At 50.5% G+C, this 67,707-nt stretch overlaps 1 protein-coding gene across 1 annotated transcript; it reads right to left on the bottom strand.

Moving 5' to 3' along the window:
- Positions 1–46,625: 46,625 nt before the first annotated feature.
- Positions 46,626–53,604, bottom strand: IRF1 (interferon regulatory factor 1). The gene is made up of 10 exons (XM_080673472.1): positions 53,337–53,604; positions 52,288–52,379; positions 50,954–51,053; positions 50,036–50,212; positions 49,870–49,919; positions 49,634–49,766; positions 49,322–49,444; positions 48,845–48,894; positions 47,863–47,998; positions 46,626–47,570 (listed from the first exon to the last, which is right to left on the bottom strand). Exons 2-10 carry the CDS (start codon positions 52,372–52,374, stop codon positions 47,446–47,448), a joined length of 981 nt encoding a protein of 326 aa, XP_080529598.1. The 5' UTR covers positions 52,375–52,379; positions 53,337–53,604; the 3' UTR covers positions 46,626–47,445.
- Between the last annotated feature and the right edge of the window lie 14,103 nt (positions 53,605–67,707).

Genomic DNA, 67,707 nt, shown 5'->3' with positions numbered 1-67,707 from the left:
GTTGGGGGGAGCTTCCCTTTTTCAATCACATTTTTATGATTTGGGATTTTGCAATTCTTTATCACTCGTTCTCTTCATGAGTGTAAGGAGCCTTTAGGATACCTGGAATGAGCTCTCCAGGTTGGTTGAGTAATCATTTCTCATTTGGGTATTCATGGAGTGGGAAGAGTTGGGAGGGGTAGAAATCGTTTTTCTCTTCCTCTTTCCCACACTCAACAGTTAAAGATCTTCCCTGGAAGGGGGGCTGTGGGAAGTGGCCGAGGGTTTCCTGGGCGGGCAGAGCAGGGCTGACATCAGGGCTTGGGGTTGAGAGTGGGTGGAGAGACCCAAGAGGAAGAACCTCTGGCCCTCTCCACCCTCATTTAGATGCTTCTTGGCTGATGTCCCTCATCTGAAGGAGACTAGGACTGTGGTGGCCACACCCTCTACAGTCCCTTCAAGCCCTCCAAGCCGTTGGGCCCTTAGGGGAAACCCTGGGGTGTGAGGGTCCTGGGCCTTTGCCCTCTCCATTAGGGCGGTCAGTGCTCGTGGAAGCAGGGAGTTCCAGGCTGAGGCCTTGGCTTGGACAGTGGTTAGGAATTCTCAGAGGCTTTGTAGTGTCAGGAAATCTGCCATAGACCCTATCTCTGGTCCACAGGCTCATCTTCAGGGGCAGTGAGACTATCCTTGCCCCTCAAGTGCTATCAAACTGCATTTGGTGGAGGCCCAGCTCTCACCAGATTTTTCTTTTACCTGAAAAGTCTGTGATCCAAACCACTGCTTTAACCCAAAGAATAGCCTTTCTAATAAAGAAGGAGATTTTTGTTTGTTTTTATTGATTTCAGAGAGAAAAGGAGAGGAAGAGAGAGATGGAAACATCAGTGATGAGAGAGAATCATTGATCAGCTGCCTCCTGCACGCCCCCTACTGTGGATCGAGACCGAAACCCCAGCATGTATGTGCCCCTGACTGGAATGGAACTCGGACCCTTCAGTCAGCAGGCTGACGCTCTATCCACTGAGCAAAACCAGCCAGGAAGGGGGGTGTTTTTCTACAGGAGATGGATTCCTGCTGGATTGCCAGCACTGAGTGATGGAGACGCCCAGGGGATTCTAGAAAGAAGCCCAGATCATCACCTTCACACTGTGATTGTCCCCCAGGAACTTGGTGTTTCTCTTGTAACCAGAGCTTCTGGTTTAGGGACCATGTTGACCCAGTTGGCACAGATCCAGAGAGCTGAAACCCCTGAGAGCTGGACCAAGTAGTCCAAAGAGAACAACTCAGAGACAGCAGACCCCGCAGGTGGGTGGAGCGGTAGAAGTGAGCTGTGTTGACCCTGGTAGACATGGAATATCTATGGGAATAGAATATTCCTAGGCTTTTAAATGAGTTCCAGCATAGTCGTTCCCCTAAATACCAAGTTCTGGGTATGTTCTGGTCTCTATTTCAGGAAGACAGTTCTGATGTTTCCAGAAACTGTCAGGAGTGTATGGTGCACAGCAGTGGACAACGAAGGAAAAGAAAATCAGAAAAGGGGGAAGGTGCATAAAAAGAAACATCTCAAATTAGAGTAAAATATTGAACTCGATTACTAAAGCACTGAATTGTATGAGACAGCCTCGGATTGTGACGACCCCTCTACTATTGTTTTAAGTGCTGGCCACGGTTATAAGTAGGGAACCATGTCTGTTGAGACTTCCCAAGGGTTACATAAACGGTTTGGATGGTTATATCTTTTTTTTAAACAACAGTTTCTGAAAACACTAAAAAAAAAAAAAAAAATCCCATTTATTTAACAGTCTGATGCCTGAGCCAGCCCCGGGAGTCCCTGGGAGGCCTTGCAGAATCACTTCCTCCTGCTTGCAGCGGGGGCAGGGCCCTGGCTTGGTCTGGAAGCTCAGAAAGAGTCTGGGAGGAAGAGCTGTGCGTTGGGAAGGAGGAGCCCTCAGATGGCTCCTGCTAAGGACAGCTGCATCTCGTCACCAGCAGAGAGCAGGGGCACAGGATGCGGCAGACCTGGGTCTTCTGAGGGCTCAGCCCTCTCCGGAGGGAGTATGTGCTCCAGGCAGGCTCTTCCAGTTTGAGATGAGACGTGATAGCAGAAACAGGGCTCCTGGGCCCCAGTCATGGCGGGGATCTCCCGTCTTTCTTAAGGTCTTAGCATCCGCAGCGGCTTGAGGGTTTCTCAAACCCGAGAGGCTGGGCTTCTTCGGAGATGTGCCTATGTCTCTTTTGACGCATCCTAATTAGCAACCCTGGTCTCCTCTCCAGGAGCCTCAGAAAAGCCACCTGGACAGAAAAGCTGGCCTTCTGCACCGGTGGGATTGGTTTCAAGGGTAGAAAGCAAGAGGGCCCTGTGGCTTCAAGGTCATCCTTCCCTCAGGTTTTAGGGGGACCTCTGTTTTGCAATTAGGAATATATTTTCAGTTAAGTGTTCTCCTTCCCCAGGTGTTATTTTGGAAATGCAGTTAGCTAAAGATGCATTACTCATAGTGTAAATAGACTTTGTCAAACTGATACTCTACATTTAAAGGGGGCGCAGTCCAGCGATTCTTAGCCTTTTTGAAGTCACACACTCCTTCTAGAATCTAAAAGACTAGATGGACCCATTCCCAGGAAAATGCCCAAACATCCAGAATTTAACACATCGTTTGTAGATTTCAAGGACCCCTTTGGCCCTACCCTGGAGTTTGGAGTTCTTCTGATGAGAGGATGGTCAATGGGCAAAGGTGGCGGTGAGGTGTGGGGAACAGGGACAGACCGGGAACTTGGGTGCTGCTAGAGATCACTTTGTGGTTTTCCCCAAGGCCAGTAATGTGAACATATCAGAAATGAATGTCTGTCACTGGCCGTAGGCGCTGCCCTCCCTAGAGAGAAGGTGTGCTGTCCGTGGTGATGCTGGGGACTTGTGCGCCACATCTCTGAGCTCCCAGGCTGTGTGCCGTGTATCTCCAAGAAGCTGGATGGGGAGAGAGCTGCTCTGGGGGCGCTGGAGCTGGCTTTCTGCTGGAGGAGGCAGAAGACAACGTGGGTTGGAGTCCTCTTGGCAAGGTGACAGGGCTAGCAACCTGCCACCTCCCCTGCTCCCAGAGGAAGTTGTGCGGGCTTGGTCACTCCAAACTACATTTTCATAACCCGGAGCCTGTGAGCTCTTATTTTCTTTGGGGAAGTCATTTTAAGAGGCAGCTGTGATTCCCTGGGTATTGTTCTGTAACTGGGGGAAACATGGGGAAAGTTTTTGGATCTAGACTTAGTCCAACAGCATCATAGGGGATTTTGGAAGCGAAGCAGCATAGTGAAACAAGCATAGTGATCCGCCCTAGTCCCGTGCTTGCTCTGTGAAGCTCCTCCTGTCAGTGGTGACTCAGGGCGGGGCGGGGGGGATTCCCCTTTTCAGCCAGCTGGACCAGTGCAAACGCTTCTCTTTGCAGGCTCTGACACAGGAGCAGGAGCAGGGCCTTTACTGGGGGGAGTCTGCAGGTTTGGACAGCTGGACCCAATGTAACACACATGATAAGAGGTGGTCCTTCTCTTGACCCATCAGCCAGGGCCTTTCTCCCCCACAGATCTATCCCCAGCATCTGGCATAGCACCTTGTCCAAACTGGCACCAGGCATGCCTGTTGAACTGACCAGAGGCTGACCTCTCACCTACATCATGTTACAGGACAAAGCCCAGGCTTTTCGTGTCACACTCAGGCAGGCATGCCGTTGTGAGCAGATGCCATCCTTTTCTGACTCGCCATCAAACTTTCTCCTTCACCTCTTTGTGCTTTTAATATGAATGGGTTTTGTTGTTATTTCCATGTTCACTGGATTACTTTTTTTGTTGTTTTTATTGATTTCAGAGAGAGATAGAAACATTAAGGATGAGAGAGAATCATTGATTGGCTGCCTCCTGCACGGATCTAGATGTGCCCTGACCAGAATCGAATCATGACTTCCTAGTTTATAGGTTGATGCTCAACCACTGAGCCATGCCAGCTGGGCTGTTCATTGGATTTCTTGATGTTAAAATAAAGATTTCTTGCCAAAACCGGTTTGGCTCAGTGGATAGAGCGTCGGCCTGCGGACTGAAGGGTCCCAGGTTCGATTCCAGTCAAGGGCATGTGCCTTGGTTGCGGGCACATCCCCAGTGGGAGGTGTGCAGGAGGCAGCTGATCGATGTTTCTCTCTCATCAATGTTGCTTACTCTCTATCCCTCTCCCTTCCTCTCTGTAAAAAACCAATAAAATATATTTTTAAAAAAAAAAGATTTCTTAAACAGGATACAAAAGACACTAGTCATAAGTGAAAAGATAGGTAAGTTGACCTCTTGAACTTTTGTTCATTGGAAGTATCATTAAGAGAGTGAAAGGTGCCCTGGCCAGGTGGCTTGGTTGGTTGGAGCATGATCCTGTGCATCAAAAAGTTGCAGGTTTAATTCCCGGTCAGGACACATCCCCAGGGTGCGTGTTTGATCCCTGGTTGAGGGTGCATACAGGAGGCAACTGAACAATGTTTTTCGCTTTAGTGTTTCTCTCCCACATCGATGTTTCTCTCTCTCTCTCTTCCTAAAATCTAGGGGTGGGGACGGGAGTAAAAGGCAACCCATGGGCTGAGATTGTCAGGAACATACATGACAGAGGGTTTGTATCTACAATGTTCAAAGAACTCTTACAAGTTAATGAGAAAAAGACAGACAAAATAAGCAAGTGTCTTGAACAGGAACATCCTCCAAGTGGATATCTAATTAGCCAAAAAGGACATTAAAACTTATGAGATGCCACCATAAACCCACCCAAAGGACTAAAACGTTCAAGATTGATAATACCAAATATTGGTAGACCCTTATACATTGCAGGTAGGAGTGTAAGTTGGTATAAACTCTTTGGAAAACTGTTTTGCAATACCTACTTATGCAATGGGTAGAATAAAGCTAATATTCTACCCATTGCATAAGCCATCAGTTCCACTTCTCGGCATGAACTCAAGAGGAATGAGTGCAGATGCCCACCAGTGTGTGCAGTATTTTTACTTGTAGAAGGTGGAGACAGCCCAAATGTCCATCAATAGAACAGATAAGTAAATCATGTCATATCCATGCAATGGAATATACCACAGCAGTTTTAAAGAGGAACAAATCATGGCAACACCTAACAACATTGATGAATCTCACAGAGATGTGAAGTGAAGAAGCCAGATGCCAAAAAAAGTACATATTATTTGATTCTGTGTTCCCAGAGGATAGGACCTTTCTCTCTGAAACCTCAGTGCCCGGCACAGTTCCTGCCGCGCTCAGCAGGCCCTCAGTTGATGTTTGTTGAAAACCGAATGAAGTAAGACATGGCCTTTACTCCTCAAGGTGTTTTCAAAGTAACGTTCGTGTGTGCTAGAATGGAAGCAGCCTGGGAGACAGTTAACAAAGGATCCCAGTTCACTGTGAAATGAAGCAGAAAATGCATGCTGTAAAGAGAAGCAGAAGCGAAGCCCTTTCACCAGAAAGGGGCTGCGGGTTCCAGAAGAGGCATTCGCAGGTGCTTGGGCTGAACTTTGAAAGGTTGTTGAGGTGACAACAGGCAGAAAAGGCCTGAGAAGGGCGGCCCAGGCTCAGGCAATGGCATAACCTGGTGATTCTCAAGCTTTGGTGCATGTCTGAATCACCTGGTGAGAACACAGGTGGCTAGGCCCCACCCCAGGGCCTCTGCCTGATTCAGTGGGTCTGGGGTAGGGCCTGAGAATCTACATTTCTAACAAGTCCCAGGTGGTGCTATGCTGCTGATCTGGGGACCACACTTTGAGAGCCACTGGCTTAAGCCCAAGCCAGCTGGTCCAGGCAATGGCATCTCATCTGAGCCATAGTGTAAGATAAGATGGGATCGGGGTGGACAGATAGAGTGGGCCATGGCCTGGAGGCCTTTGGCTGCTGCCTGAGGGGTGTAGACCTAATTCCGTATACTTCATTAGGGCCCCATGTGTAATAACTGGTCTCTGGATGCCTCACTCCAGGGTTTGGGCACCCTCAGCCTGAAGCGTAAGGCTATACCGATATGCTGGTGATAAACGCATGCTGAGTTTGGTCTTGTACAGACAAGCCAGCCCTGCACGCAGCACACCTGCAGAGGAAGACACAGTTTCTCCTGATGGACAAGAAAGGATTGAAGAAAGGCCTTATTTTAACAGGACATCAGGATGATTGTAGCCATATGACTCGTGCGCACTGTGGGGATGGCAGGGGGAAGAAGACTCCTGATCGACCATTCAGGCAAAAGCAGCAGTTTTACTCCCAATAAAGAGATAATTGCCCTGAATTCTTCTGTCTCGCAGCCAGAGCCCTCCGATTCCCAAGGACAAGGAAGTTATACCACACGCCCAGTCCATTTCTGTTGCCAGGGAGACACCTAGGTCCAGGAGATTTCCCCAAATGGTCTCTGTTTGGCTAAGGAAGGGAGTTTGTCACCTGGGTGTGCTTTGGGAGGGAGACACACTGTGAATGCCGCCGGCATGGAGTCCCACCCCTTCCCGGGCCCAGCCTGGTCAGGACACTGGCCCTTTCCCTCATGACACAGACACAAAAGGCAGATGCCATCTGCCATCCTGCAGACTCGCTTCCAGGGACACCCCCAGTAAGCTACCCTTACTAAGTACCCACTCTCTGCAAAATAACCTGCTGGGCGGGGTAGAGACACAGCTGAATCAGCCACGAACCTACCCTCTAGAAACCTGCAAGTCAGGATGGAGGAGGGTGGACAGAGGCCATTCTTGGTCATCCAAAACGCTCCTTCCTGATCCCTTGTTTCCTCCTCTGCAGCCCTGGCTTAGGTCTAGCTGCCTCCTCTCCCTCACTCCACAATGCTGGCAGCTAGAGGCTCTCACTCAACAGGATCTTAGGGTGACAGGTGAGGAAGTCAGGATGCTTGTGGTCTGGTGAAGAGCCTTCCTGTCCCATAGCTGCAGATAGGTCAGTCCTGAGCAGGCACCTTCAGCCCACTACGTCTGCTGCTGGGACCGTGACCATCAACTCCGGGCTGAAGAAACCCAAGTCCACTCGCTGGCTGGGCTCCACATTGGTAGAGGGAGCCAGGGCCCTGCCTTTGCATCAGCCTGTCCCAGACCAGACAATCCACAGGCCTTGGGGGTGGGGGCCACACCTGCTGCATGCACGATGGTCCTCAGAAGATGACATGGGCTCAGGAGACTGCTGGTCTCTTGGAGTTCTGGAGTTCTCTTGGAGTTCTGCCTGCCTTTTTTGTTTTGTTTTGTTTTGTTTTTAATGGTATGTAAGAAAAGTTTTAATAAAAATTTCATAACTTAATTTTTACAATATCCTGTTATACATAATTTTTTTATTTTCTTTATTGATTAAGCCAGGGGTCCTCAAACTATGGCCCGCGGGCCACATGCGGCCCGCCGAGGACATTTATACGGCCCTCCAGGTGCCGCTGCCTGTCCTGCTTAGCAGCCGACTAGACCCAGGCCCAAAGTGCCCATAGGAATTTGTTCATAGTTTTGTTTTGTTTTAAACTATAGTCCTGCCCTCCAACGGTCTGAGGGACAGTGAATTGGCCCCCTGTTTAAAAAGTTTGAGGACCCCTGGATTAAGCTATTACATGTGCGTTCTTATCCCCCTCTTGTCCCCACACTCCCCTCTGCCTGCCTTTCTCTTAGGGACATGGGAACTGGCTTACCCCCCCCTGCCCCCCCGCCCCCCTCCCCCAGTACGTATTTGCAAGAGAATCACCTAGAAGAGAGCAGGGAAGAAGAAATCAGAACCAAGTTTAGACCTTGCTCTGCCACGCCTCATCTGTGGACTTAGGGCAAGGTACCTAGCCTTTCTGTTTCCTCATCTGTAGAATGGAGATAAGGACCTTGCTTACTTCATATACTAGTATTGTTCAGAGGCACAGAGGGTAGTAGACAAAATTCCTGTCTCTTAACTGCCCTGAAGCCTAGCAAGGGCATTGGACAAGCACACACACAGTGTGATGTGTACCATATCAGAGGCGTGTTTGGATGCAGTAGTGAGAAGAGTGGAGGCAAACTAACTATCTAACAAGGGGAAACTGCAGGGCTTCCTGCCCGGGCTGTGGGGCGTGTGGCAAGTCAAGAGCTTTGGACTCTGTTGTTTGCTGAACACCAGACACTGTGTTAAGTATTTTACTTATGTTTTATTTAGTCCTCACAATAAGCCCGTGAGATACGTGTTATCATCCCCATTTTACAGATGAGCAAACTAAGGCTCAGACAGGGTCATACATTGACCTGGCATAGTATTTATTGAGCACCTACTATGCTAAGTGTTGCAGATATAACAGTCAACAAAACAGACCCAAGTCCCTCCCTCATGGAGCTTACATTCCATGAAGTCACTTGCCCAAGATGAGTCTGGAATGTTCCAGAGTTGAGATTCAAACCCAAGTCTGGTGGCCTCCTGGGCTTATGCTTTTCCCACCTTACCTCAGAATTCACTGCCCCTCAGGACTTTGCTCCCCTGGGGGGCATAGACTGTCTCAGAATTCAGGGGCAGGGCTGGGTCAGGGATAGGAGAGGAGCTGCTACTTCTTTTTTTCTTTTTTTTTTTAATATTTTTATTGATTTCAGAGAGGAATGGGGGGAGAGACAGAGAGAGAGAGAGAGAGAGAGAGAGAGAGAGAAAGTTAGAAACAGCAATGAGAATCATTGATCGTCTGCCTCTCCCCCCACTGGGGATCGAGCCCGAAACCCAGGCATGTGCCCTTGACTAGAATGGAACCTGGGACCCTTGAGTCCGCAGGCTGACGCTCTATCCACTGAGCCAAACCAGCTAGGGCGGAGCTGCTACTGCTGTACCAATAAAGCCTTGTGTTTCCCCACAGCCTTGCCCCAAAGAAAGGCTGAATGCCGGACCACTTAGATATTTTCCCCAGGGAGGGATGGAGGGCGGAGCTTCCTCAAGGGGATTTCAAGGGAGGATAGGAGTGCTGCCTGTGCTCAGTCAGGGAGTGACACCCTCTTCCTGGCTGAGGTGGGGAATCCCTTTGGATTTCACAGGGTTTAGGGGAGGGGCCTACTGTTTTTCTTCTGCTCGAGCCCCCTAGGGAGGAAAACAGGACCAGGGTAATCAAAGGATTGAATCAGCCTCTGCTTCTGAGTGACCTCTGGGCTCAGCTCTGCACTGCCCGCAGCCTCAGGCTGCCTCTTGATCTTAGGAGACCTGGGCGCTCCCACTGGGCAGTGGTATTTTCTTTTAACCCAAGGAAACAATCAGAGATTTGTAAACCTCCTCCACTAAGAAAAAAAGATACAGGATTTTTTGTTTTTAGCATTTACTCATAGTAGCAGTCACTTGGAAGCAATCTATTTAGCCAGTATTTAATTGAGTATTAAATAAAATATGATAAAAGTATGCATTCAATGGAATACCATACAGCCATTTTGAAAACCACCATGTAGGAGAAAATTAAATGACATGAGAAGAATGCTCACAACAGTTTAGTCAAAATTCATGACTAAAACAATATACACAAATCACAATGTACAACAGGATCATGTTTTTAAACAATCTATAATAATAAAAGCGTAATATGCGAATTAGACCAGGCGTCCTTCCGGAGAAGCCAGGGCTGCGAGGGAAGCCCGGGTCCCGGGTGTCAGAGGGAAGCCAGTGCTGGCAATCAGGGGAAGGAAGGCCTACTCTTGCACGAATTCCGTGTATCAGGCCTCTACTGTGTCTATAGGTGTACACAGAGAGCGTCTAGAAGGGTGCATAGCAAATGTGGACAGTAGTGCTCTCTGGGCAGCAGAACTGTCAGTGACTTGTTTTCTTCTGTTTTCAATATTTTGCAGTTCTTGCAGCGAGCATGCTTTTTTTTTTTTTTTTAATCATGGAGAAAAAAATCCTAATAAGGTATTTTAGAGACAAAAGAGGGAGAGAATGGCATCTTTTGGCTTTGTACTTAGATGACCCCGGGCTAGATGACCCCGGGCCCCACCCAGCCTGGAGAGATTTGAAAACCCTGGAGTACTTGGGCAGGGGCCAACTTGAGGAGAATTAGCTGGGCATTGTCGTCCAGGTCTTGTCTTAGTGTCATCTCCCAGAGAGGCCACCAGATCACATAACTGGCTGAAGGAGGCCCCTCCCACATTTTTTCTCCCTCTTTCACCCCATTTTATTGTCTTCATTGCACTTGTCTGCAGCTGAAGTGACCAGCCTACTCATCTGTTTCCTTGGTGATTATTTGTCTCCTCCACAGAAGGTAAGCTCATGAGAGCAGCGCCCTGATGTCTTACTCCCTCTGACTTACCATCTGGAGCAGGGGCCCGAGTGAGATCTTGGTTTGTAAGGAACGGAGCAGCCCCCATGTGGGCATTGATCCTAAGGCTACACGTGACAGTGGGAACCTGGGAATAACTTCGTGGGCGTCTAGACATAGGCACATAGCCAGCTCATGGGGCCAGAACTGGATGAAGCTTTGCTACCTGTAGCACCTGCTCCAGTTCGGTAACAATGGCTGCTATTTACAGGTATTGTGGAAGTGCCAGCTTTGTGATTTACATTTTATAACTGAGTGGAGGGAAGGTAGAAGCAATTTATCTTATCATCCTTTTCCCCTTTGCTTCTGGCACCTCTGCAGCGGCCAGCCCACTCTGTCCTCCAGCTCCTCTCTTTTGAACCTGTTCCAATCAGGTTCTCATCCCAACCATTCATTCCACTAAGTCTGACCTTGACCAGGATCACCTGTGACTCCAAGATGCTAAATCCAATTATTAATGCTCTGTCTTTGTATGACCTGACCTATCACAGTGGATTGCTCCATCCTCCTTGAAGCCTTTTCTCCTATTGTACTTGTTGCTCTTTCTTGGTCTCCCTGGCTGAACGATTGAATGGGGCTCAGTCCTTGGACAGCTTCTCTATTGACAGTCACACCCTTGGTGACATCCTACTACAAAAAGCTACCTACTGAGCACTTAAAAATCTTCATTTCCACCCTGGACCCCTCCTCTGAACTCAAATATCTGCCTGCCTATGGGCCTCTCCACTTGAACATCAAAAAGGCATCTCATACTTAACATGTCTGAAACTAAGTTCCCTATCTTCCCCCAAACCTGCTCCACCTCCGGGCTTCTGCAGTTCAGTGAGGGCAACTCCATCCTCCCATTCCCTCAGGCCAAACACCTCCTGGACTCCTTTATTTCATACCCCACTCCCAATCCTGTTGGCTCTACTTTCCGGAATCTGACCCTCTCCTAGTACCTCCATGCTACCTCTCAGGTCCAAGCCACCATCGCGTCTTGCCAGGATTTCTGCCTGTGTTCTACCTATCCTCCCCAATTTATTCTTTAACAGTGTCCAGATCACTTGTTAAAATGTGAGTCACATCATGTCACTTCTCTGTGTAGAACTTCCCAGTGGCACCCATCTGAGTCAAAGCTCAAGTTTATACGGGGCCTTCTTTTGATTCTCTGCACACTCTAGAACCTCTCCCTACCTCTCTGATTCCCTGTCTTCCTTCCCCTTTACTCACTCACAACTCTGGCCGCACCACCCTCCCCACTGAGATTTACCATGTCAGGCAGGCTCTCACCTCTGAGCATTTGCACATTCTGTTCCCTCCATCTAGAAAGGCTCTTTCTCAATAATTCTCAGGGATTACGTCCTAATTTCTTTCAGGTCTTTATTCATAATCCACTTTCTCAGATGTCTGGGCTTCCCTGGCCACACTATTTAGAATGTCGGCACCTCTTCCTACCTCCTGCTCCAACGCTCCCTTCCCGCCCTCTCCTGCTTTACTTTTCCTCCAGAGCACTTACCTCTTCAGACTGCTATATAGTTTATTTATGTATGTATTTGGTTGTTGGTCTCTCCTAATAGACTGCAAGCTCCATGAGGGCAGGAGGTTTTGTCTTGTTTTGTCTACTGCTGTACCCCCAGAACCCAAGGACAGTGCCTGGCATATAGTGGGTGCTCAATAAATATCTGATACATGGCTATATGAATAAAAATGTATGAAACAGCCACTTACTGTTTATACAAGGCCTTGAGACAAGATGGAAAGAGTACAGGTTCCTGCCAGTGTGGGAACGTTAACAGGCTACTGAGAAAGAAATGCCCCAAGAAGAGAATACCCCTGTGTGGAAGTCCTGGTGCCTGTGTCTGCCCTGGGCCACCGTGTAGCCAGCTCAGACCTCAGTGGCTTCTGAACTCGCCACAGAGGTGCATGCATCACTCAGTTTCCATCCAGGCTTGCTTTGCCCAAAGGCCCACCCAGTGTTCTGCCTCAGTCATTTACTCTCCCCCTCCTTTTTTTTTTTTTTTTTTTTGTCCAGATGCCGGTTTGCAGCCTATTGGAGGAAAACAGCATCAAGGTAAGAGAACAATGGGACTGTGTATAGTTCGGGACTTCTCAACTTCAAAGCCTTGGAAGGGACTCAGGGAAGACCAGAGTGCTGAAGTGTTGGCAACTGGATCAAGTGAAGGTCCAGGGGACTTGTGTTGACTTCCTGAAGAGTGTGGGCACTGGGGACAGTGAGGACAGCTCGTATGGAGGGTGAATCAGCAGGGGTGGCTGTGAGGACAGGAGAGCTGGAAGGACAGTGCCTCCCTTGGGGAAACATGACAATTTCCACCAAACCAGGTGTGGGCCACAGCCTGGTCCTCCTGCTCTGCCTTCCTCCAGGCCTCACCCCTTACTCGCTCTCTCTGAAGGTTCTGCCCTGCCTGCTGAAGTCAGGACAGGCCTGGGCAGAGTGTCTGGGGTGTGTGTGTGTGTGTGTGAGTATGTGAGTGTGTGTGTGTGTGTGTGTGTGTGTGTGTGTGTGTGTGTGTGTGTGTTTAAGCATCTTGGTTTGGTTCTAGATCTAGAGGAATATGCTAGGATGTTTCCAGTTTAGAGATTTTCTCAGTCTGTTAAATCACAGACCAAATTTCAAAAACTGAAAGTACTCAGCAAATAATGGATGTGAGGGAATGTGCACCGAAGTGGGGGAATGTGCTGATGTGATTGGGAAGGGGCAGCTTTTAAAAATGTGTGTAGCCTTTGACCAAGCAATTTCGTTTTCTGGAGTTGACCTTGGAAAACAATCACATTTGTGCAAACGTATGTGTACAAAGGTATTTATAACTGCATTGTTTGGGATAGAAAAAAAAAGGAAACATCGGAAAGCCCAACAAAACGGAATGGGTCATTTAAAATCTGGCACATTGCCCTGGCTGTGTGACTCAGTTGGCTGAGTGGCGTCCTGTGCACCAAAAGGTCACTGGTTCGATTCCCAGTCAGGGCACATGCCCAGGTTGCAGGTTCAATCCCCAGTTAGGGTGCATATGGGAGGCACCCTATCAATGTTTCTCTTTCACATCAATGTTTCTCTCTCTCTCTCTCTCTCTCTCTCTCTCTCTCTCTCTCTCTCTCCCCCCCCCCTCCCTCCCCCCCATTCTAAAAATCATAAAAACATTTTAAAAATTCTGGCACATCCACACAAGGGCATGTCATGCAGCAGGATGACCTAGGTATATATTTATTGACAAGAAGGATGTGTGCATATATTGCTAAGTAAGAAATAAAAATGGGAAAAGCTTATGAAACATGTCAGGAAAGTAGCTTTGGCCTCCGCCTGGAGACTGGCAGTCCAGAGCAGGCTCTTGAACAGCATGGGACTCGGGCCAGTGAGCACTGCTCTCCCTAAGCCGCAGCTTCTTGCCTGGAAAAGGGCACAGCACCTGCCTCACAGAGCTGTGAGGATTCGGCAGGATTCACAGGGCTAAAGCCCCCAGCACAGCGTCTGGGCACGTGCTGAGTGCTCCGCAGTTGGATACCCAGACGAACCGTGTTCCAATAGTATATTTACCTGTGTGTAAACCTGGAAACATTCTGGAAATCTACAAACAAACAGTGGTTTTATGTGCCTGTCGGATTTATGGGTGATTTTCCATATTTTCTTATTTTTCTACAAGGAATACTTATTACTTATATAATGGTGATGTAATAAAAAAGGAAGTAACAATTGAAAAGGTTAAATAAATAAAAATGAAAAACTGCAGTGCTTTTGGCAGGCAGGCCAGCTGAACAGCCCCTGGGGCAGAGCTCGGGAGGACTGAGGTAGAGGCGGGAGGAGGGGAATAGGAAAGGCGGTGGGTGAAGGAAAAGAACGAAAAACAGGGTTAGGCCTGAAGGCTGGTGCCCACGTGGTGCACCTCAGAGGTAAGGCTCAAGGCCCTGCAAGCAAGTTACTCACTTTTGCCCCTCAAGGGGGAGCCCCTGGAAGGAGATATGGTGACTCAAGGCCCACCTGTCCGGTCAGATGACACTGAGCGTGTGTAGTCACCTTCTGCTGCCGCTGTGACAGCCTGCCTCCAGCAGGTCCTGGGAGGGGCCCTGAGGTCCAGCCCTGGGCTGGGCTCCTCACCCACCGTTAGAAACACAGCTTCTTGCCCATGTCCAGAGTTGTTTTGGGGAGCAAAATTATGCATGTTCAGAGGCTGAGATTATCTTGGCTAAAGTTTATTTAACACAGGTTCACTGAGGGAATGACACAAACCAATAGCATACAGGTTAATGTCTCTTAATAAGCCAATAAAAATAACCTACTCCAAAGCAATGATGGGTTAATTGCTCTCTTGTTCCAGGCAATGGAGATAAAAGGGGAAAAGTCTGAGTTTAATTGAGGTGTACCTTTATGCTTAGCCGACTGAGAGCTGACGTCCAGCTGCCAGAGAGAAAAGTAAAAGTCCCTCGTTGCTGGAGCATGTTGCTAGGGGATGATGGCACCAGTTTGAAGGGCAAGGCCATCTCCTTCTTGCGCTGCTGCATGGCTTTCACACTGCCAGTAAAGAGCCAGAGGGAGATACTTGTGCCCCAAAGGTCTTCAGAGAGGTTTTTAAGTCAGCAGAGCGTCGCCTTGCCCAGACGAAACTCAGATATTCCTCACAGACTCGCAGTATTTATAGTCTGAATGTCCACTTGCCATAGCAGTTCTTCCACGTGTTCTATGGATGAGCCCCCAGGCAGGGCTTCTGAGCAGCTGAGCTACTGAGTGCTTATCAGCGATAACAAACAAGGACATCCTGACACAACTGACTTCATTCTTACATCAAAACCACTTTACTTCTAAAAGCAACTTTTTTGGGTCTTTGCCATCAACAGGTGAATTAAAACAACTTCAGTTGAGTCATAAACAAGTGGATGTGCAATTGTATGAAACAATACACACCCTGAAAGGATGATTAGCTCCTCTCTTCTTTGGCAGCCTGGTCTCCTGTACCCAACAGCAAAGTCGTCCAAGCATATACAACCTGCTGACAAAGAGAGCCAGGGACCACCCAAGGGCTGCTGTGTGGGCTCCTATCCCCACCCCCACCCCACCCCACCCACTGCCTTACTGGCCAATAACGTCAGGAGAAACTCCTACACGTTAACAAGGTTTATTCCTGACTATGACAATTGATTGAGCATTCTTGGGGCATGGATCATCCACATAAGTAAATTTTCAAAATAAATAAATTTAATTACATCACATAACAATTTTTGTTGTATTAATTTTATCAAATGTATTAAAATAATTCGTGCATATGGTTTAAATATCAATAATGCAGAAAGCCCTGGCTGATGTGCTCAGTGGTTAGAGTGTTGACCTGCACACAGAAGGGTCAAGGGCTCGAATCCCACTCAAGGGTATGTACCTGGTTTGCAGGTGTGGGAGGCAACCAATCTATGTGTCTCTCTCACATCGCTGTTTCTCTCTCTCTTTTTCTCCCTCTCCCTCTCTTTCTCCCTCCCTCCCTCCTTCCACTCTTTTTAAAAATCAAAGAAAAAAATCCTCCCGTGAATATTAACAAACAAAAAAAGTAGTGCAAAGAGGCTCATAATTAAAATCCTCTCCCCACCTTTTTCAGTCCCACATTCTCTAGAGGTAGCCTCTTTCCACCCTCTTATTAGTTTCTATTTCTGTTTATACTGTTATTTCTTGGTTTACCAGATTTAGACATCCGTTGACTCCTTGTAGATGAGATGCACTTTCCTACACAACTCCTCCAATCTCCACTCCACATCCTTCCAATAGGAATGAATATAACATGAGTTTTGGTTAAACCAGTAGTGAATGTACATAGTCTTCACTGCTGAACTAAATAGTGTGTTATGTGTGCTTGTGTTCTGGGAAAAATGTTATGTTCTTGATAATTCTCTATTTTATCTGTTGGACCTACCGGATTAACCTTCTGATTTTTGAAAAACATTTTTTCTCTTATTTACCCTCCCTTTGCCTTTTGGGTTTATTTCTTTGGGAAATCTTACTTGGCTTTATCCTCCAGCCCTTCTGTTGATTTTTTTTTTAATTTTTCCTTTCTTATTTGTTTTTTTTAAAGAATAATTACGTTTTTTCAAAATATATTTTTATTGATTTCAGAGAGGAAAGGAGAGAAAGAGATAGAAACATCAATGATGAGAATCATTGATTGGCTGCCTCCTGCACGCCCCACACTGGGGATCAAACCTACAACCTGGGCATGTGCCCTGACCAGGAATGTAACTGTGACTCCTGGTTCATAGGTCGACACTCAACCACTGAGCCATGCCGGCCAGGATGCTTTCTTATTTTTAATATACAATGCTCATTCTTGTTTTCTAACTGTTCCTTTTTCATCGTATTACATTCTTATTATATGGATATACTATTTCCCTCTTATCCCTCTGAAGATATTTATTTTTTCTTTGTCCCTTGTTTTAATAGTCTTCTATTCTCTATATTGTCTTTGTTTCCACTTGTCTCTCCCTCCCGCCCCCCTCTTTCTCGTTGGAAGCTTTCCTCAAACGGCAAATGTCCTGGCTGGCTGTTGATATTTATGAAAGAAGCAATAAAAAGCTGAATTAAACTGTGTTTGGGTAAAACTTATCAACTGGGGCTTCACTGTAGGAAGCAGGCCAGTCTTTTCATTAACAAACCTTAAATGTCAGACTCTTTTCTCTGGAGCACTATTGATATTTGAGGCCAAATAATTCCTTTGAGTCAGGGGCTCTTGTGCATTACAGAATGTTTAGCAGCATCACCAGATGCCAGTAGCAACACCCCTCCCAGAACTGTGATAATCAAGATTGTCTATAACCTTTGCCAAATGTCCCCTGGGGGCGGTGGGGCAGGGCGCAAATCTGCCCATTGAGAACTATTCTGGAGTCTTTCAGGTTCTCAAGAGAAGCTTCTAACTCAGCCATGGGCAAACTACGTTCGGCTGTTCTATCCGGCCCGCGGAGCCGAAAGAGCGGAGGGTTCTCTTGCTCTCCCCTCCGCTCCTTTACTTTGAATTTATATTAGTTCACACAAACACCCCATCCATGCTTTTGTTCCGGCCCTCCAGTCCAGTTTTAAGAACCCATTGTGGCCCTCGAGTCAAAAAGTTTGCCCACCCCTGTTCCTTATTCCACTTACTAATTACTGCATGACCAACCACCCCAGAACCTAGGAGCATAAACAGCCATTTCATTGTGCTGCAAGTCAGGAATTTGGAAAAGGCACCAACCCTCCTCTGCTCCACAATGTCTAGGGGGCCCAGGCTGGGATGGCGGGATTGGCTGTGGGGGGCCCAAATGGCTGAGGTAGAACAGTTGGGGCTGAAGGATCCACCTCCAAGATGGTTCTTCACTTGGCAGGGAGCGCTGGAAGGCTGGGTGTGGTAGTCAGAAAGATGACACATGGCCGCTCTAGCACACAGCCTGGCAGTTGGACCTCTTGTGTGGCAGCTCAGGGCTCCAGGGTGAACGTCGCAGCCAGCAGTGCATGGAAGTGCATGGCCTGCTATGGCCTGGCCTGGGAAGCCACACAGCATCACTTCCACTGCAGCCTTGAGCCTGCCCAGCTTCAGAGAGGGAGACAGAGACCCACCTTTCAAATGGAAGAAATGTCCCAAAAAATGTGTGGCCATGTTTTAAACTCACCATACTCTAGCACGGGGTGACCTATGCCTGGGCAGGGAGGGGTGTGAAGAGGGGGGATATGGGGTCCCACTTTTCACGTTCAGACTTTGCCCTCATCCTCCTGTTTCATCCTTGTGTTCATCCACCCCTGCTGCCTGAGTCTCTCACTTCCTGTTTTCAATCTCCCACTGTGTGGGGCCGAGTATGGGCTGGGACCTGGGAGGATTCCAACCACTTTTCCTGGTTCCTTACCCCACCCCCGCCCATACCTGACCCCACCACCATAATACCTGGTCTCCCCAAGCTCTGAGCTCTGCCAGGGTCCTGGGGTGAAGCGGCTGCCTCAGGTCAGTACTCCCCTCTGCAGGCCCATAAGAGACTAGCTTCCTCCATGTCAGCCATCATTCCTCATCTGCTTCCCAGAGTTTACTGAACTCTCTCATCCTTGGCCATTCTCTTTGCTCTGGAGGTTTGTACCATTTTATTTCTTGACTGGCATTTAAAGGCACTTCAGGAGAGAAAGGCAGTCGGGACATGTGAATAGCCTGCTCTGTTTGCCTGGAAGCTCTGTTGTACTTCCTTTGGATGGAGATATTTCTAAATCGTGTTACAGTCTCCCCTGCTTTGTTAAAGCTCTGTGAAGTAGTACAGTGACCACTTTTAATCTTTTTAAAAAATAATTCAGAGTCATCTTTATGAACATACATGTTTACCTTGGCATTATTAAGCTAAGTAGAGCTGTTTGTCCCTCCATGATGGGGAACCCCAGTCTCTGTGATAAAATTCCTTAAACCTTCTCTCGTGGTCATCTCTGTCTCTGGCTGCCCCTTGTCCTATTTATTTGTGGCGAGGGTGCCGCACCACAGCACATTAACGGCTGCATTACTCCTTTTAAATGGTTAAACCAGATGACTGTACTGGGATCCCCCCACTGCCCTGCCCCGCCCACTTTCTACCCCTCCCCACACTTCCCAGCATTTGACCTTGTGGACTGCAGCAACCAGACTCCCTGTCCTCATGCTTCCAGCTGGATTTCGTCAGTTGAAGGCCCTGCAGGAGATTTCAGAGTAATATTGGGGTGCTTTATTCCCCAGCTCCCTCCCTTGTCAGGCCCCAGGTCAGCAGGGTCTCACCCTAAAGCCACCACTCCACCAGCAGCCTTTTGCCACAGCTCTCTGCAGGTTCTAGTGACCACTTCTTACCCTCCCTCAGGCCCACCGCTCCCCTCTGCTGCTGGCTCCTCCCTTGTCTCTCTAATCCTGCTCACCCCTGTTCCCATTCCTTCCTTAAGCTCTCCTCTGTCAACTGTGGAGTGTGCATCTGTTTTCTACGTACTGAAACATTTCCTGATTTGCATCTAAAACAACAATAGTCCTTGAGTGAGGCTGAGAGCTCCTCCTACGAGTCCTTTGCAGGAGCTTTGTGACGTTTCTGGGCTACTCGGGATGGGGGTGGGGGATGGGATGGTGCTTTAAGTTCACTTTCTAGTTTTTAACTATCCTATATAATAAAGAGCTAATATGCTAATTAGACCAGAAGGCGGGCCGACCTTCTGGAATGACCAGTGGGTGGGGCCCTGAGGCAGCTGAGGCTGTGAGGGCCGAATTTCGTGCATTTGGGCCTCTAGTAAGACAGAATAGAGGGTAATGGACTAGTGACTTCTCTGTATGGGAAATATTACTTACTGGAGTGTTTTGAGAAGGAAAAGAAGCATGTAAATAATAGGAAACCAGGAGAGAGAATTTATGATGACTTTTAGAAAACATAACAGACTGGAAAATATCAGCAGTTTTAATTATCCTTCCTGGATAACAGATCCTTCCTGGGTCTTAAGGTAAAGTGGGTGTTTGGGGAACATCCAGGCTGTGTCCCCCCATGTGACAGTAGTTGTCTCTCAGGTCGGACCCACCAGCCAGGCCTGTGTGCTTCCAGGTCAGCAGCTTCTTTGATGCTTTTGCTCTGAGGAGCATCATGTGCTCGTCTGTCCACTGAGATGAGGATAACCTGGCGCCCAGAGAGGCCCACGGCACACCTCACACGAGGAGCTCCGGAGCCGCTGCCCTGTGGCCTGCTATGAGCTCAGCCTGCGTGCTCCCTGCGCTCCTGCCTCTACCAGCCTCCGCGTTGTTGAATTTGTGCACCCCTTTGAAGCACGCGTTGTAAACCTCTAGGGAAAAAGTAGAATCAAGATTTCTTTCTGGCCACACGTTTCCTGAAGCACAGAAAGGAAATATTTCATAAATGCTTCTTAAAACAGACAACAGGAAGGGGCTGTGCCACTCTGGCTGGCAGGGGCTGCCATTGTAATATTTCACAGACAAGGGAGGTGACGTCCCGGCCAGGGCAGCCCTAGCACAGCCCTCAGGGCCCAGCCTCCCTGGCCCACTGCAGATCAACCCTCCTGTGCAGGGGGAAAGGCCTGGGGGCCCACCCCCATTTCACAGGGAGGAGACTGAAGCCAGGGAAGTGGAGGGTGGCAACTTGGGTGGAGAGGCCCTCTTACACCACTACCACGCCCCTCGCTTCCTTATTCCTGATTCTTTTATTTCCAGGGATTTGTGTGTGTGTGTGTTGTTTTATTTTAAAAATTTTTTTTTTTAATTTCAGAGAGGAAGGGAGAGGGAGAGAGAGAAACATCAATGATGAGAAAGAACCATTGATCGGCTGCCTCCTGCATGTCCCCCACTGGGGATGGAACCCGCAACCCAGGCATGTGCCCTGACCGGGAATTGAACGGTGACCTCCTGGTTCATAGGTCAAAGCTCAACCACTGAGCCACGCTGGCTGGGCTGTGTGTGTTTTTAATTTGGGGAATGGAGGCTGGGCAGTTGGAGATGGTGTGTTAGTTTTTAATGTGTGATGGCTTCCCTCAAGGGATGTAGCCTTTATCAGCTTAGCTTGCCTTCTTCCAGCCCACACCACTCTGTGAGCCCCGTGAGGCCCCGCTGCGTCCCTCCCAGCAGAGGTGCACGAGACCCAGGCCCTGTCCTGTTCACTCTTGCCCTGTAGACGCGATGCCGGGAGGCAGACACGCAGGGACATGGCCAGAAGAGCCAGCCCGCAGCTTGGTGGTGGTGGGCCCTGGAGCACTGGGGGAAGCTTCTGGAGCCTCTCCCAGGGCCGCTCCCACAGCAGAAAGTTCATGGACGCTGCACTTCTGGGAGGATGGATGGGGCCCAGGTGGGCAGAACACCTGTGTAGTGTGTAAGCCCATGTCCTGTCTTGTCCTGTCCAAGCTGCCTGTAGCTTGACCAGACTATGCTAGAGCTTGGCCATTGCTAAGGTGGCTGCCACTAACCACACGAAGAGAAGGAATATTCTCAGCCCAGTCACGAGCCAAAACCGATGTGGTCCGCAGCAAGCTTTCAAGTTCCTCATCTGGACCCAGAGGCCAGGGAGTTTGGGCATCATGTGGAACCCAGAGTTGGCTATTACCCACAAACATAGACACCCTGAGTGGGTCCTGCACCCACCCCTCCCCCCGCCAGGTGTCAGAGCCTCAGCAGTGCCTTGGCCCTAGTAGCAGTCCCTGGGAAGCCCAGCTGCCACCCCTCTATAAATGACCCTGTAGCAGCTGCGCTGAGTGAGCCACTTCCCTGGGGCAGGGTGGGGTGGGGCGGGGCCCACCTTGTTCCCATTATACATCAAACTGATGCAACCAGCTTTCAACAGACATTGTCAGGGAAGAAACACAAAATAGCAGCATGCTACAGCGTTTCCTCTTCCCATGCAGGAGGCTCGCTCACATCAGCAAAGACGGACCTCTTACCCCATCCCCACCCCCCCAATACCTCATTCCACTGAGCTGGGAGTGCCTTCGTCAGAACCATTTCAGGTGAGTGCATCTGCTCTGCCCAAGAGCTTACACCAGTGGCTCTCAATCCTGGCTGCACATCACAATCATCTAGGATATTAAAAAGTACTAATGTCTGGGCCGATCCTCACCCCACAGATACTAACTGAATTGATCTGAGTTGTTATTTTTTTTAAGGCTTTATTGAAGGATAACATACATTAAAAGAAAAAAAAAGCACAAACCGTAAGTGGGAAGCTCCGTGAATTTTCAGAGTGAACTTACCTCAAGCAACCAGATCAAGAAACAGAACATCACCAGAATCCCCTTGTGCCCTAAAGGGTGTTTGCCATTCTCCCTCCTAATAGGGTGTAGGGTATAAGTTAGTTTCACCTGCTTTTGAGCTTTCCTTTATATGAATGGAATCATACAGTATATATGCGTTTGTGTCTGGCTTCTTCCACTCAACAGTGTGAGATTCATCCAAGCTGTTGCTTATACGTGTAGTTGGTTCATTCCCATTGCCATAGTGTAGCCAACCCTATGGGCATTCCTCAGTTTACCTGTCCATTCTACTGTTGGTGGATATTTGGATGTTTGGATTGTTGTTTGCAGCCTGGGTTTATTTTGACTACTGCTGCTCCGAGCATTCTGGTGGTGTCTGTGGGAGCACATTCGTATGCATTTCTGTTGGATACGTACGTAAAAGTGAAATTGCTGGACAAGTATGGATACGAACGTGTTTAGCTTGAGTACCTTATGCCAAATAATTTTCCAAAGTGACTGTACCAATTTACACTCCCTCCAGCAATGTATGACAGTTCTGGCTCCTTCACAACCTTGCCAACATTTGCTATTTTCTGTCTTATGTGAGCCATTCGGGTGGGTGTATAATGGTATCACTATGTGGTTTTCATTTGCATTTCCCTGATGACTAACACCATATAGTCAAGCGCTTTTTCATGTTTATTAGCCATTTGGATCCACTCTTTGCAAAGTGTCTGTTGAAGTATTTGGACATAAGTATTTTAAAGAAACTGCTTAGGTGGCTGTAATGTGCGTCCAAGGTTGAAAAGCCTTAAACTAAACCACACGTCAGTATCTGCTGCTCTGTTTCTCGATGTCCTGCCCTTGAACTTGGAGTATTTTGGATCTGAGGGGACTTCATGGACCTGCGGAAAGATAACATTCACCCCCCGCACCCTCGGCACACACACCAAGCCTACCAGGAAGAAGCAAGAGATTGGAGCTGGAATTAGGCAGTTGAGAATCATTGGGAATGTGGCCTCCACTTCAGAAGGGTCCAGGGAAGGCCCGTGGTGTCCACAGCTGCCACAGACATTTCCTGACCACAAAAATGACCCGTGCTGGTCCCCCCCAAGCCCCAGGCAATCATGTGGAGGAAGTGGAGGGGCCCCATGCCAGGTACTTCCCAGTTTCTAGGCCAGTGTGAATGGGACACAGCACATGTGGGAGTTGTGGTCAGGCTGGGGACAGTGGAGCTTGTATTTGGGGGCCTGGGTGGGGCTGGAGGAGGCCTGCTGTCTGCGGGTGAAAGGGCAGCCAGTGGGGGTCTCCCACCAGAGTCTAGGCCTGGCCAGCTCTTGTGTTCTGTTGGGTTTGCGTACAGGTTCCAGTTGCTGTTTTCCTCACCTGTGATGGTCTCCTCTATCCTCTGCTCCCCACCTGGGGGCCCTGCTCCAGGATCTTTCCTGCCCACCCCACCCCTACTTGACTCTCTCGATTCTGAGCTCCTGCAGCACTTGGAGTGAGAGCATCCCACGTGGCTCCTGACTGCACACTTCCTTGTCCTAAGTCCCCTTCCTGGCACCCTTGTGTCTGGATTTGTCTGTGTCCCCTGCAGTGAGCAAAGTGGCATTTGGTAACTCGGTGACATCCTCCAACTTGGGAAGGAAGATACATTAAAAATACAAACCATACACGGAATCAGCATTTTCCCTCAGACTTGAGCTATGCAGGCGTCAAGCAGAGCTGCCCGGTGTGGGCTCTGAGTGGCACGTGTGCTGCCCGCCTGGTGAGGGGCCTGTGCACTGAGTCTTGGGCCAGTAGCTGGAGGTAGGATGCTGGTGCCTGACTGGTAGCACATAAAGGCCCCTCAGGCAGAGGCTGTCAGCACCCTGATGGAGTCCACCACAGGGCTCAGGGGTGGGGTGGAGCGAGCTTGTCAGTGCCCGTCCCGTGTGCTCTTTGAAAAGAGCAGGGTCCACCTTCTGTTGACTGAAGTCCTGCCAGCTATGTGACCTGAGAGGAGGGACAAGGAGGCACGTGGGCAAAGTTGACATTTTGGAGACCGGTGAGCACAGAGCCAACTCTGGGCTGTCGATGGCACCAAGTCTCATGGATTCAGGCCCTTCTGGGAAATTGCTCTGGACGTAGAACATTTCATGTCTGATAGCCTAAGTGCAGACATGATTGCACTTTGATTGGCCCAAAGGGTAGCCAGAACCAACCAGCACCCACAGGCTGTCTGAAGCCTAGAATGACAGCAGGAAGGATACTCTCTCCGTCGGTGTATGAGAGTTCCAGGTGCTCACATCTTGTCAACAACTGGCATTTCCTGTTTGTTTTTTTCATATTAGCCATCCAAGTCTCACGAAAAGAGAGAACCCTCTCCTTCTACTGAGCCTACATCCTAGGATCACCCCTTTCTCCAGGGCCCCTAGCCAGCAATCATGGCCTCCAGTTCTCTCAAACCTGGGTCTTCAAACTCCCCTGTACACTGGCTCCTGTGGTACAGCCTTTGACATGCTCTTGTCGCCACTGTGTGTAATGCTTCCCTCCAGCCCCTGTGCCGGGGAGAACAGCCGTGCTGTCTCTCTCTCACGGCCGACATTCTGGAAGGAGACAGCTCTCTTATTCAGCAAGTATTCATTTTAACCTGCCAGTGCTGGGCACAGTAGGGTCCTACAGTGAGCAAGATCACTGGCCCTGCCCTCATGAAGTTTATAAGCAAATAGGGAAGACAGGCAAACAAACAAATGCTTACGTAATGGCAGTTGTTGCCACAGCCCAGTTCCTTTCTGCACTTGCACACCTGCAAACATCTCATCCCTTGAGGCCAGCTCACATGCCACCTCATCAGTGCTGCCTTTTCCAACACTACGCCCACACTCAGGGTGGTCCTCTGGGCCCACCTCAGCTTTGGCTGTAACTGTTCCTAACAGAGGCTGAAATCCGAGGGCAGAGATCAGGCCACGCTCATCTTGGAGCCTCCCGCCTGGCACAGAGCCTGGCACATCAGAGGAGCTCAGCAGATGGATGCAAGTCCCTTCCCCTCTCTGAAATCAATAAAAACATATATTTTTTTTAAATGTGCAGAGAATAAGTACAAAAAGGAGAAGATGGGAGAAAGGTCCATATTGTCAAGAAATAAAGGACAAAGGATTTGATTCAGACAGAACTGGGTTAAAAAAATAAATAGTTTGGGCCGAAACTGGTTTGGCTCAGTGGATAGAGCGTCGGCCTGCGGACTGAAGGGTCCCGGGTTCGATTCCGGTCAAGGGCATGTACCTTGGTTGCGGGCACATCCCCAGTGGGAGGTGTGCAGGAGGCAGCTGATCGATGTTTCTCTCTCATCGATGTTTCTAGCTCTCTATCCCTCTCCCTTCCTCTCTGTAAAATATCAATAAAATATATTTAAATAAATAAATAAATAAATAAATAAATAAATAAATAGTTTGGTTAAGCCAGTGTTGCTCAGTGGTGAGTGTCGACCCATGAACCAAGAGGTCGCCGGTTTGATTCCCAGTCAGGGTGCATGCCCAGGTTGTGGGCTCGATCCCCAGTTGGGGTGCATGCAGGAGACAGCCGTTCGATGTTTCTTTCTATCCCTCTCCCTTCCTCTCTCTGAAATTCAATAAAAACATATTTTAAAAATGTGTTTAAGTAGTTTGGATTAGGGAAGTGCAAGTCAAAACCACAATGAGATACTTCTTCACACCCTTTAGGATAGCTGTTATCAAAAACCAGAAAATAGCCGGAACCGGTTTGGCTCAGTGGATGGAGCGTCGGCCTGCGGACTGAAGGGTCCCGGGTTCGATTCCAGTCAAGGGCATGTGCCTTGGTTGCGGGCACATCCCCAGTGGGAGGTGTGCAGGAGGCAGCTGATCGATGTTTCTCTCTCATTGATGTTTCTGGCTCTCTATCCCTCTCCCTTCCTCTCTGTAAAATATCAATAAAATATATTAAAAAAAACAAAACAGAAAATAACAAGAGTTGGCAAGGATGTGGAGAAATTAGACCTTGTGCATGGCTGGTGGGAATATGAAATGATACAGTCACTATTACTATAGTTCCTTAAAAAATACACATGGGATGATCATATGACCCTACCCAGCAATTCTAATTCTGTGTATTGAAAGCAGGGACTCAAAAAGATGCTTGTAGCCCTAAGTGATTTGGCTCAGTGGATAGAGTGTCGGCCTGCGGACTGAAAGGTCCAAGCAAGGTTCGAATCCGGTCAAGAGCATCATATATCAGGATTGTGGGCACATCCCCAGTAGGAGGTGTGCAGGAGGCAGCTGATCGATGTTTCTCTCTCATGGATGTTTCTAATTATCCCTCTCCTTTCCTCTCTTAAAAAATCAATAAAATATATTTTTTTTAAAAAGATGCTTGTACACACATTCTCATATCTACATTATTCACAGTAAAAAGGTGGAAACAATCCAAATGCCCATTGACAGGTCAATGGAATACATACACACAAAGGAATATTATTCAACCTTAAAAAGGAATGGAATTCTGCCACATGCTACCACATGGATGAACCTTGAAAACATTATGCCAAGAAGTGAAATAAGCCAGACACAAAAGGACAAATATTGTTTGATTCCACTCATGTCAGGTACCTAGAGTAGTCAAATTCGCAGAGACAGAAATTGGAATGGTGATTGCCAGAGACTGGCGGTAGCAGGGAGTGGGGAATTAGTTTTAGAAGTTCAGAGTTTATGTTGGGGATGATCTACTAGTAAAATTTCTAGAGCTGCATGGTAGTGATGGCTGCATAACAATATGAGCATAAAACTTAATGCCATTGTATCGCATACCTAAAATATTCTTAAATGGTAAATTTTATGTTATGCGTATTTAATCATGATTTTTTTAAAAAAAGGTAATTTGTGTATATTATGGATATTTTAGAAACTATTGGTAAGCATAAAGGGAAAAATTGTAAGTCATTCATTGTCTTACCAGGTAGGGATAGCCACTGTTATAATGTCAGGGTATCTTTCCATTCATTTCCTATTCTCTTAAAAAAAGAAGAAGTGTGTGTGTGTGTGTGTGTGTGTGTGTGTGTGTGTGTGTGTGTCTGTCTGTGTGTGTGTGTGTGTGTGTCTGTCTGTCTGTCTGTCTGTCTGTCTTTGGAGAATACATTGGACCTGTAGGAAGTCTTCCTCACCTCTATCTCTCGACTGTCCCACCAAGGCTGCTTCCTCCCCTTGAGCCATCCAGAGCAAGTCTATCCGGGTTCTGGACATCAATCCTTTGAACAACTTTTCGAACCTGATTTCACTACACTGCACCTCTAGGGCTGCACTTCTCTGAAAATGCTCATTTCCCCCTTGTGTCTGAAAATGTGGTACCAGCATGGGTCCGGTAATAGTCGGAAGGTATGCAGGGAACAGTGAGTGCCTGTCTCAGATACCACACATCTGAGATATGTCCACGTGGCACAGGGGCTCTCGTGGACAATGCGATCATTGTTGTGTCTCCTGAGAAGGAAACTCACAACTAAGCCCCTAAGTCTGTTGGTCCAGGTTGCACTTGACCCAGGTCCCCGGGCCTTGCCTTGGTGTCTCTTGGAACCGGTGCTGGGCCTCACATTATCCCTGACTGTGACTGATTCTGGCTCCTAGAGCCAGCTCTGCAGCCTGTCAGGAGCCAGTGACCTCATGCCCTAAAGAGCAGACCCGCCCTCTCCTTTGTGAGGGAGTTTGGAGAGCAGTGAGGGCCCCACAGCCTCTGACCCTGCTGGGCCCTGGGAGGAGCAGCCATTTCCTTTCTTCCTCCCAGGAGAAGGGAGCCTCCTCCATCCCAAGCACCTCTCTGCCCTGCGCAGCAGTAAGTCAACAGGAATGAGCCAAGCTGTCAGATATGGGGGCTCCCTCCATCACGTGGGCTCTGCAGGCCTGGGGGCCGCCCTGCCTCCTCCACTGCCATCAGGCCTGGCCCCAGAGCCATGCCACAGCTGTCACACCCTGTGGAGGTGCCCCCCTGACCCTCACATTTGGGTCCAACTACAGCCTCTTCCCCCCACATGCCACCTGATCCAGGAGTCAGGGCATAGCCATCTTTACCGCCAGCAAGAGGGGAAGCAAGAGGCCACAGCCACTCAGGTGACTAAAGTTCATGCCTGTCCCACTGATTAGAAATGGAGGGGCCTTCATTTGCCTCCAAATCCAGCCAAAGACACAAGACCCTTCTCTCTTGGCTTTGAGGCCTCCACAGAAGGGTTTATTTAAGGTCCTTTATGGCCCAGTCCTGAGATTATCTTTTTATTGCAACTTTGATTAATGATTTATCAAAAACTGATACTAGAAACACTGAAGAACAAATTTGCCCTAGAGATTAGGAAAGGCCTACATCTGCCAGACTTGGTACCTACCTGCCCACCTGCTCCCTCAAAGGTTAGACTAGGACAAAGGTACACAGACACACCTACACAGAAAAAAAACAGATATAAATGCCCTTACATTCTTTTAGAAATCCTATCTAATAAAATAGTAATATGCAAGTTGATCATACCTCCACTACACCCACAAGCCACGCCCACCAGCCAATCAGGAGCAAGTATGCAAATTAACCCAACCAAGATGGCTGCTGCCACAGAGAGAGCAGGAGGCTTGGGTTTCCCCGGCAATGGAGGAAGCCAAGCTTTCCACCTGCCCTGGCCTGCCTTGGCCTCCGCTTAAGGCTACAAAGTTTCAATTATAGAAGATAAATAAATCCCAGATACCAGGACCTCCGCTTGGGTCGCCAGGGGGCGTGGCTGGCCTGCAAACCACCACAGGCCCCTCACCCAGGCCTCCCCACGCGCCAAGGGAACTCCCACCCTGATCCGGGACACCCTTCAGGGCAAACCAGCTGGCCCCCGCCCGTGCACCAGGCCTCTATCCTATCTAATCTTATCGAATAAAAGAATAATATGCAAATTGGCCATCACTCCAACACACAAGATGGCTGCCCCCATGTGGACACAAGATGGCCACCACAAGATGGCCAACAGGGAGGGCAGTTGGGAGGGACCAGGCCTGCAAGGGAGAGCAGTTGGAGGTGATCAAGCCTGCAGGAGAGGGCAGTTAGGGGTGACCAGGTCGGCAGAGGAGGGAAGTTGGGGGTGACCGGGCCTGCAGGGAAGGGCAGTTGGGGGGGACCCAGGCCTGCAGGGGAGGGTAGTTAGGGGCAAACAGGCTGGCAGGGGAGCAGTGAGGCATCAATCAGGCTGGCAGGGGAGTGGTTAGGGGGTGATCAGGCTGGCAGGCAGAAGCGGTTAGGGGCAATCAGGAAGGCAGGCAGGCGAGCAGTTGGGAGCCAGCAGTCCTGGATTGTGAGAGGGATGCCTGACTGCCCATTTAGGCCCGATTCTGGCCTAAGTGGGCAGTTGGGCATTCCTTGAGGGGTCCCAGATTGGAGATGGTGCAGGCTGGGCTGAGGGACACACCCCCCCCCATGCACGAATTTTGTGCACCAGGCCTCTAGTTAGGCTATAAATGATAAAGAAACGAGGCAAGGGAAAAGAGCCAAAGGACCTCTTAGTTGAAATTTTCTTTCTTGTTTTGTTTCTAGTAATACCTATTAGGAATTAACTTCTTAAAGGGAAATTTGGAGTGTAGGGAGGAGAGGAGCTGTGTGAAGACTATACCTCCTATAGACCTCCAGTCACAAAGAACTGACATCTGAAATGTGTCCGCTGCTGGCAGGAAGGGGCAAGGGTGCCAGTTTCACAAGCACTTACTGTGGGAAGAGCCCTGGAGGGGATTGGGTTGTGCTCGGGCTGTTCTGAAGACCCTGAGGCTGTGACCGCCAGAGCGGGGTCCACAGGTTGCAGAAAGTCACCGAAGGGCTCAAACCTACCACCTCAGAAACTGGGGGGCCAGGAATTTGCACTTTAACCACCTCTCCTGCAGGAGATTCTGCCAGTTCCCGCCCTCTGAGAGCCCCAGGGAGCAGGGTGCTGGCTGGAACCCTTTTTTCTTCCTCTCAGCTCTTCTGAGGTGGGAGTAGAGAGCTGGCAGAGAGACTTCTAGGTGGAAACTGGAAAATGAAACTGGAGATCACAGCCTGGAAACCCCAAGTGCTGGGGTTCCTTTTCCACAGGGAGTACCCTGAGGGAGAAAGGAGGGGGGGCATGTTTAGTGAAGGCCATGAGGGTGTGCCCTGAATGGCCTGCCAGTGGTGCATCAGCCGCCTCGCTGGCAGCCTGCAGGTGGGGAGGCGCCGGCGGGGAGGGCCTCGGCTGTACCAGCTTCCTCTAAGGCCGCCTGGCTTGCTGTCACCCCTAGAAGGGTTTCCTCTCTGGCGAAAGCTAATGTCACACTTGAGGTTAAAAAACTCTTTTCAGAGGTGCTTTAGGAAGGGCCCTGGCTCTCGGTTAATGTGAAAGCGGTTCATCTGAAAATGTTTCTCAGAATGAAGTATTTCATACCAGCAGCTTCTTGCCCTACCAGCTGCCTTCACCCCCTGGGCCTGCCAGGCTCCCTCACATGCACATGCAGGACTTTGGCAGGGCATGGAGGTGCTTGGGTTTAGCTGAGGCTCGAAAATAAACAGCTCCAGCCCTCTCTCCTCCAGTCTCCGCAGCACACACATGAGCCAGCTCACCAGGCAGAAACACCACAGCAGCTGCCAGCAGAAACACTCAGGGCAACTTGGACACCAGCAGAGAACTTTCATGGAAGCCATTTCAGAAGGGGCTGGAATGCAGGGGAGAGGACAGTGAGGAAGGCACCAAGAACTGTCCCTACCCCTAACCCCACACCATCCCTCCTTCTTTAAGGAACGCTGCCCTAACCCCCAGCCCCATGCATTCCTTAGTGGTTCTCAACCTTTCTGATGCCGCAACCCTTTAATACAGTTCCTCATGTTGTGGTGACCCCCAACCATAAAATTATTTTCGTTGCTAACTTCATAACTGTAATTTTGCTACTGTTAATGAATTGTAATGTAAATATCTGTGTTTTCCAATCGTCTTAGGCAACCCTGCTAGCGACCCACAGGTTGAGAACCGCTAGCAGGGTCGCCTAAGACCATTGGAAAACACAGATATTTACGTTACGATTCATTAACAGTAGCAAAATTACAGTTATGAAGTAGCAACGAAAATAATTTTATGGTTGGGGGTCACCACAACATGAGGAACTGTATTAAAGGGTCGCGGCATCAGAAAGGTTGAGAACCAGACGAAGACCTTGACAACGCACTTTCATAGCACCCTGTGGTTTTCAGCTGTCTGTGTGATTACTGGCCTAATGTCTGTCTCCATCGCTGGAACTAAACCTGTGAGGCCTGGCACCTGGTCTGTGTTGTTCCCTCTTGCATACATTTTGGGACGCCCTATATGCATGAGGGAGTCCTGAAGAGCCCAAGAAAAGGACAGCGCTCCAGCAAGGGTGTTCCTCAGGGTCCAGACCCCACTCCGGGCCCTCAGACCACCTTCAGTTGAGGATGCTGTGACAGGTGCCCCAGCCCTGCTGCCCACAGTCCGGGGACCCCAGCCGGTGGAATACTTTGACTGTCTGGGTGTGCACGGGGGGCGGGGGTGTCCTGTGGCACATTCTCTGTGGTCCTGGCTTTGCTCCCCTGTCTGACAGATGGACTCATGTAGCCTCTTCCAGACAGGCCGGGCCACTTAGCTCCCTGCGCTGCCCAGAAAAGAAAGGCCACGTTAGCCTGCGGGCGAGGAGACAAGCTGAGGAGTGGGGGGCATGATAGTAATAAAAAAAGGACAGTGAAGAATGCTGGTGGATGGTCCTCTGGGAGTAGACGTGGACAGGGAAAGCAGCCCTGACTTCAGACTGCACACCACCCTTTAGTCTTCCCCTCACCTTCTTACCTGTAAATGGCATTTGTTCTGGTGTGTGTGCCTTGAAAGGCGATGTAACAGAAGAGAATAGGGCAGAGTTTGGAGTTGGGCTATCTAGGATAAAATCCTAGCTGTTCATTCGCAGGCTATGTGGACTCCGAGACAATTACTGAGTCTCTCTTTGCCTCATTTTTTCTCTTCTGTGAAATGGGAACGATTATAGCAGATTCCGTGAATTGATTCCTGTTCCTGACATGTGGTGAGGGCTCAGTCATTGTTTGTTATTATTGCCATAACCGGGCTTGTGAGAATCCATCAAGATGGCAAATGTGAACACAGTTGCAGAATCGAACGCACCAAACAAACACGAGGAAAGAGTATTATTTTGGAAATACCGAAGGCACCGCTTCCCTCCCACATTTGGGGTGGGGACAATATTTAATTAACTTACTCAATGTGAAGCTGGAAGATACACCAAAAGGAGATGAAAAACTGAAATCGTCGACCGTTTGAGCTGTAGGCTGCACCGAAGCAGTGTGGCCGGTGCAAATGGTGAGGGCCTGAGCAGGCCCACTTCCTCCCTGCGTGCCGAGAGTCTTCCTCATACCAGCTGCTTCCCAAGGCTGCAGGAAGTGAGGTCAGGAACACTCAGGGTGTGAACGGGGAGGCCTGGGCAGGGGTCGGCAGCCGCAGGGTGAGAACAGAGGTCCTTGCTGGGTCCCGAGGCCGCCTGTGCAGAAACCCTGCCCTCTCTCCCTGCCCAGGCCTGCCCAGGCTTCTCTCTCTCTCGAGGTTGCAAGGTATTGCACAAAAGGCCTGGTCCCAGCTTGCCGAGAGGCAGGCTGGAGAGGAGAGCTGAATCTTTTCTCAAAGGAAATGCAGTTGTGGTTTTGAGACGTTGATTTCACATCTGTGGTTGGCGTTTCCCAGGGTTCTCAGAGGTGAATGCAGGGTCAGCTGGATGTCGCCAAATAAGGTTCACCAGTGACCTTAGCAACAGGCTTGCTGCCCATTGGCTGCCGCTGTTGCCGCCTGCCAATGCCGCCTCCTGGAGACCAGCACTGAAGCTGGGTAGAAGCTCCACACGTGCAGGGATCCAGCTGCGCCCCGTCACAAATCACTGCCGTTTGAAGCAGCCAGTTAGGTAGAGAGCTCTGGGCAAAGGTGTCAGGGGAGCAGGACTGCCTGGGTGCCCAAGTTTCAAAGTTCATGTGGCCAGTACCCCGCTGACCGAGTCCTCACAGAGCACCGGATCAGCTCCCTCAGCTGGTGGCCTGGTCCCATCTTGCCAAGATGAGCTGCCCTCCTGCTCCCCCAAGTCCTGGCTGTCCACCTCAGAACTCTGAGGTTCCCATTTCATAGTTCTGCTCATTCCTCCTTTGACAGGCACTCTGCTAAGCTCCTTCTACACATTATCTCTTTTAACTCTTTCAACAGCCCTGTGGGTCAGTTAGCCCATTCTACAGATGAGGAAACTGAGGCCAAAGAAAGTAAGGTAACTGGTCTACAGTTATACCAGAAAGTAGGGAAGCCACGATTTAAACACTATTTTATATATATATATATATATTTTTTATTGATTTCGGAGAGGAAGGGAGAGGGAGAGATAAAGATAGAAACATCAGTGATGCAAGAGAATCATTGATTGGCTGCCTCCTGCACGGCCCACACTGGGGATTGGGCCCACAACCCAGCCATGTGCCCTGATCTGGTTCATAGGTCAACCACTGAGATCACACAGGCTGGGCCAGATCCCACACTATTAACTAGATGTAATATAGTGCCAGTTACTCAGTGTCTGTGCCTCAGTGTCTTTGCCTGTGACGTGGGGATGTTAATACCTACCTCACAGGTTTGGCGTGAGGATTGCACGGAGTAACTTACGTACAGGAACCTAGTGCAAAGTGGCGGTTTGCCCAGTAGCACACCTCAGCATGGGTGGGCCTGGCGCCTGCTGGGCATGCTCCCCAGGCAGCCTGCATGTTCCTGTCCCACAGAGTGTGCCGCTGAAACACTGAGGTCTGTGGACCAGACTTCTCTGTGGCCCTTGTATTTGGTTTCCACTTCCTCATTCTCAACCTCCTCTCCCCCTCACCCCCATCCAACTTCATCACTGAGGGACAGAGGCCAAAGAGGAGCCTGCTGCTGAGGAGTCCTAACCCAGTGGTCGGCAAACTCATTAGTCAACAGAGCCAAATATCAACAGTACAGCGATTGAAATTTCTTTTGAGAGCCAAATTTTTTAAACTTAAACTTCTTCTAACGCCACTTCTTCAAAATAGACTCGCCCAGGCCGTGGTATTTTGTGGAAGAGCCACACTCAAGGGGCCAAAGAGCCGCATGTGGCTCGCGAGCCGCAGTTTGCCGACCAGTGTCCTAACCTATGGGTGCCAGAGGAGAAAGAGGGCGGCTGGGCTACAGGGAAGGGATGAGGTTCAGAGGACAGAGGGTGGGCCAGTCATGCTGTAGGGGCAGGCATGTCTCATTTTCTCTACTCCGGACAATGCTGGTGTGTTACAGCACTCCTTCCCTGAGAAACATTTTCATAATTAAAAAGTACATAAGTGGCCCTGGCCGTTTTGCTAAGTGGTTAGAGCATCGGCCCACAAATTGAAGGGTCTCTGGTTTGATTCCTGGTCAACAGCACATACCTCAGTTGCAGGTTTGATCTCCAGCCCCAGTAGAAGTGTGTGCAGGAGGCAACCAGTTGATGTGTTTCTCTCACATTGATGTTTCTCTCGCTCTCTCTCTCTCTCTCTCTCTTTTTATCTCTTTCTCTCTCTTTCTTCCCTCCTTCTTCCTTCCTTCCACTCTCTCTAAGGATCAATGGAAAAAATATCCCTGGTGAGGATTTAAAAAAAAGTACATAAGTGATCTGGTAAAGATGAAAATACATATACCCTATAACCCAGCAGCCCCACTCCTCAGAATGTTCCCTAACCAAACTCTTACCCCTGCGCACCAGATACCCACATGGCACAGCACCAGGAGGAGTCCAGATGCTTGCTCATCACCACTGGAGAATACAGATACCATGTGCAATGTTTCTGCAGTGAAAACGAATGGACCACAGCGACTTGCAGTACTGTAATATGGTATAGAAATACTGTAATAATGAGGTCTCTCATCAACATTATGGAACACAAAAGAATATGTACATAATCCCTTTCATGAAAAGTTTAACAACTGGCAATCCTGGACTGTATTGTGTAAGGCAAAATACAAACAACAGAAATTATCACAAAGTCAATTTAGTCGTGACCGCAGGGAGGGCTGGGGTTGTGATTAGGAGGAGTGCACAGGGGTTCCCAGTAGGCATTGTTTTATCTCTGGACCTGGTGGTGGTTATACACATCTTTGCTTCATATTTTGTACTTATTAAACTGGATATGTGTTCTGTGCGTTTTTCTGCAAGTATTGTTTCACAGTAAGAAGTGCATTCTGTCAGGCCGGTGCTGACTGGTGTGTGAGTGGGCAGGGCAGCAGCAGGAGCCTGTTTTCTGAGAAGCACTCAAGAGTGTCACACTGTTTGCTGAACCACAGCTGTCACTGTAGCCTGTGGAGCCTTGGAGGGAACGGAAGACAAGGACTGGTATGAATTTAGGGTTGGAGGGCATCCTTTGACATGTCAGTACAACCAGTGAGGTCAATCAGTGTTTGCGGAAACGGTGCTGGAAGACACCATGGTCAAGGCCTGTCTGGACTTGAAGGGGTCTGAAGGGGCAGAGGACACATGCCAATGACTGGGCCTGAGACCCAACCCCCTTTTGCCTCCATAGAACATTGATGCAGCTGGAGTTCCCATCCCAGGACTCCTCTACAGAGATGCCTGTATTTGTTGATTATCTGCATTATGCCCGGCCCCTTCAGAATAAAAAAAAAAAAAAGAAAAGCCTTCAGCAGTGGCTGGGACAGGATGCATAATAAGGAGTCTCAGGCCACAGGATGAGGCTTCCCTGACTCTGTCCCTAGGGGAAAGGCATTTTCTAAGGTTGCAAGCTTGTTTTCTTCATCCTGTTTCCCTAGCCTGCAATAAGCCATGGAGGACAGTTAATAAGCGTTTGCTATTGAGCAAGTGTGCAGATTGTGCTGTAGGGAGTAAGGCCTCACCAGGTCTTGGAGAGGCAGCCTACCAGGCTCCCTGCTTCTCTGGTTCATCTCCAGAGAGAGGTCTTCCTCAGGGTGCCCAGGGCTATCGCCCCCTGCAGCCCATCAGGTGTTAAAGATGACCCTCGGTTTCCTTCCCCAAGCTGAACTCACCACGATTGTCTTATAGCCCTCAGCATTCTGGTTATCCAGTCTGGAGAGGCAACAAAAGCATCCAGATGTGTTCCAACCAGACAGACGCACGGATGTAGATGGAAAATTAGGGTTCTGTGCTTTGGCAGTCAGTGTATCCGAGTTGCAATGGTGATAGCTTCTGGCAGGGCCTCCAACACCAGAAGAAGGCTGCTGATCATCTTTCTTTGGCGTTTTCACAGATACTTTTACACAGATACTTTTAATATATATATATATATATATATATATATATATATATATATATATATATATATATATATATATTTTAGGACCTATATAATACTTTCAACAATAAAGATTTTAAAAAGAACACATAAAAATGTAAATAAAATAGTATCTTTTTATTGATTTTAGAAGGGAGGAGAGAGCAAGGGAGAGCAAAACATCCATGTGAGAGGAAAACATCGATCTGCTGCTTCCTGCATGCACCCCAACCGGAGATTGAGCCTAGAACCCAGGAACATGCTCTGACTGGGAATTGAACTGGCAACCTTTCAGTGCACAGGACCATGACCAACCGAGGGACACCGGCCAGGGCAACATAAATACTTTTCTTACGTAAAACTCAACGATGTAACCTTGTCACCAGCGTTATATTTCTCTTCAGCTCTCCTGGAGACTCCCTGCGAGCTGGCTTGGAGTAGACACCCCATAGATGTCAGTTCACATTATTTACTTTGTTGTTTTATTATTTGAATAAACAATCATAAATTCAGGGTCATTAACTGAGCATGTACTCTGTGTCACTGCCTGGTGCTGGAGTATAGCAGTGAACAGAATAGGCCTGTTCCTGCTCCCCAGAGCTCCCGGACGGTCTGGGAAGACTTGTTGATTGAATAATAAACGCTGGTTAAATTCATTGTGAACAACACCACTACCACCAGACATTCACTGGGTGCTCCCTGTATGTTCAACTCAGAACACACTGTCCTTGTCCTCCAGTGCTGGAAGCTGGGAGTTGAAGACACCACCCTGAGAGTGAAAAAACACTGGACTTGGACTGAACTGACTTACAGATCAAGTCTTAGCGGTGCCACAAACTCACTGTATGACCATGGGTGAATTAACTTGACCTCTCTGAGCCTCAGTTATCAGTGAAATGGGTATAACAATACATCCCTCCGAGGCAAGAGAGGTTCAGTTAGGGTCACCACATTGCACACCTCCAGGGGATACTGCTCACATTTTAGTGTATGCAGCTGGTTACCTGAAGTTAAATGAGAGCACTTAAACCACTCTGTGACCTGAAGTTAACAATAAATGGTGGCTATTGTTATGCACAAGTAGAGGGAAGCAGGGGTCACTGCAGACCAGCAGGCTGCACAAGATTTGGCCAGGATTTGTTCTTCAAGGAAGGGCAGGGCTCTGACAAGTACAGACTAATGCAGGCAAATGCCAGGCTGATAAGGGAGGTGGTGGTCTTAACCTCAAGGCCTAAGTAAGGAGTTCTCTAGGAACAGAGGAGCCGCTGGGAGCTGAGCATGGGGCAGGGATGGAGGAGATGAAGGTGAATACTTTATCTCGCTGCCAGGGATCCTAGAGAATGTCTTGTCCATCATCCGGTCTCACAGGCCAACAGAGGCCAGGGAGGGAGAAGAGGAGTCTCCAAGGTCCTGCGGCAAGGACCAGGGCCAGGACCCCGCCTGTGCAGAACCAGCTCAAATGATTCCTCAAGCCCAGGTTGGGCCCCACAAAGGAAGTCCCTGGTACTTTTCATTTATACAATATTTCTTTTCTGATGGTGAAAGTAATTATAGCATTATGGAGCATTTTTAAATTACAGAAATATAAGGAAGAAAATACAATCACCTAACCCAGTGGTCGGCAAACTCATTAGTCAACAGAGCCAAATATCAACAGTACAACAATTGAAATTCCTTTTGAGAGCCAAATTTTTTAAACTTAAACTTCTTCTAACGCCACTTCTTCAAAATAGACTCGCCCAGGCCTTGGTATTTTGTGGAAGAGCCACACTCAAGGGGCCAAAGAGCCGCATGTGGCTCGCGAGCCGCAGTTTGCCGACCACGGACCTAACCCCACCACCAAAGGCAATTCCTGTTAGTATTCTTATGTATTTCTTCCAGAAGGTATTGCAGACAAAGTTAAACATCCTATATTTATTAGATTGGAGTTCTATTGTGCATAGTTTCATGTTCCACCTTTTCCCTGTAAAACTGGGAGTGTTCTGTGAACAAAGGGGCTATTTTAATGCAAAAGAAACTCTAGAAACCTTTTTCTTAGCAAAAAAAAAAAAAAAAAGTGCAAAGCTACAGTCTGTGGTGGTTGGGAGGACTTCCTGCAGGGTGGCTCCGACTCACGTCCGCTGTGAGCTCTGAGGCAGCGGCTTAGAAAGTCAGGTCTTTCTCTTCTCTCCTGGCCAGGCTGCAGCTTGTGCCTGCCGGCAGGACTGATGAGTCTGCACTCACCCTACATTTGCCGACCCGGGATATGTAAGCATTCACTCCATCCAAAGGCATGTGGGGTTGTGACCGCTACTGTTTATTAACAACAGCATCTCAATCTGTGCAGCACAATGTTTTCTCACCCAAGACACACACCCTGTGAGGCAGGTAAGACAAAGCTCTTACGCTCGTTGTACAGATGGAGAAACTAAGGCTACAAGAAGTCTAGTGGCTTCTTCGAAGTTACACAGCTAATAAGTGACAGAGCAGGCAGATTTCACGGACCTCCAGTTTAGTGATTTGTCCCCCCACCTTTTTCCCCTCTAGTCCTAGTATTTCCTGAGGTCAACTGGGTCCCCTTAGTGAGGCCAGGGCCTGACAGTGCTCTCTGATGGAGGTGTGGAAAGGACGAAGAACCCTGCCCTGGGAGTTTTAAGCCAAGCGCTGCAGGCCCTGGCTGGCTCTGCTGAGTGGCCTGACGTCAGGGCAGCTCCTCCAGCATGACTCAGAGCCAGCACCCTCGCAGGTTTGGAGAGTGGGCTCTGGAGGCTGCCATTTCCTACAGACACGTCCAGCAGAGCACTGTTCTTGACCTGCCCTGGGCTCCAGAATCTCAGTGCCTCCCAGGACAAAACGGCCTCTCACAGAAGGATGGTGGGGCTCTGTGAGACCCGCTCTAACCAAGGGATGTGGGGCAGCTGCATCCCCTGGGTGGTTTCTCAGTATTGCTGCTGTACCATGAACTAAGTGGCTTAAAACACAGATTTATTATCTTACAGTTCTGTAGGTCAGAAATCCAAAATGGGTCTCAATGGACTAACGTCATAGTGTCAATAGAGCTACATTCCTTTTGGAGGCTCGAGTAGAGAATCTGCTTCTTGCCCTTTCCAGCTGTAGAGGTTGCCTGCATGCCTTGGCCTGTGGCGCCTTCCTCCATCTTCAAAGCTCGCAAGTCAAGGCTAGTCCAGTCATTTACACATTTCTGTTTCTCTGATTCTGATTCTTCTGGACCCAGCCAGATAATCCAGGATAATCTTTTTTTAAGATTACCTGATTGATTCCATCTGCAATTTTAATTCCAAGTTGCCACCTAACATAACATGTTCACAGATTCTATGCATTAGGATGTGGACATTTCTTCTTCTTTTTTTATATTGTTGACACCATTACAGATGTCCCCATCCCCCCCTTTACCCCCATTCCCCTTCCCCCTTTGCTTCCCTCCCCCCAGCTCCCACCCCTCCCCCCTTCCCTCTGGCCATCATCGCACTGTTGTCTGTGTCTATGGCTTATGCATATATATTCTTTGGCTAATCACTTCACCTTCTTTCATCCAGCGCCCCCGCCCCCACAGCTGTCAGTCTGTTCCATGTATCCATGACTCTGTTTCTATTTTGTTCATCAGCTTATTTTGTTCACTAGATTGGATGTGGACATATTTATCCCATCATGGACCACTACTCTGCCTACTCCTCTGGGTTATCCAAGGGACCCATCCTCAGGCATAGACAGGGTGTGGGGCCAGACCACAATCTGGATATGCCAGCCACTGTCAGAGAGGTCTTTTCTGCCCAGGCCCCCTCCCACCTGCCTGCTCCTGACTCAGCTCAGCCTGTCCTGGCCTCCTCTTCTCCCATCTGCTGCTCCCAGTTGGAGGCAGAGAGGAGCTGGGCAGGAAGCACTAGGAGGTGCGGACAAGGAGGAGGGAGGTGTAAGGCTGGTTGCACCCAGGCTGTAGGAGGCCTTGGGAGGCTGAGCACTTCCCACCTGGAGACCCTACACTTTCCAAGGATGGGCTAGAGCCTAACCTCTGAGGACTCGACACAGAATCTTAAGGGTCACTTCAAGGCTAGAGGGGCAGGCAGCTAAGTATTGGAGTCCCTAACCTCTGCATGCCTGGTTGCCCTTGACAATCGGATTTCACTTGGCCCCTTCCTTCAGGTGATGACTGTTTGTCTGCCTTATTCATTCCCTTCCTCCTCTCTTTCCCTGGACTGCTTGGTGAGGCCCTGGGGGATCTAAGGTCCAGCAAGAGGGCCTATGGGCAGCAAGGGAGGGAGAGGCTGGACAAGGCCTTCGGCCCTCCAAGTAGAGTGACCAACTTGTCCCAGGTTTGTCCAAGACTTTCTCAGTTTTAGCAAGGAAGGTTCCACATCCCAGAAGACACCTCGGTCCTGAGCAAGGGCCTTTGCACCTCCTAATCTACTCTAAATTGCCTCTGCAGCCTGGACAGCTGGCCCTTTGGACTCTGGGATGCCAACCTCTGCACAGTATCTGGGCACAGAGAAAGCTGGGGCTGAGGAAGGGCCCCAAGCCAGGGCCCGGGAAATAGACTCCTGCTTGCGGTGTTCTCAGCAGAAGCATCACTTGCGGAGCCACGCCTGTGTCTGCCTGGGACAGAGCTCCTAGACATGTGCACAGGGCTGAAAAATTATATTTGCACCCGAGTCTCTATAAATTTAACAGCCTGATTACTTCTGGATGGTGTACTACAGGTGGCTTTAATTAATGTTTCTATTTACTCATCTGTATTTCTTACTCTGTACAATTGAACCATGTTCCTTTTATTTGTGTACATTTTTAATAAAAGAAAGTAACTAACGACCCAGCCTTCCATCTCAAGTAGTCCTGCTGAGGGAGACAGGCGGGTTGTGCTTGCTGTATGTCGTGGGACACAGCGGCTCTTCTTCTGGGATCTTTGGCCCTGGCTGCTGGTTGGACGTGGTCCATTCCACCCGAGGCTTTACTGCAGGAGCAGAGCTAGTTACCTCTCTCTGCCCTCCCTGCCTCTCAGTTTGCTCCCTGCACCCCTGAGTCCAGCCTAGGTCATCCCCAGGGAAGGACTCAGAGAAGCCAGGTGGGCAGTGGGCAGAGCAGGTGAACTGATGCTGACTGCAGGGTTTTGCAGGCCCAGGGTTTTGCAAGAGATGCTCTCAAGCGCCAGGCCTGCCTGAGCACTATGAGGAGATGACTACTTGCACCTGGGGAGTTTTCAGTCTGGCTGGAGAGATTGGGCACCTTTACATGGGGAGTAGCAGACAGGAAGGGGACAGGCACCAGATGGTGAGGCTTTGCCTGTGTGGGTTGTCACATAAGGGAGGGCCTCAGGGCCACAATGCATGTGTCTTAGTATGGCCGGAGACCAAAACGGGGGTCCTTCTGAGTGACCTGAGGCAGGTACCCCAAGAGGGGCCAGATGGGCACCTGGGCTGGGAACACGGTGTAGCTGCAGAGCCAGTCCCCTGGGGGGCGGGGCGAGGTCACGAGTGCTGAAGGCAGGGGCGGGTCCTGCACAGCGTCCAGAGCAGCTGTGGCTTTTGCCACCTTCACCTCCCAGCCAAGGTCAGCCGCCCCCACCCAGTCCACCACTGCACCAGTATGGCCGATGTGACAGGACTCCTTGATGTGTTCTTCATTTTAGAGAAGTAATAGCTCTTCTGGCATAATGACTTCCTCCCTGTCCACCCCAGATCCCTAAACACCACCACTGTGTCCACACGGCTCCCTTCTTTCTCAAAGAAGCCTAGCACACCATCCTCCCCACCCCCACCCCAGGACTCATGTGGCCTCAGCCACTTACTTCACTCCTGAATGGAGATCCTGGCATATCCTCTCACCTCTCTGAGCAAAGGTGTGGCTGAGGAGTTGAATGCTGTGGAAGAGCTCGTTGGTCCCGCCCTAATTCCCAATAAGAGTCTGATGAGAAGAGGTGGCAGAACTGAACACCCTGCAGCCACCTGGTTTCTAAGGAAAAGCAGAGGGCAGAAACCAAGAAGGAACCCAGGCCAACACAAGGCATTTGGCCAGAAATAGAAGTGAGGGCCCCACCCGTCGCCTCTCAGCTGGGTCTGGAGGGCAGGGTGGGGCAAGTCTTCTGAAAAAAGCCTGCCAGTGAGTCTGAGCACCCACCTGATGTGGGGCAGCAACCAGCCAGCTGTCAGAAGTGCTGTTTTCTCAGGGACCAAGAAGCCAGGATTTGACTCACGACAGCCACAGAGTGGCCCCGACCACATGACTGGGAGTTAGGATACACCCCAAATGGTTCTGGCTGGTACAGTCACCAGAGTCCAGACCTCTGAGGACCCCAGGACCCCACAAGGGTCTAGTTTTGAGTGGAACAGGAGCACTCTGGCCACATTGCTCAGACAGGCAAGCTGAAAAGTCCTCTTGGATCCCTAGAGCTGAGATAAGGGCTAACAGGCCAGAGTTCCCTGGAGCCGGTTAACATACAGACTTGTGTGGCTGAGCCGCTCCCTGCACTGAGGCCAAGTCACAAGCTGTCTGTGTGCCGCCCTCCTGGGGCCCACGCTCCTCTAAACTGCAGGTGGCCTCCAGGGCATAGGCGGGGCATCCCCCTCCTTGAGAACCAAGACAAACCCTACCCCATTGGGGCCCTGGGGCCTGTAGCTGCAGAGCCAGTCACCTGGGGTAGGGGAGGTCACGAGTGCTGAAGGCAGGGGCGGGTCCTGCACAGCGTCCAGAGCAGCTGTGGCTTTTGCTACCTTCTCTCGGTATCTCCAAAGGCTTTCTTGGCATGAGGTGCTAGTGCCCTGCTCCTGGGCAAGCTCTGCCAATCTTCCTCCCCAGGCCTCAGTTTCCTCCTCTGATATTGTAGAAGCAGTCTGGGTTCTGGGCACAGACTGCTGTGGGTTGGAATCCAGGCCCCATACAGATTAGCTGAGTCATCTTAGGCAAACAAACGCCTTATGCCAGTTGAGCTTTGGTTGGTCTGTGAAGTAGGGGCTGTGGTGGGTGCCGGTGTCATGGTGAGCACTCGAGGACTATGTTATCATTACCCAGCCAGACTTTGAGGTCCTTTCCATTCTGCCTCTTTCTGAGCTCGTGGAGCTAGATAAGGGATGGTGAGCTGGACATCTGCCTTTCCTCTTGCTCGGTCCCCATGCCCTTGCTTTATTGCCTTCAGTATTTCCCCAGTTGAAATTAAAATGCATAGACTCTCTGGGCCTGCCTCACCACGGAGCCTGCAGAAGTGGGGGCTTCTTCTCCAACTCGCCACCCCCAGAAAATCATCAGAAAGGGGTCTCTGGGGAGCTGCCTGGAGTTAAGAAAACCATGTGGCCAACCAGCTATTCCCTTGTGCTGCCCGAGACTTGGCCTCAGCAGGGAGTCCTGGCTAACAAAGACAAGTCTCCCTCTTCCCAGAACTTTCACTCCTGGAAAAGAGACTACACCAGCTCCCCGACCACTGGTACAAGTGGGGAAAGGTTAGTGCGGTGTTCTGATGAATTTCAGGCATCCTCACAGTGGAGAGTTCGTCATGCCCAAGTTAAGAAAGGGCAGTGCATCTGAAAGAGTCAAAGCTTCCTGGATGCTCCAGCAGGGCTCCTTGATCCCCACTGATACAGGGATTTGGGGGTCTGTTTAAACTGTGAAGGACCAAATGGTTCCAGAGAATGACAGCCTGGGTATGACCAGCTCCACTAGCCAGGGGACATCACTCCCAGAGGAAAGGACTCCACCCCAACCAGGCCCTGGACTTTTCCTAGGACTTCAGTTCTGTCTCAGTCCCCATCTGAGAAAGCTCTTATCCTGCATGTGGTGCACTGAGAGATGTTGAAAACCAATATACTAAGAAGGGATAGTTTGCATCTGTATTCCCTAAAGATCTCCTGCCACCCTGAGCCTCTGTACAGCAGCTAGCATATTAGCCTGTAGCTTTTTTCCTATTGCCAAGTGAGCTGAATGAATAAACCAGCCCAATTAAAATGACACCTTTGGAATAAGGCAAGGAACCCCTGTAAGAAATGCCTTTGAATATCTGTAGACTTGGCAGGAGTTCTAGCTGGTATGACTGAGCCTCACTTTGCCAGATTACCCCATTGAAAAGTGGTTCTTGATGGTATCATCACAACCCCTAAAAAACAGACTTCAATGACCTTCTAGCCCCCGCAGCCAAGAGCCTCCACCTTTACTCAGTGCTTAGACTGAAACTCTTGGAATGACCCACAAAAGCATTGGCAAGTCCTTAGAATGACCTTAAATGATTATGCCCAAGTTTGGCTTGTATTAAACTGATGTTGTTCCACTGATGTGGCACCTTTTAACTAATGAGTTAGTGTCAGCTGCCATCACTCTTAGGTGAGCAGGCAGACTTTTACTATTTCTCCTGTTAGGGATAGGCTGAAAGTCCTTGGTGGGGTGTGGTGGGACAGCTCACGGTCCTGATCCTATCGCACACTACTCCTCCAGGCCTGATCCCTAGGACCCAGCTCCATTATTATGAGGAGGGGGTACAGGATATATTCTAAGGAGTTGGTCCCAGTTGTTTAGGACTCCTGGGATAAGAAGAGCTGGAGGAGCTCAGGACTCCAGCTTGGCTCTGGAGTTTGGGTGATGAGAGGAATTCCTCTCCCAATTTTGGTAACTTTTTTTTGGTGATGAACTTTGGTATATTAGAACTGGAGATTTCTACAGGTACCTGGGACTTCAACATACCCACTTCAACATACTCTCTGTCAGGGATGAGGCTGAAGGACAGAGAAGCCAGAAGCAGTTCCTGTTTGCTCTGGGTTGCATTCCTTCCCTTCCATCCCTCATGCCACTCTCCCTGGCTTCACACCACCCCCAGCCATCCTTATCTGAAAAAGCCACCCACTAGAAGTCTTTGCCAAGCCCCCTTTTAGAAGCTACAGGGGGCTAGTCACCCCAATCCATTTTTCCTCAGTAAGGGCGGGGCTCTGGCGGAGCGGAAAGGTCATTTTACCCATCCCTCTGCCCATAGGTGAAGCTACTCTTGAAAAAACCAGGTGGACCTTCTGATGGTCAGGGCTTGAGATTGGGGTCTATCCAGGCACCTACATGCAGAATACACCGCCCCCCGCCCCCCAAGCAGGAGGCCATCTGTCACTCAACCTGTATGTCCAAGGTCAGAGAACAATATTTCTTGAGCTTGGCAGAGCATGTCCAACTGACCTTTGCCCATGTTCCAATTTCCTCATCATTCTTTCACTCAGCCTTCCCTTCCCCACCAAGGGCCCACATTCCTTCCAGAGAGCTGGGTCAAAAGAGGGGATCACAGTGCCAGTGGTTTCTAGGACTAAGTATATGGAAGATGTGTCTTCAAGGCTTGGTTTCCCTGAGCAACCCCCTCCCTGCCACGGCCTCATTCCCTAGATGATGCTAATGATGCTAGCAGGTTTCCCTTGGCCAGCCTGCCTACTGCTGGGTAGTTTATGCCAGAGACTGGGGAGGGAGAGGAGAAAAGCCCATATCCAGACCTCTCACCCTCAGATATTCCTGTGACTTGGGCCTTATCTGGAGGGTGCTTTGACATGTGTCAGTGGTTCCCAACCTGTGGTTTTCAGAAATACTGTTCTGACCAATATACCCCTTCAGAGAGCTTCTGTGTGCATTAGCCCAGACAGACCCTGAAAAGACGTGGAGGGGGGAAACCTGCTTCATGTAAGGTCATCCAAGGTTTTCCTAACACATTTGTGCATGGACCCATTTCACAGTACAATGCAGGGCTGGTATTCAGCACTGATGGTTACTGTTAGCTGGCAAGAGTTAAATACTCTTGATTTGGCAGGTAAATAGCCCCAAGCCCGTCCCCCGTGTTCTCTCAATACCCCACCCCACCCCTCAGATCTGTCCCCAATCCAGTTTTTACCTGTACTGTCCAATATAGTAGATACTAGTCACAAGTGGCTACTTAAATTTTAACTAATAAAGTTTAAAATTCAGTTCCTCCATTGCACTGGCCACATTTCAAGTACTCAGTTGGCACATGTGACTCTGCCACTGCTACTATACATGTCCATCACTGCAGAAGTCGGGCAGCAATGCCCAGCACAGCAGGCCTCGGGAGCCTTTTCTGACCTGCCGTCTGTTCCGATTGCCCATGACTGCGCTGCACCATTGTTCACTTTCGGGAATAGTACCTGAGTACACTTGCATTTGAGTTCAGCGGGACATACAGCCTACGGCACATTCCTCAGAACTCAAAACCCAACACTCCCCAGTCCCCAGAAACCCAATTTCAACTCACAGCCTTGGCTCTAAAGCCAAGCCTCGACTATATTTACATGAGTATGTCCCTGTGCCATGTCTGTCCCCTCCTGCCATCTTCTGCGAGAACACAATTGAAAGGACCCTACAATAGGTGCATGTCACCTCACCCCATAGTCAAGCTCAGGCAGGATGCCAAGAATGAGGCCATCCGAATGTCTCTCCATAAAGTAAACTCATCTACAATTCATCTATAAATAAAAGGCCACACCCCTTAGAACAATTCACTTTTTATAAAAATACAATGTACATATTTACACACATGTACATATTATGGTCATATATGACTTAGTGGTTAGAAAGCTTTTCCAATTTTAAAAGTCATACCAAGGTGCTCACACTTCCCTCCCCGGGCCTGCTGAGAGCTGCTGCAGCCCGCCTGAGGGGCAGGTGGGCGCAGGACAAGGCACTGTATAAATAAATGCGAAGGTTGAGAACCTGTGGGAAATGTTAGTGTACATCTCTGACCAGAAATGTGGCAAGATCCACAAGAAAAAGTGCCATGCTTTTCCCCCAGCCCCTCAGCCCAAGCAGGGAGGCAGGACTCCTCTGAGGCTGAGGAACCACTGTCCCGCAGGACCGCGTTTTTCCTTCACATTTCACTGACTTTGGAACAGTGCCCAGGGCTCAGCTGGGAAGGGAGGTGCTCTTTGGAAATAGGATTCACTTAGTGCAATTGTCTCTTAGTGCAGAGCCAGCCCTGGGGTGGTGCTGTGCTTTTCTGAGGTCACTGGTCTGCTCCCTCAGTGACAGCAAAACCCTCTCCAGACAGCTGGGTTCAGAGGGAAAACCTGGAGGGCTGCCTTCTGTCTGAGACCTCCACTTGACACCAATCTCAGAACCCCATTTTCCCAGGAGGCAAGGCCAGCTTTACCCCACAGACCCTGTCCTGCCAGGCCCTGAGAAGCCACCATCCCAATGAGGGTGGCCCCATCCCCACTCTTTGCATGTCCAAGAGTCTTGCTTCTCTGCACCACAGCCACCGTGATGCCGGGTCCTGCTCGCCTAGGAGAGCAAAAGATAGCCGGGGACCCAACTATGGTGCACAAGGAATGGCCTGGATGGAGGACAGCCGGACTGGGGGCAGCAGGCTGTCCAGCCAGATGTTGTCCGTGTTCTTCAGGTCTGTGAAGACACGGTGTAGGCTCAGTCCGATATCCCCTAGAAGATGTGAAGAAGGTTGTGTGAGGATAGGGGGGTAGGAGGAGGTGTGTTCCCCCTAACCTCCTCCCTGAAGACCACAGATACAGCAGCATCTCATGTCCATTCCATGGCCGCAACACCCCTCATCTTTAGGCAAACTTAAAGGCATGGGCGCAACAGCCAATTTGCAAGCTGTCTGTATCCTGGTGAGTTCAAGAAAGATGCTTTACCTCTGCTGCTCCCTACCCCCAAGCCTTCCCCTCCCTCAGCCCCCCACATGGTTCTCCCTTCTCCCTCAGGGGCTTCTTACCCCCAAGGCTGTCTGGCTCCTCCTTGCAGCTGAAGTCTCCATAGATAGAGGTGGACTGGGCCCCAGGTTCATTGAGCAGGTACCCCTTCCCATCCACATTTGTCGGCTGCCACTCCGACTGCTCCTGCTCCAAGAGCTGGTGACAGAGGAACAAGAGGCCATCAGCTCACTTCCAGTGCAGACTCACCCAATGGCCCTGCCCTAACGAGCCAAAGCTTCCCAGCCAGGATCACACCCTTGGCCGCTTTCTCAGATGGACAGACGCAGATGAGGAGTTCACTTAGGACAGGGGTCTGGGAGGTGAGGGTTTGCCTTGGACTCACACTCCTACATCAACCTCTGGGACTGAAGCTCCTAGACTTTCCTTTCACCTGGGTAAGGACAGGACAACTGGGAGTATGGCTTAAAGCAATGGCTAGCATAATAAGTCAAGAAAAGATGACTCTAAAAGCTAGAGATAAGAAACTATGGCGCATAGTTTGTGTGCTGATGGAACAGAGCCTGCATACAACTACAAAAACTCTTTTATATTCACTTTTAAAACTACAACCAGAAAAAAAAAACAAAAACACTAGAGGATAATTAGCTAAAGAAAATAAAAAAGCTGCCATACTATAAATCCCCAAGGCTGATTATTGAAACCTAATGCGCATTTCTCAGGCTAGCAGGGCTGGGGCATGTTGGGGCGGAGGATGCGGGCCAGGGACCTGGTCCTGATGGTGGCTGACTCAGAGCTATCTGGGGCCTGAGGCCTGCTCCAGGACAGTCTGTTAGAAACCAGGCATCCCTCCTGTCCTTACTTCCGCAGTGTCTTTCCTCCAAGGAGGGCAGTGGTCCCAGCCGTATGGAGATGGCACTATGCAAGCAGCCAGATCATAGCAGTCGCTGCCTACCCCCCGATCTGGAAGCTCTCATTGGTTCTCTCTCTCCTCACTGAGTAGCAGCTACTTCAAAAGAGTGCCCAGGAAGGAAGGGGCTCTACCTTCATGATGTCCTCAGGTAACTTCCCTTCCTCGTCCTCATCTGTTGTGGCTGTGGATGGGGAAGAGCAGAGAGGTTAGCTGGCAGTCAGCCAGGCTCCCCTGCCCCTACCACACACACACACATACACACACACACACACACACACACACACACACACACACACCTCCCAGTAGACATTTGCCTTGCCTGCCATGGAGATTCCAGAACAGGACACTGTCCTACTGACTCAGCCTCCCAAACCCTGAAGCCACACCTCTTCCTACTCCCTCGCTTCCTTCCTCACCCTCGGAGACTGGGCTGCAGAGGAGCCAGGAGAACCAGCAACTTTAGATCAAAATGCAGCGTCTGGCCCCCTTCCTCTTCTCTCTAACCTGCCGCAGTCAGCTCTGGAGTTCTGAGCACCTTTTCTCCCCCAGGAAACCCCTCCCAAGACCCAAACAGTCAGGCAGGCAAGAGAGGCCCCAGAAGCACAAACCTTCAGAGGTGGAGGGCATGGGCGACACCTGGAATTTGTACAGGTCGCTGGTGCTGTCCGGCATAATTTCCATTGGGATGTGCCAGTCGGGAAGAGTGCTAGTGACGGCACATGGTGACAGTGCTTTAGGACAGCAGAAAGCGCAGGTCAGAGCTGTGTGCTTTCTTAGTTTGCAAAACACCCAGCATCCCCTACCCCGTAGCCTGTTCCAACAGGCCACCCACAAGCACGTTGCCTCCCAGATCCAAGAGCAAGAGCTCCCCCCAACCCCCTCCGACCTGTACGGTCCCTGCCAGGCCCCGTCCATCTCACCTGGAGTAAGGGCCCGCTCAATCTCCAAGTCCTGCCCCATGAAGTCCTGTGTTGTGTAGCTGCTGTGGTCATCAGGCAGGGTGGAGCTGCTGAGGCCATCGGAGAGGGTATCAGGGCTGGAGTCCCCATATGACTGCAGAGAGAGAAAAGCTTAGACCAGGCTGCCGTGGCGCTTCTTCCACTGTCCAGCCTGACTCACAGGTGGCCAAAGACTGGCTGCCTAGGACCACACTCACCTTCCTCTTGGCCTTGCTCTTAGCATCTCGGCTGGACTTGGACTTTCTCTCTGTGGAGGAGATAGGCTATAAGCCTTGGTACAGGCACACCAGCCCCAGTTGCCTTCCTCCCTCCCTCCGTCTTTCCCTCCCTCCCTGCCTGAGGGCTTCCAGAGTCCTTGGATACCTTTCCTCTGGTTCTTGGTGAGGGGTGGGAGCATCCGGTACACCCGCACAGCTGAGCTGCCTTTGTTCCTGCTCTGGTCCTTTACCTCCTCAATGTCTGGCAGGGAGTTCATGGCACAGCGAAAGTTGGCCTTCCATGTCTTGGGATCTGGCTCCTTTTCCCCTACTTTGTACCGGCCTAGTGGGCAAGAGAGTGAAGAGGATGGTCAGGGCCATTGGTGGGGATCCTCGGCTGCCCACTGGCGTGGGAGGAGGAAGGCAAGAGTTTCCCAAGCTCTCATGCTGTCAGAGATCCTTACTGGTCAAACCAGCAGGTATTCCTGCATGACACTCTGCTGGCCCTAGACCCTGGGGTTTCTCAAATGCCCAGGCTTGTATAAACACATCCAGCAAGCCTCACAGAAGGGCCCAGCTGGAAGTACTAGAGCGCTCACATACCCGAAAGTGCTCTTTGTCCTGGACCATGCCCACACTCCCTACTTGAGCTGTCAGCATCCAGAGGGTAGGGGCTGGGGCTTATCTCATATTTCCAAACATGGGAGTGGGTAAAGAGTAGGCATCAAAGAACAGTTACTGATAGGTGTGCTTACTGGTCTGAGATGGGCCAAGAGCCCCATCCCTCTGGGACAGGAGGCCACCAACAAGATGGGCCCTTAGCCAAGGACCTCAAGAAAAGCAGGCCTGGGTCTCTTTTAATATCTTGGCTCACAGTTGCTTTTGCCAGGGAGAACTTTAATCCAACCACAAACTCCTTGAAACCATGGCCCCTCTCCAAAGAAATGCAGGTCTGCCCTCTGCCCCCACCCCCAATTCTGTATGCCATCACAGGGAGCTCAGAAAGCCCAGTTAGAGCCTCTGTGTTAACAGAAGTGTCTCCCCCTATCCCCTCCCTGGCTACTCCTGGGCAAGTGTCACACACCTGTGTGAATGGCCCAGCTCCGGAACAGACAGGCGTCCTTGTTGATGTCCCAGCCATGCTTGGCGGCGTGCTTCCATGGGATCTGGAAGATCATCTCCTCCTGAACAGCACACACACATGTAGAGAAGGTTGTGTCAGCTCAGAGGCTACAGGGTTTTAGTCTGAGTCTGCCCAGCCACCCAGGTCTGGGAAAAGGCTGACTTCCCCTTTTTACCCTGACAGCTGGCTTGGGCTGACCCATCCTGAGATTGGCTTAAACAGGCTGCTGCATCACTCTGCATCTCTCAGAAGGGGCTATGGGTTCAGATGAGCTGGGGCACCATCAGCTCAGCAAAAACCTCCCTCTGCCTGTTACAAATGTGCTGGGTGGGATGCTTCTCTGGCTTGTCAGCATCAACATGGAAATGAGAACTCTGTCCATTAGATGGGGCTGCTCAGGACACCTTAGGGCCACTGGCTCCTACAATGGGGTTCTGGCCGTACACCTGAGGGAGCCCTGGGCCAGACTTGGATGCTGACTACCTGTGTGGCTCTGGCACTGGCACTCTAACTCTGTCCCTCACTGTTTTCTATGAAACAAGAAAACGCAGTGGCAAATGTAAAGACTTAAGGTCTCACTGTTCTCGTTACTGGTGGCTTAACAGTATGGATTTCTGAGTCAGCCTGCTCAGGTTCAAGTCTTGGCATCAAAGTCATTATCTATCTCTCAGTGCCTCAGTTTCTTTATCTAAAAATGGAGATATTAAAGGATCTACCTCACAGGGCTATTTTGAGGGTTAAATGACACAATGTAAGTAACGCACTTAGCATGTTGCCACACTCACTTGTAGTGAGTGAACAGTATGCAGTAGCTATTATTATGAATACTGTTATTATTAGGTCTACAAAGCCTGTGATGCCCTTTATTCACCAGCAAGAGGTTTCTTGGGCCTGGGCAACTGGTGCAAGGTTAACTCTTGGGTCGCCTGGTGAGCCAGTCACCTTCCTACTGGCAGTGCCATTTGTCTGACTAGAGCCCTGCTGGGTGGATTTTTATGGGTCTCCCTCAGGAGAGATCAGAACTCCAGCTCTTCAGATGCTGGGAGAGTCTAGCTGCTCGAAACTGTCAGTGACCTCGGGTAGGCGCCCTGTCCTTACCTCAAGAAGGAAGGAAGGCAGAAGTCAGGCAAGTGAGGCCCAGGGCTGGGCCTTGCACACTCCCTGCATGCAGGACCCGCTGGGAAACACATCTGCCTCCTCCCTATCACTTCCCTTTTTGAGCTGCATCTGGAGCTTTGGTCCCCCGAAGAACATGGGTTAAAATGTGGCAGAAAACCCCAAAGAGTTACACTCACTTTATTAATCCAGATCAGCCCTGGGATTTGGTTGGAATTAATCTGCATCTCTAGCCAGGGTCTCATGCGCATCCGAGTGATGGGCATATTGGCTGTAAAGAGAAGACAGAAGGCTCCAGTTTGAGTCTGTTTGAGCAGCCCCTGGGCACTACTTTGCTGCACCCCAGATCATTCAGTTACCTTCCCCTGCCCTCAACCAGGTAGCAGGTAATACAATCATGGGGGAGGAGGCTTATACTGAAATAAAACTGCCCTCCAAATCTTTTTAGCATCTTAGGCAACACCACTTCTGCCCTTCCCTCCTGGGCAGTCCTAGGAAGACTGGTGATAGCTGCAGGATTTATGTGCAGGAAAGAGACAAAATACACGGGTATCTTAATACCAAAACTTTTCTTCCCAAACTCAGATCCTTTGGGAAGGTAGGGGCTTCTTTTGCTTGAGATAAAGCTGTGCACTTTCCCTAATGGGCGAGCAGTCACCCTGCACCGGAGACATCCTCTCCCCCACCCTCGCCCACAACAGTGCAGCGGCCGCGAGGCGCAACCCTTCCAGCCTGGCTCCTGTCCTCGGCGGCGAAATGAACCAAACACCTGTGACGCCTCCTCCCGCTGCTTTGGCAGGTTCTCCAGCCGCCCAGGGAAGCAAGCTCTAACCCTGCCACCTGCATAGTCAGCCTGAAACCTGGGTTCTGGGCGCGAGGCACAGAGCACCCATGCACGGACGGACACTCGAGACCCCGGCACGGCTGGTGGGTGCGCGCTACGAACATACCGCGCTAACCAGAGGCCCCCAGATGGCTCTGCGCACACAGATCTGCGAAAGCGGCCGGGCGCCCGCAACCTCGCGCGCGGCCCGCCCTCCCTGCGCAGCAGCCCGCCGTTCCTCCTGCGCCCTCCCGAGTCCGCGCGGGAGCCCAGGCAACGTCGCACGCCCGCGACTCTCCCGCCTAGGGTTTTCAGCCCCCCACTTCCCGGTACCCCGCGCGTCTTTGTTCGATGCCACCCGTCGTCCCCCTCCCCCCCACTCCCCCGCGGCGAAGGCAGGCTCACCTCTGCAGCCGGGCGCGAATGCGCGGCGGTATCCGAGGGTCCCGAAGCGGTGAGCGGGATTCCGGGTGGGAGCAGGGAGAAGGCAGAGGATGCCCGGGTCGCGGGGCCACGGGCACGGCTGGCCTTGGCTGGGCACGGCTCCCGCTGGCCTCGGCTCGGCTGAGCTCGGACGCACGTCCTACCTCGACGAAGGAGTGGCGCGATCTGCCGGGGCAGCGGCGCCGGCCCGCAATCTAAACACTTAGCGGGATTCCCCCAGCCCAGGCCCGGCCCCGCCTCCTAGAGCTCCGCGAGGACGCCGATTGGCCGGCGCCGCCCCATCATTTCGGGGAAATCAGGCTGTTGTAGAGCTAGCAGCGAAGGGGAAGTACAGGGCGGCTGCTCCTCCCCACCCCCTCCACCGCCGCCCGCCAGCCTCCTCTCTACCCCCCACCCCAGCTCTTCCCCGAGATCGGCTGTCCAGGAAAGCCGAACGCTCCTAGCCCGCATTTACTCCCTAGCCCGCATTCTCCCAGCCTGCTAGCTCCAGAGGCCGTCTCCTCACCCTCCTCTTGGGGGGTGAAGACGTCTGTCCACGGAACGCAGGTGAAGTGATCACCGGGCACTTGCCTCCTTCTTCCGAGTGGACACCGGGATTAAATTCCTGAAAACCGGCTGTTCCTCAAGCCCGCTAATGCGATGTCAAAAAGGGAGGGTTTCATTGCCCGCTTCTTGAGAGGTGACCCACCTCCAGGTCACTCACCTGCCCTGTAGACGTAAAGGAAAGCCTGCTCTGCCTGGGGCGGTTGGCGAAGAGGGAATCTCAGTCTGGCCACTGCAGCCTGCCAGAGGACTCGGGACCTCAATTTCCTCAACCTCAAAATAATAGCCCTACCTCGCCGGTTTACAGCGACAGAGAGAGAGAGAGATCTGTAAAGCACCATGCCCCAGTTGGGCAGCAGATGCTCTGTGGTTTGCGAAATCCCCGGCTAGAGTCTAATAGTGACCAGGGAGACACTTCTCTCCCTTCTCTGTCTACATCCTTGGGACTGCCCCACAGCTGGCCTCAGGGAAAGGGTAAATAAAGAAGGGTTTCATAGAAGCCAGGAGTGTTAAATTGGGGGGCGGGGGGGGGGGTAGCCTTGGGCCCTCCTAGCACTACAGCCTTAGGCCACCTCCACAGCCTTAGGTGGCCCTTGCGTGGGAGCTCCTCAGTGGCAGCACTGGTGTTGTCTCTGGGTCCTCAAGGCTTGGCCCAAGAGAGGTTCTGGGCAGATTTCTTAGGGCTGGCTAAGGCCATGGGTCCAGCCAAAGGGTTGGGGAGCCCAGGTCCCAGGCCATTTAGGAAGGGTAGCTAGTTAACTTTTGTGCTTACAACTTAGACCTTGCCTTACCTGTGTACTCCTAGAGGCTGGGCTGTGTTCATTTTTCCATTCAGAGCTCTGGCCCAGTGGACTCCTTCCTTCACCTCCCCAAAGCTGCTGACTCAGCAAATTGCTCTTCCTGGCGAGGCTGGTTGTGTCAGGCCCTTCACCCTGGCTCTCCCTCCACAGCAGCACCCAGTTGCAGTGATGAAGGCTATACTAGACACATGGATGCAGTATTCCACCTGTCAGTCACTCTACTTCTTCCCACAGAGGAAATGGATGAGTTAAGCCAATTCTGGTGGTGGGTGCAGAAGCTGGAAGAGGCAGGAGGAACTGTGAGGAATGAGCCTAGCTGGGTGTTAAGCAAAATGGGAGACCAAGACCTTCTGAGCAAGAGCAGAAACAACTGGCTCCTAAGCTCTGAAGTCTGTTCTCTTTGCAGCAAATGGATTATCCCTAAGAACCTGACATAGCCGCTGGAAAACTCAGAATGAGATTAGGGAGAGAAAGTTTGCATCTCATGTGGTCTGAGAAATTGATCAAAATGACCCTGTGTAGGCAACGGAGACTGTAAAAGTGCTTTAAAACAAGAACTTTATATTAATTCACAGGTAATCATCCATATGTGTACATGTACATATAATGAGCATCTTTCCATGTTGTGAAATGTACTTCTGCAATATCATTTTCAATGGGTACATATTATTCTATCATAAGGATAAATAAAACTTTACCCAATTAATCCCCAATTGTAGGACATTTAGGTTATTTCCATTTTTTCATAATGCAAGCAACACTGTGTAGCTAAATCTTTGCACACATCAATAATTTTTTGCTTAGGAGAAATTCCCCAGTGTTAGGATTTACCAGTGAAATTGTCATTTACATCTCTGAAGTGTTCTTTGATTTTTTTTTAAACTTTTAATTTTAGGGATTCTATTGTATCTTGAAGCCACTAAGGATTGGGAGTGCTCTACTCCAAATAGGTGAAATAAAGCTACACCTGTTGAAGTACGATTTTTATTGTAACGGCTCTTGATGAATCCCATTCTAACATGTATCACCTATTCCCTGTAATGCTAAGCAGAACACAGAGTCTTCCCTAGGTTTTTCTTAGTAATTCAGGGCTGGCCCTTTCCCCTCTCTGACTCAAAATACTCATCCTCTGTGATTCCAGGCATCCCCTCTGGACAGGTGATGTCCAAACCCACTTCCCTACAATCCAATCCACAGGTTCACACACATACAAGCAGAACTCCTGGCCTCCCCTTCCATACTGCCCCCGCAGCTTTCTCTTGTCCTACTTCCAGCTCCCTCCCTGGTGAAGTCTTCCCTATCCTCCAACCCCCCTTTGCCTCACATGGTCCTCTGGGTCTTCCTTCCTTGAACCAAGTCATGTCTTCACATTCCAGGACCAGCCGGTGTTGCCACAGCCTCCCCTGTGGCCTGCCCCTCCAGGTGCCTCTGCACTAGGGTCATCTCCCTAACTTTGATGACCTCCCTAATATTCAGGTCCACCCTGGAACCCTCTGAGTTCTCCCAGACTCCTCAGCCCCACATTCAAACTGATGCTCACTCTGGGGTCCCAAGGGTCTCATTCCAACCTTCTCTCCCACAGCTCCCCTACTCTTGGCAGTAACAAGAGGGCGGTGGAAAAGAATACAATTTAAATCCAAAAGCCTGGGTTCTTGTCCCTTTGCTATTTGCTGTGTGATCTTAGGCAAGTTACTGTCCCTCACTGGGCCGCAGTGTTCTCATCTGTGAAACAGAGATACTCTATTGTTGTGAAGATGAAATGCGGTAGACTGTCAAACTCCTTCCTGAACTATAAAACATTAGACAAATGACATGCATTAATAGAAATGCGTGAACCTTTCACTGCACTTCCATTCTGTGAGCACATGCTGTGTTTTCCCCTTCATGTCTTTGTTCCTTCCATTTGCTCTTCAACCCTGACTTCCTGGGATACTTAACAACTCACTCCCACCCCCCAATTTCAGTTCTCCCATCTCACTGCCCCTCCCCCCACTTCAATTTCAGTCTCTGTTTTAGGTCCCAGAGCAAATGCCTGGTCTATGAAATGCCCCCAAAGCAGCCAGCTAGAAGTCATTCCCCTCCTCAGGACCTCCTCACCCTTAACTTTCATGTTGCCTTTTCTCCACTTCTCACATTCTGGGTGGTGACCTTCTGGGGAACTTTGCATTTTTCCACAAGAGACCCGAGTTCCTCACACCTACAGCTGGAGTTAGCCGGGGCTTAGCTCTGGAGCAGGTGCCTCCCATCTATAATGTCATTTTCTGAGTGTCAATTTATTGGGTGATTTTTATGTATAAGGCCCTGGTGTTTTCTAGGCTGGCAAGAGGAGCTGACTGGCTGGCAATCAGGATGCTGGAGGCAGACCAGCCAGTTTAAGCTCAGTGGTTTAGCATCGACCTATGAACCGAAGGTCATGGTTCAATTCTGGGTTAGGGCAAATGCCCAGGATTGGGGTTTGGATGGGGAGGGAGAGGCCTGTGGGAGGCAGCCAATCAGTGATTCTCTCTCATCATTGATGTTTCTGTCTCTCCCTCTCCCTTCCTCTCTCAAGTCAATAAAAAAATATATTTTTTTAAAAAGATGCTGGAGGCAAGATCACCCTTGTGGGAGCTTCTTCCCTGATGGACCAAATTCTGTCCTCAGCCTCCTAGAACACACTGTTGCCGCCTCCGTGGGTCCAGTTCAGGGGTGCTCAAACTTTTTAAACGGGGCCAATTCACTGTCCCTCAGACCGTTGGAGGGCCAGACTATAGTTTAAAAAAAAACTATGAACAAATTCCTATGCTCACTGCGGGCCCCGGACGAGTCGGCTGCTAAGCAGGACAGGCAGCGGCACCGGCGGGCCGGATAAATGTCCTCGGCGGGCCGCATGTGGCCCGCAGGCCGTAGTTTGAGGACGCCTGGTCCAGTTAAGTCTTGAGATGCAGGACCATTGAGGCTTTAACTAGGTTTTTGAGAGAGGGGCCACCCTGGGCCCTTGCTGGGCCTGCTACCAGAGAAGAGGCCACAGACCCCAAAGCAAAGGAACCCACAACAGGCATTCCAGCTTCCAGGTCCGAGGGTGGGATCTCTTAGAGGCACAACGTTCCTCCCAGTTATCATCTTTATTTTCACAGCAAACCTGGGAGGCAGGCAGCCCCAAACTGTGAAGTGCAGAGCACAAGTCAAACATAAAGTCCTCTGAGCAACCTAAGCCTTAGCGATAGAATCCAGGCGGCTTCACTCTTCCTGAAAGGAGCCTAGTTAGCGAGAAAGGAAGAAGTTTCTTAATTCATTCAACAAATACAAATCGCACTCCTGCTCTGGGTCAACTCCAGGTTTGGCCCTGAGGATATGCTGGGGCACGAGTCTAACCCTTTTCTCTCACAGCTCTAGCAGAAGTGCTGCATGACACAGCAGAATAAATGTCGTGCAGTTATAAAATTCCTAAATGCGGAGTGGGAGGTTGCAGCTGGCTGGGAAAGCACTGGGGGGTCCTGCAGCGCCCTGGGCTGTTCCGGAACCCCGGAGGGGGAATAGAGTGTCAATGTGGGCTGCCGCTGATGCCCTGGGCAGTTTCATTTCTCATAAACACTGCGATGGGAGGAAAGAGGCCTCGGCTCCCCATCCACCCGTGGAGGCCCCCGGGAGGCGGGGTGCGGGAAGGCGGACTCTGGGTCCCCAGCGGCGCCCGGAGCTGGACCAGAGCAGCACCCCCCACCCCTACCCCGCCCCGCGCGAATGGGTCCTGCAGCGCGTCCTGCGCTCACTGTCGTTTGTCCAGAGCGCTCCTGGCAGGCTTCTTAGCCTCTATGTGGGCATCTGTACCCCTACTAGCCCTGGGGAATCCGCATTCTGGTGTGCAATCCCTCACCCCTTCTTTCTCCCCCTAACGCTCCTCCGAGCTGGGTGTGTGTGTATTTGCAGGGGAGGGGACACAAGCTCTACGGGCCAACTTCCACATTCCTGCTCAGCCCGGGCTGGGGGTGACTTAGGGTGAGCGGCCGGCTCCGGTCTGGCTGGCTTCCTGGAAAGGGAGGGATGGCGGGAGAAAAGGAAAGCCTCCCCGCCGGCCGCTCGGTGGAGGCCTGGGACCGCCCCTCCCCCTCTAGTGGCTGCCCCGCCCAGGCCGGGCGGCTCACCTGCGGGTGCCCAGGCCACTTCCTCCTCTTCCCCCGCCCAGCCTCCCGCTGCGAACCTGGGCTTTGCAGCCAGCTCTGCAGCTACAGGCTGTGTGACTTCGGGCAAGGTACTCAACTTCTCTGTGCACATTGTCTACCCCCCAGAACCCCACCGCAAGATGAAGCCTGTAACACTTCGGGTGCAGGGCCCTTGGTAAATGCCCCCTGCTCTCTTCTTATTGCCCCCTCCGCCCCACCCTTTGCCTCCCGGGCCGGCGGACACACAGTAGGCGCACGGTAATGGCGCCTCCGCCGTGGCCGCAGGGGAAGGCCGCGTTGCGTCCCCCCGCGGGGCACGCCGCCATCCGTGCAGCCCGCGCGACGCAGTTAGACTCGCAGCCCTACCGGGGGGAGTCGGCGCCGAGCCGCGCCCGGACACTCAAGCTGGCTCCCGCCTCCGCTCGGCGCGGGCGGGGCAGCAGCGGGGGAGGGCCGGCAGGCCACCCGACTCTGCTCCGCCCCCGAGCCCGTTCCGCCGGGCCGCGCCGCGCCGGAGGGCGGAGCTTGGGTTTCGGTTTCTTGCAAACGCCGCGGCGACAGAGAAATCGAGGAGTTTCCGGGAACCGCGCCGGGAGTGCTGAGGTTCGCTCGGCGGGCAGCGGGCGGCGTCCAGTGCTGCGGGCCCGTGACCCTCTGGAAGTTCCAGCGGGAGCTGGGGAAAACCGGCCCCGGAAAAGCCCCACCCTGATGCACCTGCCCCCAGCCCGCTCCCGGCTGGTGTTCTTGAGGAAGGGGACGTGGGGGTAGGTGAGGGGGCTGAATAGGCAGGGGCGGAGGGGACTGAGCAGGCCGGCAGAATCTAAGGAATGGGGAGGCCCCCTCAAACCACTGAAGTCCCCAGTTTTACCACCCTCTGTCACATCCAGGTTTATTGTCTTCATAGCTCTTATCATTGCTGAAATTATCCCATTTATATACTTTATTTGTCGGGGGATTTCCCCTACATGACTTGGAGCTCCTTAAGGCACTGGCCCTGCCTGCCCAGTCCAGCTTGCTGGGTCCCCATGGCCTAGAACCCAGCTAACCACTAGGAGAATCTCAGTGAATAAAGAAATGGAGCTGGAGGCATCTAGAGTGGGCCTTGTGGCCTTCTGGCCCGCTCCCAGGGGACCTCTGGGCCCCGATACTGGCCCTCCAGCCCAGTCAGGTCCTGTGGATACCCTCAGTTGAAGGAGGCCTCAGCCCCTTTGGGGGGATTCCTCTGGCTCCAGATGGAGTAGTTTGGGCAGTGAGTCATCACAAAGGAATGCTGCCTGTGGGGGTCGGCCACTTCCTCCCCTCCCCAGGGTTTGCAGCTCAAGCCAGAGATGTTTGTGGGTTGAGTCTGGATGGGAGCCAGAGAGGCTGGGAGTTTGGAATGATGAGGCAGAGTCCAGGACCCTCCCTGACTTCTTCAGAATAAAGCAATAGCTGGGGTCAAGGTGGGCAGTGTCACCTGCAGGCCCATGTCTCCTAAATTCTTGCTTTCAAGACACCAAATTTGTGATGGGAGTCTTCTTCCTGATAGACTGTGGCTCTTAGAAAGACAAACAAGTAGAACTTCTCCAGTCCAGAAGAGCTGAGGGTGGGGTAAGTAGCAGTAGTAGCCACTCTGGAAGCAGCCAGCTAACCAGTGGAGGGATAGGCAGACAGACAGACCCTCAAGCATCTCTTGTCCAGGCCAGCATTGACTTCCCCTGGCCCAGGCTCAGAATCAGGTGGCTGGCGTGGGAGAGAGCCAGGGAAACTCCAAATTCTGCAAGAGTAGAGTCTGTGCTGCGAGCACAGACCCTGGTGACCTTGGTGACTCAGCCTGGGAATCCCAATTCCAAGGGCTGCCCTGGAATCAGGCTCAGGACAATGAGGGGTTACCCTTGAGGGGCCTAGTGACCATGACAGCAAGTTTAGTGAGGCCCCAGACCAAATGGATTATTGTCCCCTCCTCCTCCTGTGGCCCAAGGCCTGACCCACTGATGTTGGTTCTCTGCCTAGTCCAACTAATGTCCTTGACACAAAGCCTAATCGTGATCCAAGCCCACCTATTTGACTTGGGAGAGGACCTGGTTTTCCAAGTGCCTGTGTTGGGCTCCATTTGAAGTCACATTTCAGAAACAGTAGATGTAGCTTAAGCTAGAAAATATCAACAGGAATACGACTTTGTAGCTTGGGCTCAGCAAGAGCTGAATTATAGGTACATTCATGGAAGGAAAACGGGGCAAGAGGCAGGAGAAAAATAGGAATGCCTAGGGCAGTGGTTCTCAACCTTTCTAATGCCGCGACCCTTTAATACAGTTCCTCATGTTGTGATGACCCCCAACCATAAAATTATTTTTGTTGCTACTTCATAACTGTAATTTTGCTACTGTTATGAATCGTAATGTAAATATCTGTGTTTTCCGATGGTCTTAGGCGACCCTGCTAGCGGTTCTCAACCTGTGGGTTGCCGTGACCTACAGGTTGAGAACCACTGCTGTAGAGCCTAAGACCATCGGAAAACACAGATATTTACATTACGATTCATAACAGTAGCAAAATTACAGTTATGAAGTAGCAACGAAAATAATTTTATGGTTGGGGGTCACACAACATGAGGAACTGTATTAAAGGGTCACGGCATTAGAAAGGTTGAGAACCACTGGCCTAGGGGGTACTCTATCGTGAGTACTGTACTCTGGCTGAGCACAGCAGGTGCCCTGTGAACCAGTGTGACATGGATGATGGATGGATTCAGATTGCTCAGCAGTATGCACATTTTCCCTGAGATGGTCTTGGCAACAGGACAGTTTCCACAGAAATACGTGGATGCCCCAAAAGGAGAGAAGGAGGGAGGGGCATGGCTTCCCTGAACAGCACTGCGATCATTTCTGCTGGTTCTGTCCCTCCAAGGGGACCTCTGCTCTCTTTCCCATTGCCTTGTTTACATATGTGGCCCCTCTAAGTCCCTCAGAGAGACTGGGAATCCAGTGAAAGAGCTAGCCAGCTAGAGAACAAGGGAAAGGGGCTGTTAGTATCAGGTGGGTGTTCTCTTCCTCTCCTAAAAGGTAGGTCCACACAGGAGATCAATTTAAATAGGACCTTAGCCAGGTGTGAGAGGTTTCAGTCCTTTCTCTGCATGCATAAGTCTTCAGGAAAATATCTGTCCCCTGACTGACTGATAGGAGGGTTAAGGGCCAACAGTGACCCACCTGCCTAGATGGTCCGGGAGAAAGCATGACTGCCTGTCCTCTGGCTTGGCAGGTGACAAGCCACAGTGCGTGTGTTACCATGTCAGATAGCCAATGTGAAATGCTGCTCTGGGAGTATTTCAGAAGACTGAGTCCCATAGGGGGCAAAATAGACTATGGTGGGTTGGGAGGAGCTCTGAGCGAGGGGACTTCTGGTGACTGGTCACCCCAGGAATCAAAAGCCATTCTCCCTTCTTTGAGAACCTTTGTGAATGTTGGAGGGGGGTTCCCACAGCCTCATGGGCTGGAGCACACATGGATTAATTTGCTTTTAGTAGAGCAGTTACTCCAGAAGTCAAAAGACTTGGGGGCATCTGCCGATCACAGAACGTTGCTCAGCCCGGCCCATACCAGCCGTGTGGGGCACGTAGAAGTGAGCCGCCACAGTCCCCACCACTAATGTGGATGTGAGCTCTCTGAGAGCAGAGTATGTGACTGCTACACTCACAGAGCCACCTCCCTGCCATCTAGCATGCTTCTCAAAAACTGTAGACACTTAGTGCGCTCTGACAGAATGACATGTGTGTCATACCTGGAGTACGAGGCAAAGGGGCAGAGATCCTGGGTGTGAGGACAGTGGCTGTTTATCTCAGCCAGTGTTCACAGATGGCCACTCTGAGGACGAAGTATTCAGCAGGGTCATGGAGTCAAAGTTTAGTAGGCTAGCAGTGGGAAAGGACATTCCAGGATGTGGAAATAGACCAAGGAAAAGCCTGGAGGCTCAAAAGTGCACACAAGCCCAGCCAGCGTAGCTCAGTGGCTGAGCGTCCACCTATGAACCAGGAGGTCACAGTTTGATTCCCAGAGCACATGCCCTGGTTGTGGGCTCGATCCCCAGTAGGGGGCGTGCAGGAAGCAGCTGATCAATGGTTCTCATCATTGATGTTTCTGTCTCTCTCTCTCCCGCTCCCTTCCTCTCTGAAATCAATAAATATATATATATATTTTAAAGTGCACACAGATCCTGCTTGTGGTATGGCTGCCCCAGGAGCTGAGGCTGGACCAGCCAATGGGGGACACATTGTGAAGAAATTTGAATGCTGTACTCAGGAATCTGGACTTTATCCTGCCAAACAGGGAGCTCCTCAGGGCACGACCCATGGTTCCTCCTCTTCTGGAGAGCCAGGGTCTGTCATCAGAAGTTTGTTAAGTAAATTCTAGGGCAGACCCTGTGAGGGTAACTGGGAGTCCTACCTGTGCTTTAGAACTTTCTGTGGCTGCAAGGAAGATGAGATACGTGGCATACCGGGGAGGAACGAGGGGGAGGCAAACAGTCTCCTAGGCTACAAAACCCGAGGAGACACTCTCAGGGGCCAGCTCTGCACTAGTACTTGCACCACCCTCACAGTGAGCACCTCCTTAAATTTTGCACCCTAGGCACTTACTTGGCTTACCCTAGTCTGGGACCCTGCTGTATCCTGGAAGCAGGGTGATGGACAGGAGGCAGCTCAAGTGATTCAGGTGGATTAGGACTGTGGCCATAGGGGATGGGGAGAAGTGGACCTACTTGAGAGCAGGATCGGAAGACAGAATTTGGGGATGGCCAGGATGTGGGATGGGTTGGAGCAGGACCTTTCTGAGGCCCTCTCTAGGTTCCCCATTCTGGGAGCAGTGTAGGCATACGGACCCCAACCCTGCCAAAGGGGCCTGTATGCCTGTAGCCAAGGCCAAGGCAAACCTCTGAGCCTTGGCTTTGACTTCCATCCTAGGTTATGAGTCTGGGGAGTCAAGGACATTGAGCTAAAGAGAACAGGGCAGGAGGTAGAGAGGTCACACAGCCTATCCCAGGAATGCCCGGGTCACTGGTGACTACAGCTAGAACATGAAACATACATCAAGACTGCTCTACCATGCCCTTTGGACACTAGGTGTGTGGACACAGCAGCAGGGATGGCTGGATAAGGGTGCCCCCATTTCTGGATGGGGCATGTCTATCAGTTCATCATCCCTCTTCTGTCCAGCAGGACCAGAGTCCATCTCAGGTCCACCTGTGTTCCCAGGGGATTAGCAGTTTAGCTCCTGTAGCTTCAGACTTCTGGAAGCTCTGACCCTGTGGCAGCAGTGCCCCCTGCTGGCTAACACACCCTCCCCCTCTTGGGGGAATCTAGGGGAGGGAGAAGGGCTCAAAGGGTGGGGCCAGGAACTGAGACTGGACTTTGGTTAAGGCAGATAAGCAGGTGCCACCTGGTAAAAAGCACCTGTTTCCTGGTCAGTATCCTTTGAACAGGCGACAGAGAGTAGGGACCCAAACAAAGGCAGGCAGAGATGGGTTTTCTAAAGTGACTGCTAAGGGAGGCCAAACGAGGACCCTGTTCTCTCCCCTGCCATGGTGGCCAGGAAGGCCTGCATACTAGGCTGAGCACACTCCTCAGGTGGGCTCAGGAGCCTCCTGGATTCCCCCAGAGCAAGCCCCCTGGGCCCCACAGAGGATTTGGCCTGGGATTGAAGGCCAAGGGATAGGCCTGTGAAGGCACAGTGTCCTAGGCACTCTGAAAGGGGGGAGAGTCATCCCTAGACAGAATTCCTGCCCCAGCTATCCAATCCAGGATAGAGGCAAACCTCATCTGGACTCACTCCCCTCCTGAGCCCTGGGCTGTGCCTCGGGGCACAGGGGCCAGTTTGGAGTGCTGGATGAGATGGACAGAAGAGTGAGAGGACTCCGCGTGTGCTGCCTCGGTCCCTTACTTCCAAGCCAAGAAGTCCACAAACAGGGCCACATTCTGGGCAGCCACTTCCCAGAAATTTCTGCCACAAAAAAGGTGACTTTTCCTGATAAGCCCTGCCCAAAGTTGGCCCTGCCATCTGGAGTCCCCACCTCAGATAAGAGGCTCTGGGGGTGTGTTTACATCATGACTCTTAGTTACAGTGAAGGCTGAGGCCTCACTTGGCTCCTGGGAGCCGGGCAGGGGTCTTGACCTCAGGGAAGCTTCTCTCCCAGGCCAAAGCAGTGTGGGTGCCCACTGCTCTCTTCAGGGCTCAGAGAGTGCTGAGCGCTCAGGAAAGCCGCTCCTCTCCACGCCCCAGGGGTGGCCCTGGATTCACCAGGGCAATGCAAGCTCCTCACAGCGACTCCTCAGACTGCTTCCCAAACACGCTCTCAGGGAGGGGTGAGGCCTATGGGAAAGTGCAGGAAGAGAAGAAACTGGGGCTGTGTGTTAAACTGTGCAGCCCTAGGTCCCATACTCAGCCAGCCGGCCTGGTGCCACATGGCCTGTGATAGGGTAGGGAACAACAAGCTGTCACCAGTTCCTGGGAGGGACCACTGTGCTGAGGATTGTGGGATAGGAAAATCAACTTGCAGACACCAGGATGTGCAGGTCCAAAGGGTCTCATTTCCTGACAAGCAGGCCCTGTGAAGGTTCTTTGGGCTGTGCCTGCCAGCCGTTCCCTTGCCTCATGTGCATTCTCTGAGGGCCTGACAGCCCCAGCAACCAAAGGAAGGCTGTCCCCTGGGTGGCAACCCATGCCAGAGCCAGGGACATGGCAACTCTGTCACAAGGTCCTGAAACACTTCTAGAGAAATTGATCCCTTTTAGGCTTCTCTGCAAATTTTCTTTTGTCATATTTCTATATGTGTGTCTTTACTCTCCCTCTTCTGGCCCAGGGATGCTTTTTTTTTAAAAAAAATTGATTTTGGAAAGAGAGAAACATTGATGAAAGAGAGAGAGAAACATCGATCGACTGCCTCCGGCACACCACTGGGGATTGAGTCTGTAATCTGGGCATGTGTCCTGACTGGGAATCGGACCAGTAACCTCTCAGTGCATGGGATGATGCTCAACCTACTGAGCAATACCAGCCAGGGCCCAGGGATGCTTTTTGGCCATTGGTACTTGACAAATTCAGACAGCAAACATTTACTCTGTGGCCAGGTGCCAGGCACAGAAGTAGATGCTGTAGGCACAGACATTCAACAAGAATTTATTGAGCCTGTGCTAGGTGCCAGGAACTGCTCCTCACACTAGGGATATAGAAATAAAGAAGACAATGCCTGGGCTGGTTTGGCTCAGTGGATAGAGCGTTGGCCTGTGAACTCAAGGGTCCTAGGTTCAATTCCAGTCAAGGGCATGTACCTTGGTTATGGGCACATCCCCAGTGGGGAGTGTGCAGGAGGCAGCTGATCGATGTTTCTCTCTCATCGATGTTTCTAACTCTATACCTCTCCCTTCCTCTCTGTAAAAAATCAATAAAATATATATTTTTAAAAAAAGAAATAAAGAAGACAAAGTCCCCGTTTTCATGAAATATATTCTAGTTGATGCAGGCAATAAACAACAAGGAAGTGTTGTTTTGTGATAACTATTCTGCAGAGAAATAAAATACTGCAGCACGATGTCAGAGAGAGCATGGAGGTAGCCACTCCAGGTTGGGTGTGCAAGGACTGTCTGTCTAAAGTGGTGACATTTTAACTTTCTAAATGACAGAAGAGCCAGCAATGTGCAGAACAGGGCAAAGAGTACTCCAGGCAGAGGGAAGAGCTTGTGCAAAGGCCTTAGGAACAGAAGCTGGTGTGTTTGAGGAAAAGGATCATTATGGCTGCGGCACAGTTGGCAAGGGGTGGGGGATTATAGAAGATGGGACCAGGAAGACAATTAGGGATCAGACAGTGAGCATTTGGGACCCATTGTCAGGGACTTGGGTTTTACTATGCCAAGGGAACGGAGAGCCTTTGAAGGATGTTATACATGGAGGTGAAGTGATGCAGTGTGCATTTTTAAATGCTCACTGGCTGCTGTTTATAGACTGAAGTGTAGGCCAGTCCAAGCGTCCAATGGTGGAACAAGAGTGTAATGGGCACCATAATGAGAAGGTATCTTAAGACCAACAAATGAACAAACAACTCCACAGATTATAACAATTTGTTATAGGGGAATTTACTTACAGGACAATTGCTTTGGAGCAGAAAAGACAGCTCCGCAGTCTGCTCAGATTATTCTCTGCTGGTATTACTTTTTACAGTATATCTTGAGTGCTAATGATTGACAAGACAAAGGGACAAAAATTGCAGTAGTGCCAGGGGCCATCCCTCCTGGTGGTCTTATGATAGATGATTGTTTATAATCCAAACTATTACCAGTTTGATATTTATCTTGATTGCCATGCCATTTGTCTATTACTAAAAACAAATTTATGGCTACATTTTAAGGAACATGGATAATCATCAACTAGAAAGCTTTAATATGTTTACTAAGAACAGTGAGATTGGTCAAAGATCACAGCATGAAACCTAAAAAATGGAATGAAATCTGGGACACAGAAATGGAGTTAGTTTTGTTCACATGTACATCTATACACCAAGACTTTCTGCCAGTGTGGAAGCAAGAAGACCGTGTGAGGCCAGAGCAGGAGAATGGTCCAGGAGAGGTGAACCAGGGTGGCGGTGATATCAATGGGAAGAACAGGGAATGGATCTAGGCAGAATATGGAGGGAAAGCCGAACAGAGCTGAATAAAATGTGGTGGCTGTGGATTGGGAGAAAACATTTGCAAATTATATATCTAATAAAGGACTTGTATATAGAATATATAAAGAATGCTTACAACTCAATAATAAAACAACACATTTTTTTAAATGGCCAGAAGATTCAAATGGATATATGAATATACAGGCAAATAAGCAGATCAAA

The sequence above is a fragment of the Plecotus auritus genome (assembly GCF_963455305.1).
Source record: "Plecotus auritus genome assembly, chromosome: 6".
Lineage (NCBI taxonomy): Eukaryota > Metazoa > Chordata > Mammalia > Chiroptera > Vespertilionidae > Plecotus > Plecotus auritus.
The sequence above is the reverse complement of the archived record's forward strand: the minus strand, read 5'-3'. Positions and strand labels throughout refer to the sequence as shown.

Coding starts and splice junctions, on each gene's coding strand:
- IRF1 (XM_080673472.1), bottom strand. CDS start 52,374: ATGCCCATCACTCGGATGCGCATGAGACCCTGGCTAGAGATGCAGATT. Junction 51,054..52,287: donor GGCTGATCTGGATTAATAAA/GTGAGTGTAACT, acceptor TGTGCTGTTCAG/GAGGAGATGATCTTCCAGAT. Junction 49,445..49,633: donor TGAGCGGGCCCTTACTCCAG/GTGAGATGGACG, acceptor GCTGTCCTAAAG/CACTGTCACCATGTGCCGTC.